Source organism: Copadichromis virginalis, linkage group LG4 (assembly GCF_057382275.1).
Source record: "Copadichromis virginalis isolate Kocher_CV1m ecotype Utaka linkage group LG4, C_Virginalis_male_GT1.1, whole genome shotgun sequence".
Taxonomy (NCBI): Eukaryota; Metazoa; Chordata; class Actinopteri; order Cichliformes; family Cichlidae; genus Copadichromis; species Copadichromis virginalis.
This window is the reverse complement of record NC_140621.1, coordinates 25,798,948-25,863,539: the sequence shown is the minus strand read 5'-3', so window position 1 is coordinate 25,863,539 and position 64,592 is coordinate 25,798,948. Positions and strand designations below refer to the sequence as shown.

General features: G+C 39.2%; 1 protein-coding gene and 1 long non-coding RNA gene across 4 annotated transcripts; both read right to left on the bottom strand.

Moving 5' to 3' along the window:
- Positions 1–10,833: 10,833 nt before the first annotated feature.
- Positions 10,834–56,368, bottom strand: col5a3a (collagen, type V, alpha 3a). The gene is made up of 67 exons (XM_085454507.1): positions 56,085–56,368; positions 45,699–45,863; positions 45,230–45,443; positions 44,864–45,026; positions 40,498–40,620; positions 37,286–37,699; positions 36,712–36,831; positions 36,487–36,603; positions 36,335–36,388; positions 36,207–36,248; positions 35,945–36,007; positions 34,485–34,559; positions 34,234–34,317; positions 34,035–34,091; positions 33,598–33,651; positions 33,397–33,450; positions 33,219–33,272; positions 32,590–32,643; positions 32,290–32,343; positions 31,718–31,762; positions 30,423–30,476; positions 30,186–30,230; positions 29,609–29,662; positions 29,076–29,120; positions 28,655–28,708; positions 27,813–27,857; positions 27,413–27,466; positions 26,908–26,952; positions 26,716–26,769; positions 26,499–26,606; positions 26,007–26,060; positions 25,612–25,665; positions 25,435–25,479; positions 25,167–25,220; positions 24,821–24,865; positions 24,658–24,711; positions 24,496–24,549; positions 24,311–24,364; positions 24,087–24,194; positions 23,739–23,828; positions 23,465–23,518; positions 23,161–23,268; positions 22,741–22,848; positions 22,602–22,655; positions 22,390–22,443; positions 22,182–22,289; positions 22,025–22,078; positions 18,650–18,703; positions 17,158–17,211; positions 16,977–17,030; positions 16,760–16,867; positions 16,599–16,652; positions 16,444–16,497; positions 16,238–16,291; positions 16,067–16,120; positions 15,864–15,971; positions 15,696–15,749; positions 15,520–15,573; positions 15,324–15,431; positions 15,185–15,238; positions 14,719–14,754; positions 14,210–14,263; positions 13,817–14,117; positions 13,486–13,598; positions 13,291–13,359; positions 12,314–12,547; positions 10,834–12,081 (listed from the first exon to the last, which is right to left on the bottom strand). Exons 1-67 carry the CDS (start codon positions 56,167–56,169, stop codon positions 11,935–11,937), a joined length of 5,619 nt encoding a protein of 1,872 aa, XP_085310633.1. The 5' UTR covers positions 56,170–56,368; the 3' UTR covers positions 10,834–11,934.
- A 2,043-nt stretch (positions 56,369–58,411) lies between these two features.
- LOC146711608 (uncharacterized) lies at positions 58,412–62,069 on the bottom strand. Of its 3 annotated transcripts, none has more exons than XR_014920186.1 (5): positions 61,718–62,069; positions 60,954–61,019; positions 60,454–60,609; positions 59,909–60,001; positions 58,412–59,611 (listed from the first exon to the last, which is right to left on the bottom strand). It is a non-coding gene; the product is annotated as an uncharacterized LOC146711608 (long non-coding RNA). The 3 variants fall into 3 exon arrangements; XR_014920187.1 differs by lacking the exon at positions 61,718–62,069 and adding an exon at positions 61,561–61,708; XR_014920185.1 differs by lacking the exon at positions 61,718–62,069 and having other exon boundaries at positions 60,954–61,708.
- Positions 62,070–64,592: the final 2,523 nt, after the last annotated feature.

The window sequence follows — 64,592 nt, the reverse complement described above, 5'->3', positions numbered from 1 at the left end:
TGAATGTGAATGGTGTTAGACCCAGTGGAACCCCCTGACCAGTCTAATTACACCCTATTTTCTTCAGAAATAGTTGGGTTTATTGTGAGTCAGTCTTCTGGGACCAGAACCAGTTCCTCATTTTCTCTGAGATTCAATTCCACTCCATCCTCCTCTGTCTTTTACATATAAAACACTTTCTTCAATTATCCCTCTGACGTTCATATCTGTATTATTTGACGCCTTTGCCTATTCAGAGTGACTGCTCATTTCGCCCCACTCTTGTGTGACTAGAATCAATCCCAGGCTCATTCCAAGATGTGCGGACAGAGTGAGCGTGTGTGTGTATGTGTGTGTGTGTTGGTGTGTTCATACACCCTCTATCTAGCTGTGTGTTGAGTTTGATTGAAGATAAGACACAGAGCAAGATTGGAGAAAAAGACAGACCAGGGGAGGCAGTGAGGGGTGGAGGTGAGGGCGGATATAATTTAAAAGGAAAGTGCAAATGAGTGTTTTTGTGTGTGTATGTGCACGTGCATGGAAGAGTTAGGCCAAGGAAGTAAGTGTGCTGGAGTGTGTGTTTGGTGTAATGAAGGTGTTTCCAGCTTATCCTTGCCCTGCTCTCTCCCTTGTGTAGGACAGCATGGTTTATTTGAGATCAAATGAGGCTACAATTACACGGTGGATGCCTTTCTCTCTCAATCGATTACAAACAAAAGGAGCATTCCATCAGAGTATTTTAACTTGGCATACAGCTGCATGCATGGTCATCTATAGCTTACTCCCTTATTGTTCCTCAGCTTTGAATCTTTGGGCTGTAAGAATACAGAGAAAGTGATTTTAAAATGTTTTCCATCTAAATAGATGTTTAGTATAAAACTGAAATTGGACTAAGCAGTCTTTTGCAGTTTCTCTCTCACGGAAAGCAGGTACTAATTACTCAAAAGATCTAAAGAAGTGTTCAGCAGATACATTATTTGATCAGAAATTGAATATTAATGTATATGCAACTTAGTTTCTGTACTGTTTTGTGTGTACTAAGCATAAACATGAGACATTTGGACAAAGAAAAGAATTAGTCATGAAAGTAGAGTAACGTAGTATGTGTCACAAATAACCTTTCAAAGTAAATTAATTTATTCTATCATTGATGCATGATTATTAGAACTGAGTGAAAGCATCATGATGGCCAGGTAAGAGTGATTCTCAACACAAAATGCACACTAGTGTAAGAAAATATTCACAGCTCTTATAAAAAACTTGATTGTGTTATAAAAATGTAAATGAATAAAATTCTTATTTCCCCTGGTGAATGGTATTCAGCCATTCACCAGGGGAAATGTCAAAGTAAAAACATAATTTTAGATATCTTTGCTAATTAATAATCAAGAGCACCTAAGCGAGTCTAACCGAGACAAAATGAATGATTTGGCCACAATTAATCCTGAATAAGGCAGTTATATTTGCCCTCAAATTTTCTACTACAAGAAAACTATTAAAGAAAATCTTTTTAAAGTTTATGATTTGGTTCTTTCTGAATGGGAAAAAGTGGCTTTTTATTATTTTATAACTAGGTTAAAACACAGCAACTGATCAGTCGCAAAGTTGGTCCTGGCTCAACACAGTAACGCAGAGATATCAGATGTGCTCCTAGAATCAAAGAGCACTCAATAATTATGAGAGGGGAGCAGTTTTAAAACCAGCATGGCTGGAGGTGGCCAGAGAGATGACCAAGAATCCACTGATCTCTCTTAAAGGACTTCATAAATACCATCCACTTCAGTAAACCAGGCCTTTATGACAAAGCAGAAAGAAGCCACCCTGAGTTGAAAGCATATGACAAACCGCTGGAAGTTCCTAAAACAAACTCAGAGAGCATGGAGAGAAATATTCTTTGGTCTAGCCAGTTAGAAACTGATCTTTTAGAGCACTGCTAATAACATTACATTACCTTAATAAAGGAGAATAAATGTAGAAAAATACAAAAATGTCCTTGAAGAAAACTTGCTCCAGAGTGTACATAACCTGAAAACACAGCTACAACATACAGATAAAGTAATACTTTAGTGACTTTAGGGACAAATCTCTAACTTTTGGTAATTAACCAAGCCACAGTTCACATTAAAACCCCATTGAACATCTGTGGACAGTTTATAGATGGTTCTATTCTTGTCTGAAAAGCTCGGCATGATCCGTTAAAGATGAATGTGATTAATACGCATTTGTAAAGCCAGCTGAGTCTCTGGGAAGCTTTAAGTGCTGCAAAATGAATTTCCACTAAATTAAAGATCTGAATACTTAAAGCTGAGATTCTAGCTTTTGAAATTTAATTTTAGGGTAGAACAGTTGCACAGTTGTTAGCACTGTAGCTTCACCACAAGACAGTCCTGGACTTGAATCTGGTCAACTGGGGTCATGCTTTGTGGAGTTTGCGTGTTCTCCCTGCATGAATTCTCCCTACATTTGCTGGCTATCACCCATGATCTAACCATGTGCATGCTAGGTTAATGGGTTATTGTAAATTGGCTATAGGTGTGAACAGTTATCTGTCTCTTTGTTAGTGCTGTGATAGACTGGAGACCTTTCCAGAGGGTAACTCAACTTTACACACCATGACAGCTAGGCTGCAGCCCACCCCGTTACCCTCAAGTGGATCAGTATAAAAATGTCATTATTTTGTGGTTCTAGGTTATTGAGTGTAGACTAATTGTAATATTCAAAACTTTTCAAATATTATATTATTATAGTATATCTAGTTATATTGCAACACAGTGTATGAAATGTGAATGAATCTAAACAATTATGAAACATAATGCCCAATCCAGATGTTTTCATTGCCAGATAATCTCTGTTATTTCTGTGCAGTTCTGCCAAAATGTCTGTAGCCTACATTAGTTTACCTGTTACATTATGATTGTCTTAGCTCTTGTGATTTTGTCCTTTATCCGCCTGTCTGTTCTTTGAAAAAACCTGTTTTTGAACATGGTTCTAAGTAGACTGTAACTGCCAAGTCCTTTGAAAGCATTTGAGTCCAGCGTGTGTCCTGTTGCCAGTTACTGTGAGCATAGCTATCCAAATGAAAGAGAGAGCAACATGTACACCATTGAAGTTCTCTCTCTCGGCACATCTGAGATTTAATGCTAGTGGCATTTGATGGCTGAAAAATATGTATTGACTTCTTTTATTTTCTTTTATAATCATTCACTTAATGAGCACTGTGTTTGAAGCTTTCACTAAACTGTTTTTTGTGATGTGTTTGTCTGAGGTTTCAGCAGGAATTGGCACCCCTTACATATTACTGACATCTTTTCATTTGATCATACAATCTAGTCAATAATGCTTTAACTGAATTTCACAACTATTATGCATAGTCAGTTTTGTTTTTGTTCTTTTTAGAGCTCTAATACTGATTAGATAATACATTTCCAGTACTCCATGGCCCATATTTTTCTAAATGACAGATTATTTGTAGTTGTAATTTCTTTTCACCTTTCTACCAGGACAGGTAGCATTTCATGCTTGTTGAGTTTAATTGTCTTAGCTGACAGTGCCAATAAAATAAGTTCAAAACAGGGATCAGTGCACTGAAATCAACACATTTCACACTATATTTGTTTTTCACACATCAAGCATCAGCTCAGTCAAGCTTCAAACATACGCCACGTATTACACAAAGTTATGCAATGGCTGAGTAAACAACTGACTTCCACACAAACAATAATTCCATGATTTCCACTATAAACCCTCAGAGCTCACAGAGTGTGAAAGCAAGCCATGCATATCTAAGATCAAAGACTACACTATTATACATGCACAAATTAGTTTATAAGAATGGTTGAGATACAAAAGCTTGAATTAGGGCCAGGAATGAAATGGTGACAGGGGCTAAAGTGACTGGGTGAATAGAGACGGGTGAATAATGGGCTTGGAAGTACTCTGGAAGTGAGACCGTGTGGGTGGGGTGGTGCTCATTGAGTAATGATGTCATCATTCAGCTATAGCTCCTGTACAATAAGAGGAGGAACTAGCATTTTGGGTGAATGGATGGTTTCTGGGAACTAATATAATTACAAAAGCTGCAGCACACGGACACCTCCACACATATATAGATAGGGGTGGAATTAGGGCAGTGGATGTTAATATTTATTTTATATTTCTAATAATTTTGTCATGCTTAATAAATAACTTCAGCATTCACTTCTGTGTCACTGAGGTCTCAGGGCCTTTTGCTATCTTTGATTGTAGTAATGAATGTTAAGCGAACATCCAGAGACAGGAACTCTGATTTAAGACTGTGTCTTATTTAGCTGTTTTGCTATTTACTTTTTGATAGATAGAAAGTTAGTAGTAAGGCTTTTGACAGATTTTTGCCTTCTGGCTTTGTCCGAACAGAGAAACAATATCAGCAGCTGCCCTCTGCATTTCTTTTTCCCACCAAGTAAGCTAAAGAAACTGTGAGGAAAGAAGAAAAAGAAACTTTCTTTTAAAAGTGTTCATTTTTTATGTCTTGACAGCTTTCAGAAATGGGATATGTTGTTTTAAAAGAAGAAAATGAAAAAGCTTACTTAACTTTTGACATGCCATGTAATATATCACATAATGCTTTCAGTATCCTCCTGGGTTTGCCTTCTGATTTCAAGGAGCTCCAGTTTCAGACTGAATTATTTGGAAGAACAGCATGTCACCATTAGAAATGTAATGAAACATGAATGTATGTCCAATATCTAGGTCACCTTTCTTTGGAATTTTTACTTTAAGTTGTTAAAATGAAAGAGACAGACTCTGGAGGTAGCACACAATTCCTCATAACAACAGCATAAAAAGTACTGAATGTCACTTGTTCTGCCTTAGCTGTAATCTTTTGTGCCTTTTGCACTCTGGACCTCATTCAGAATTTACATCTAGAAGGTTTTTCCATATTCAGCAAGGGTCTTGCCCCAGTGGGAGTGGTAGGTGCATACAGGTAATAGCACACGGTGCTCATGCTGTCAGAGGGAAAGGCATGATTGGCCTCCACTCGACAGCAGGCACAAGGGATCCAGATGAAGGGGATATGAACTGTGTGGATGTCTGTGTGGTGCTCATGTTGTTCACCAAATCCCCATAGGATTGCACATATGTGTGTGTATTTTCATATTGGTGTGTTTATGTGCAAATGTGTGTGTAAACATAGAGGAAGGGCTGCTTTTCCAGTCTGCTGGCTGACAGACAGTCTCTTGGTTAATGAGCAGCTGTCGGCCATCACTATTCATGAGCCCTGTCACTCACCTCCTCTCTCAGCGCACCAGCACCTGAAACCCTGAAACCCCTAGTCTCTCATTAGTACTGCAGCAGCAAAGAAACACATCAAAAGTCTCTATATCACAAGGATACATTCAGTCTACATCATGACTGTAATACTTGTACTTGCACATAAAAAAGAAGATATACCGTACGCAGAGCATAAATGAAGCCTGGATCTTCATTAGAATTCAAATTGAAGCATTGTGCATTAGAAGAGTAGGTTTATTCAGGAGGCAATGAATTCAATCAAAACATCATTGCATTTTCATCAGATGCTGAAACAAGCAGACATTTGAGACTTACTGTAGCTAGAAACCTCTGTTTGGTGTGCCCTGGAGGAAATGAATAGAGAGCTGGGGGTTTAACTAAAGACCTCTGTCTGTGCTCCATTCATACGAGAAAAAGTGAAAGAAAGCGAAACACCAGCATGAGTTTTTTATTTGAACATTGGCCTGTTTGCTATGTCTTTGTCAGCTATATCCCAGAGAAACAGGTCAGGACTTATCAGTAACAAAGACAGGAACCTTTATCTATGTGTAATGAAATAAAAAATAACCTAATGTTTGAGGGGTTGAATTTACAGAAGACTTTGTCGAAAAGCTGGAATTCTTCATGGATTTCTTTAGATTGCAAAGTGTAATTTATAACAGACACTGATTCTGTCACCAAAAAAAGAAATGCTATTCATTATCAACTTTTCCTGGATGCTTTTGCACCAAAGAATTCCCACTGTAGCAACCAAAGCCAACAACACACTCCATTCGTATGCACAGTAAAGACAGCATGGGGCTTTTAAGCGTTAGTATTCGATTATGTAGCGAAAAGAGGGAATCAGAGTAAGTGAGTAAGACAGACGGGTAAAAAAAACAGTGCCTGGAAGAAGATTAATTCCCAATTGTAGTCTGAGAATATTGCTTCATGTCTCCAGTTAGTTCTAAATTATTAAAGAGCGACAAAGTCAGGCCCAATTGTACTCATTACTGTTAAACACATGAAAGCATAATTCAAATGCTGTCAGTTGCGCTGTCAAGCCAGGAGCAAATGATGCAGTTTATCTTTCTAGAAAGAGTATTGATTACTTGGACTTATCCATTTAGGTAGTATAAATATAAGCTGGTATAAATATATAGATTACATTCCACTGGCAGGTTTATACAACCAACAGGGAAAATGTTATTTCCTACCATTGAATGGCGTCTAGCACCCGCACACTTCAAGCAGAGTATTTTGTCTTTGCAGTTCACTTCTGCTTTGCAAGATTTATGAAAAGTGTCCAGGTGCCCATGAAATGCTGCCACTTCTGATTCTCTCTGATAGAATAACAACCTTGTTAGTGCCACTACTGATGCATTGATCACTCAGTGAGTGAAGTGAAGACAGAGGGAAAGGAGGGGGAAAGATGGAAGGGGTGTGACTGAGTAAGAGGTGGAGGATTTCTTTGCATTCAGGTCCACAGACAGGAGACAGGACTCACTGAGGTGAATGGAAACAATTTGTTTCCCTCGCTTTTCAACTGAAGTCTGAGCCAATGTGTTCTCAGAGCTGAATCATTCGGTCTCTGTCTTTCCTTTTCGCTCTTTTGCTCACAGCCTTGTCTGAGTTATGGCAAAAAATCATTTTGTATTGAGCGATGGGGTAATGCTGCTACCACTCTCTCACTTACTCTTGCTCACTAACAAGTCAGAAGCACACATGCATGTGAAACATAGCTGAATACAAGCCCCCTCTGATTATTCCTCATGTCTTTCTGATCAGGGCTAAGTTTGTTCATTAACACTGTCTGCCTTGAATTTATGAACATCTGTTCATGTTCAAATTGCTCTGAGTAATTCATCCAACTCTTGCCTGTCTAGTGAATGACTACCACTCTCTTTTTCTCCCATCTTTCTGATTTTCTGCATTGCTCTACCTCTCATTCTGTCTTTCACCCAATCTGGTAAGTAAGACACACTGATTACTTTGGCTGTCAGGAAAGACCAGCAAAAAAAGTTGTCTTCCTTTTACTTAGGACTAAGTTAACTTAAGTGAGGCTGGCATGGCGGTAGCAGTGCTTGCGGATTTAGCCGTGGTGGTGCTGAGAGTTGCAGCAGACGGAAAATTACGAATAGGATGTGTGTGCTGGAGGTGGCGGGGGTGTTCTCAAGCTGTGTGTTTAAATCTGGGCTCTCTGTCTGCCAGATAATCATCTGACACTCTCAGACACACAGGGCCTTGGGCTTCCGAATCATCACTGAGCTGTTTGTCCACTCGCCCAGGGATTTCTGTTTCCCTCCCTCGCCTTCAAGTCATTTTTTCAAACTGCTTTACTAATGTTAGCTTTGTTGATAAGCGCTTGACGGAAAGGGCATCGGTGGAAATGATTCCCCCAACCCTTCATGAGATAAAGGAGCTGTGGATGGGACCTGGCAGGCGAGGTGCCTGCATGCACGCTAATAAGAGAACCCCTGCTCAGCGGCAAATGCTCATGATTTTTACATGCCCACACAGACACACACATCCAAGCCTATGCATGAAGGACCATGCTCGTGCTTGAAATGATCCAAGTTATTCCCCACCAAATGTACAGTACAAGATGCTAAACTGAGAGCAGCATGCACACGTGCACACACATCAGTGGGTTGGAAAATAATGTCTGCTGTTATCTACTGTGACACAACATCCGCATTTGGCTGGACGCATTGAGACCAAGGATATGTCCCCGTTCTCCCAGAAATGTAAATGTTTCCACTGACTCTCTCTAATTAATCGTAACATCTGTTTAATTTGTTCATTTCTCACTGTGACTTTGTGACACGTTCAGCTTAGTTAGAATCAATGTCACAGGAGAGGAGCTGAGGGAAGGGAAAACTAGAGGGAGAAAGCGGGACGACCAGACAGTCCGACAACAAACAATAGAAAAATATCTAACATTTTCAGCTCCAGAATAATGAGACACTGCGCAAGAGAGTAGCAGCCACAGGGAGCAAGATAAGAGAGAACAGAGACAAAAAGGATAGTTCAGGAGATGCCATCATGTTCTTTTTCCCAGTATGTGGTATGTAAGAATTTTGCAGCTGCGTTACAAATGTAAACCTGGGTCAACTCATTTGTACCAGCTCCAACCATTCATAGGTCTTATCAGATTGTTCATGGAGTAGATGCAATGCAAAGCTAGCCAAGACCAAAGCTTACAAGGTGATATTTTGTGCATCACACGGGTAAGGGTTTTTGATTAGAGTGCAAACGTAATTAAAAAACAAAACACCACTGTACCATCTTGTGGAAATTGCGCCTTTAGCAGTATAACATTTAGCAGTATAACAATGGTCAGCAATATGAAAAAAAAAAAAAAAAGATAAATTCGTTTTTGTTTTAGTTTTTTTTGTTTGCTAATCTTATGCAGAATTATACTTGTAGAAAACAATTGCTTACATACAGTTTTACCTTTCTTTTCAACATTATATCTTGCATTGTATTTTTTTTAAATTTGATATTGGTAATATGAAACACGTCTGAAAAGAAATAGAAAATCCGTATTTCATGGTACGTTGTTTTCCCATCCACAGTTTTAAGCACCACTCTTTGTATTGGGTATGTTCATATCTGCATGCTTAAAATGCCATTTTCCTGACACGAAAGAGCAATTCCATGGTATTCTCACAGGCTTTCACAGAGCTGAGCTCCCAGATCAGTCGGATGAAGAGCTCCTCTCAATGCTCTGTGCATCTGTGTGTGATGGTAAAAAACACACCACAGTGGTTTCCAAATGATTGTCATATTTGACATCGCAATTATGAGGATTTATTTGGCTATATCAGCATGTCAGAAACATTATCATCTATCAGCAGAGATGGTATTTGTGCACAGCACTAACAAAGGCTTAGCACACAGCAGAAACAAAATTTTGGAAACAATGTCACAGGAGTGGTGGGCCCTAAGATGGAATGTGGACAAAAGAAAAGGGCACAGTACTGTGGAAATACCATATTGACAGTCACATTGCTCTTCTGCTTGATCATTATTCTGAGATAGTGGCAACAGATGACCTTTCGTGGTCAAGAGCTTAGTGTGGTTAAAATTCAATTGAGTGGAAGAGAGCAGAAAGGAGAAAAACATGGTAACCTTTATTCTGCCATTGATGCTAACCTTGAACAATGGTCCCAAAGGGGATGAGAAACTTGTACTCTAATGTGAGCAACAGAATGGGCTTTAGAGTGTGTGTATATGTGAGTGCTGTGTATTGGAATGATTCTGTGAAAATTTACTAATCATTTGAGTCTATTTCACATAAATAGTCATTTTCACAGCTCTCCCTTTTCTAACAGAAATGATTACATTTCCACAGCTTATCGTCTATTTCTTTACTGACCCCGTCTCTTATTCCTGCTATCCACTGTTTCATCATTCCCTTTCTGTCTGATCTCCACCTTCCCTCTTGAGAACCAAAAGAGCGCTAATTGAAATAAATGAACTGGAGAACACATCAGAGTAGATTGCATCTTCTCTGTGAGGATTCTGACTGAATGCTTGTTAGGTGAATGTTGCAGAACTAGTTTGTATTGAAGAGCATGTCTTATGTATTAAACTTTGACCAGTCATTGCAGACAGTGACATGTAATCATGGCCGTTGTTCTAACCTGCTTGCCAGGTTGGGAGAGGAAAACAAAACTAAATAAACAAACAAATAAAAAAAAAAATCTGAATTATTTTTGTTTGTTTTTATTTGGACACCAACGTTTGACAAATGCATTCGTTTTTCATTCACACAACAGGCTATTGCTCATAAAGTTCTGTACAGTATATAAAATTAGTACAACAAACACTATACATAGGAGGGGCAGTGCATGATGGGACAGGAGGAGAGGCGTTAATGATGGCACTGTATAAATGTTAGGAAAAAAAAACAGAGCAAATTAAACATGCTAGATACAATTAGTCAACTAATTATGTTACAGGAGGTATTTGGAGGATTAAAAAAATGTAACTTGCTAAAGGAAAAACTAATAAAACTTGCACAGAAATCTAACTTCTGTAATATTTCACAGCTCCATTTGTTAATTCAAAGAAGACTGTTTAAGCCAACATACAGAGACAGACTGTAGTAATTACATTATCTAAAGCGAAATCCCAGAGCTGCTCCACAGACAGTGAATAATGGAATTACACTTGTGACACTACAAGTGCACCCATGGTAATTTTACTGAGACGTGACAATCTCTGATGCATAGCTCTACAATAAAAAGGATTTTGAAAAAAAAAATCTCCACGGAAAATGTATGATGGATCTACTTCTGCAACATTATTAACTCCAGTTTTGATGTTATAATTTCTACTTTAGGGGCTATTAAGCTGCTATCTAACTGTAATAGCAAAATATAAATTTGGTTTAAAGCTGGTTTTTCCATTTAAAGCCTAAGTGTTCTGAATTGTTCCTAACCTCCTCTTACAGGCCCTGTGAAATTGGCCAGAAGATGTGCAAAAAACAGGAGACTAGTCCCCATCCTTGAGGATGGTTCATGCTGCTGAAAGAGCAGTAACCCTCTCACTCTCTAGTCCTATAATCCTGCCCAAAGATACAAACAAACAACATAGTGACACAAAAATAACAAAATCGTATTTAGCACCACTGAAGAGCAAATTGTTCAAAGTGAACAGCAATGCACTTTGTTCAGATAGCAAGATATGAACAATACAGAGAAACAAAAACCTCTGAGCAGGGCAGAAAAATGAAAACAGGTTGTGTCAGCAATTCTAAAAGCCTTTAAGAGAAGCTTGAAATGTCTTGTGGTTTGAAGGACTGCAGTTCAGACTAGAGAGCATTTAAACAGCATATTCTCAATTTGTGCCTTACCTCAATCCAGGTATTGAGGTATGCCACAGCAAGTATACAGTATACCACAGTAGGGACAATATTACGATGACTTACACACTACTCTGGTCTGTAGAAACATGGGCTCAAAAAGCAGTCCAATCAAGGAAACAACCTTATTTGTTCAAGTAAGTGTCGAGTTCAATAACTAGCTACACCAAATGAATACAAATCAAGGCAATTCACTGAGCAAACTGCAGTTGAAGGGTAAAAAGGATAATTTATCATTCCAGCACACAAGAAATTAATTATAGTGCTTCTGTGTAATTAATATGCAAGGCTAGTTCACAACTGCTATGCAATTGGCTTTAGAGTAAAATCCAAGCATGCAAGAGTGGCAACATCTCTGACTTTTTTCAGTCTCAGTCTTTGTTAAACATTAGATACGAAGCACCACTCAAGTGACCATTACCAGTAAAATACAGACTATTCCTTTGTGTGATTGGAGAGATCCATCTTGTTTGTGAAAGTGGTCATGGTCAAGTGGCATAGTCCTTGAAATTCAAGAGGATCATTTACAGCATAGTGAAACAATGAGGAAAAACACAAAGACACAAGAACAAATTAAATATATTTAACTGAAATAATTCCCTTTGGTAAACGTGCTTTGTTCTCATTGTTGCATATCTTCTTTCTTACTATTATTCCCGCTGCTGGAAAGCCATAGAAACCATGTCATTGGCTGTTGAAGAGTCTTAAATAAAACCCACCACATACAGGATCATAACATAATAAATATTGTTTGGGGCAGCAGTTAAAGCCTAGTTTCTCTTGCTGAAAACTTGCTGCGCAGGCCTTTGTATGGGTTTGTCGTTGCCAAAGCGTTAACCATTGAAGCATACTTTTCCAACTTGGAATCCAAACTTCTGGTTGCTGCCGCCAAAGTCTGCCGGAGCAACATCTATAATAGGAAGTAATTCTGCTGAGGGGGAGTCAATCTCTAAGACAGTCTTTTCCTGACCTTTGCGAAGCTGAAAGAGAAGAATGAAAGCAATTAATGGAATTTGCTCGGTTTAAATCGACTACTACCTCTCTCCACTTTCCTCTTAATCCTAATTCAAGTCACTGATTTGGTAGTCACCCATGTACTGAATCAAACACTAGCCGACAACAGCAACACAATTGACAAACACATTAGCTTCATTAAGGTTAATTCCCATTTGTGCAGCTAGTCCCTTTCCCTGGCACTGTCACTGTACTGACCTGGCATCCATCATGCACTGCATTGATGAAAGGGCTTTTGGCTTGTGTCAGCGCCTCATCGTTGCTCCCCCGGAAGCGGAGGGCATGCTGGTAGGAGAGGGAAGTGCTGTCAAACCAGCCTGCTGAGTTCTGGCAGTTATAAGTGAAGGACTGCTTGGCCGTGGCACTTAGTAGTTTCAGGAAGGTCAGCTGAACTACATGAACAGGGTTCCCATCTCTGTCATTGTAGGAGAACTGAATGCCACAGATACACAGGTATTAGTGTTCAAGCTAAGCAAAAAAAATGTTCAAAACATCACTCAAATCTCACAGAGTACACGGAACCCTCCACTTTCACCCCAACAATAAGGCTGCACCTCACTGAGATTAGGAAAAAATAACTTGTTATTAAATAGTTTCAAATTATAATGAAGGCATTTACATGTGCAAGGGTGAAAATGACAGTGAAGGAAAATTAGAAAGCAATGGAATTAAGGGAAGGAAAAAAATAATCTATTCCAATGACCTGGTGTGAATGAGTCAGTGAATTACAACTGGCAGCTCTGTGATTATCTGAGAGGGTTATGAGACCTCTAAATAGGTGCACATGAGAGACCACGAATACTAGTCAATGAGACACAGCTGCCAGTGACTGTGTGAGTCATTCTGACTGCTGAAATCAAAGGCTGGCAATATCATATTAGCTATGTCATTGCATGTGATCTACTAAATTATTATAAAATTACACAGTAAAGAGATTTACAGAGAAGCACAAAAATATGTTTGCAACCAGGTGCACTTGGATGGACACACAAACGTACATCTACAGAATCACATGAACATAATCCTAAACATTAGTATCACTCAGGTAAATTACCCAACAGCAGCTCGGATAAGTAGTTTACCTGAAAAGAACTGCCAGGCGTTTGGAACTACTTGAGATTAATGCTAGGAGGTGGGGTTGGTTAGGTTTAATAATATGTTTATTTTTGTTGTACCTGCTTGCCTCTCCTGAATTGGCTGTACCAGCTTCCTGGTTTCTCTTTGTTCCATGCTGCTAATTTCACCTAGATACAAAGAAGAACACAAGTACTGTTTGTAGTGCAAAATTATAAGGATCGAGGGATATAGTGAGCAATTTGTTGTCTGATTTGTGCATTTCAAAGACTTCTATCAAGAGACTGGAGACTCACCATCTCCGCCTTTTTGTCAGGGAAGAGACAGGTCTGTCCATCAGCAGTGAAATTACAGAACACCTTGATGGAGTCTCTGTTACACCCCTGGTTAGGATCTATCCAGTAGTCACCTGCAAAACCCACAGAATAATGGCATCAATCAATTACACCAAATGCTGATATAATGAAAACAACTAAGGTAACAAAATGGTGAGCAGCCTCTTGACTTAAAAGGGTGAGGGTTAAAGAAGATGCACATCACTTTTCTTTGAAGTAGATTTCTGATTAAATATTTGTTGGCACCAAGTGGTGAAAGAAGCATTAATTACTAAGCATATTTCTTGCTAACCATCTTTGTATTTCGGTTGAACCATCATGAGCTCTTTGCATGTCCGAGCAGGGCTCTCAAAGGATCCAAGAGGCCGTCTCATGAGCTCCACTTCGTTTTTCATAGAAGACAGCGTGGCAAACACTTCTTCCATTCCTTCAACTTCCTCCAGAGGCTGGTCTCCTTGGAGGGGCTCCTCCATGTCCAATTCTATATTGTCATCCCTAGATGGGGCTGCTCTTCTTGTCCGTTCCGAGTGCCTTCTTCTCTTCCGCCTGCCTTCCATGATAGGAAGGGGCTCAATGATTGTTGCAGGCAGTCCCTAAGGGAAGCAGAGTCAAAAAGGGGTCAAATAAAAAGAAAGAGGATAAAACCAGAACTGAGGTCACAAAGTGGATTATTGCAGGTACTCACTGGAGGTCCTGGGGGACCAGCAGGACCCGGATCTCCTCTGGGACCAATGACACCCTGGGAAATAGAAGGGGACAAAACTTTATGTCAATCACGTCTCACCTGTAGCCTCTCTAGGGCCTCTAGGCTAAATTCTGACATTATCCGGCCAGATATGGATGCCGCTTTAAAGGATTATCCAGCTGTGTGCATCAGCACGCTGTGGTCAAAGCCTTCACTCTCAAGACACACTATACTAGTTTTCATAACATCACACAAACCAGAGCCAAATCCTATTAAAATGGAAAAATGGAAAAATCAGACACAAGGCAAGCATGGCTGTACAGCAGGCTTTTAGTTCCAAAGACATGCCGTAAACACAGCAGAGTATATGATTATGAAGCATGGTACATTTAAGCCAACAAAGGTACTTTCTCTCTCTTCCCCAGCATATGTTCCCAGCAGCTGCTTACGAAGCAGAGGTGTGAACACAGGAAGAGCAATGTATAAATAAGAGAAATTACTTAGCTCACCGTTTCTCCCTTAGATCCTTTCTGGCCAGCTGCACCCTAAGAGAGGAGATGATGAGTATGTTAGTATTAAAAACATACATAAATTTTTAGCAGCTATTAAAGATTAGAAAATGATCTAATTACTCAAGAAAGCACTGCAAAATACTAATCAGGCACCTTCTCAATAGCAACAATAATCTGCAAGCCAGCTGCTATGTTGGGTCATAATAAGTTATTATTTATTATTTATGCATTTCAAGCTTGTTGAGGTGTGTTTTACATTTGTACAAATTATTTTACGAAAAAGTATAAACAAGACAAAATTTACTGACATAGCTGCATACAAATGCTCATGCAAATACTAATGTTTTGGCCTTAGCAAAATCTAAGGATCCACCATGTATGGCCACTCAAAACGATTATTTATACATGCATGCAGTAGATGAAAAAGAGGACACTGTCTTAAGGGCTGCTGTGTAACACTTACTGCGAGTCCAGGTGGTCCTGGTGGGCCAGTGGGTCCAGGAGGACCATTCATACCCTGGATATAAGCAAAGATTTATCATATCTTGTTTGTAGACTGACGTTCTGCATGTATTGGTGTTCCTTGCTGCAACCATATATACCTCATCTCCTTTGGATCCTTGTGCACCCTGGTTTCCTGGCAGGCCTCTGTCTCCTTTCTCACCTGGTTCTCCCGGGGGGCCAATTAGACCAATCAGCCCACCATGACCCTGCAAATAGAGACATGGTTCATCATCACTGTGTCATTATATTTAGACTGGTGCAAAACGGCCTCTCTGTCGAAAGCTAAATACTCACTTTATCGCCCTTGCTACCAGGATCTCCTCTTAATCCTGGGAGTCCTGGTGGCCCCTGTTTACACAGTCAAATGTATTATTTACATCAGTAATGTAGAGTGTACAAAATATAATTTTTTCTGTTTTCATTATTTTATGAAAACCGATTCAAATATTAGCCACATATAAGAATCCTACTATTGGTCCTGGTGGTCCAGTCTGCCCTAGCGGTCCATTTAATCCTGGTTCACCCTGCAAAACACACACACACAAAATATCAATGTGTATGGTATTCAAAGTCAATTTCAGTTTCCTAATATTATGCCACCTTTGAATAAAAATACAATTTTGCATCCATATACATACCGCTGGACCTGGAATGCCTCGAAACCCTTCTGGACCAGACCTTCCTGGCTGTCCTTGGGGTCCCACTGGGCCTGTCTTCCCCACTGATCCCGGGGGTCCACTTGTCCCCTACAGAGCCAGGAGACAGATGCAAGAGCAAGGCATCAATAGCAAAATAGATCAAAAAAGGATTCTTCAGAGAGATCACTGTTTTTTGAGCTTACCTTAGCTCCCTTCATGCCTTGCTTTCCTTCTTTTCCTGCAGCACCGACATGGCCCTGAAAAAAACAGCAGAGAATGGCATGAGCATGAGTATTATCTGCAAATAAACACTTCATATACCTATACATGCAAAAAAATATATATACAATATATATACTGTAAACTACGATTACCCTCCTTCCAGGTGGTCCTGGAGGACCAGGCTCTCCTGAAGCCCCTGGCGGTCCCTGCAGAAATAAGAGGGGAAAAAAAGAAAAAGAAATTCCCATCAGTTGGAAAGAAACTGGCAACCTTTACTTAATGTCACTGTGTCAACAAATGAACAAGATTTCAATTAATCTTATAAAAAATGAATGTTAAAAGAAACATTGCTGTTTACTGCTTTGCCGGGATCTCCACTATCTCCTTTAGGTCCTGATGCACCATCGACTCCCTGAACAAATCAATGTAATGTAAGAATAGAGACTAAAAAAAATCAACAACAACAACAAAAAAAAACAGAATACGACAGTAAATAGAAACATTAGCTCTGACCTTGACACCAAGCTCACCAGGGGGCCCTGCATCTCCAGGGAATCCAATAGGACCCTACAGGCAAAAGCAGTGAGTTAAAAAAGCATCATATGTGGCACTAAAGGACTAGCCGGCCTAATAGCAAGAAAGCAATAAAATGTCACTGATCTGCAGAGACTAACAAGGTTGCCTTTGGGTCCGTCTTCTCCTGGTGTTCCTCTGGGCCCAGGGGGGCCAGCTGCACCGGGAGGACCAGAATCCCCCTTTTCTCCGACATCGCCTTTGGGACCCTGAGACACCAGCAAATGTAATGACAATCCTTGAAAGGTTAAGGAGCCTAAGGAAAGATAAAATGAACTTAAAAAGACCAGAAGATGGCATAAAGGTAATGTGACTCACAGCAATGCCAGGCTCTCCAGCTGGTCCAGGGTCTCCAGCTTCTCCATCATCACCCTGATGGTGAGGGAAAAATTGATAAACCTCTATACACACAAGTTCACGTTTACACACACACAAACCACTACTATTCTACTGTATGTGCATATGCACACACGTGTCTTTACTAATGGGAAACGCTGACCTTCTCTCCAACAAGTCCAGGCTGTCCGACTCCACCAGGCATTCCAGGTGGGCCCTGTGGCAGGAGGAGAGAGAACAGCTTGAACTGCAGCATCATAAAACAAGAGTGAGTTTCAAATATTCATCTGATTTTTGAAAATCAATTTTTGCAGCATTCTGCAGTATTTTGTGTTTGTTTGTCAGCAGTTTTCCCACAGAAGGCAGAAACTGGAACAGAGTTTTCACAACACAAGAAAATACTGTCAGATTTGCTGTGTGGATATTGTCTAAATCACAGAGGGTGGATATTCTATTTCCTCTCTTTCTATCACTTGGTTTGTTTGTTTGTGCAAGTATGTTATTATGCACACACATATGTCAGTGTACTTTGCCCTGTGTCTAGAGACAAACCCAGAAAAAAACATGTTTTTGGTAGAGTGCACAAGCCTGGGAGTTGAATACAGCCACGCACTACTACTGAACTCCTGCTGTCAACTGCTTTCCTCACATGCTGTCTCACCCCCATTTCACTCTTTCCCACTATTCCATGTACCGTCCATTTATGGATCCAACCACCTCTGCACCGCTGTATTTCCAAGCTTCCTGTGATGAAGCAAAAGTGTGGCTCATATGCTTTCTGCAACTTGCTGCTAAATAATTGACTGGCATGAGAGGCTGTAGAGGGACGGCCATTACTAGAGGTAAATATAACTGCCTCTCAAGGATAATAGTCTAATACTTCTTAATGATTCATAGAGCAGTAAATATAACTCTCTCCCAGGGATTATATCCTAATTCTATTTAATAATTCAAGTTTCAAAGGCAGCGTGGAAGGAAGTGCTGAAAAGAGACTGTATAGATGAAGGGCTGGAAAATACAAAGCATTGTGCTTTGTATTTCACCGCACGAGCTATTACATTGGTATTTTTGATAGTACTGTGTATCTGTTATTTTAATGCTTGCACAAGGTGTGTGTTACTTCAGTATTTACAGATGTGCATAACTTATGAAAAGTTATGCACATCTATTCATCACGAGAGGCAAATTAGAATATCTGGTAATACTGATTATGCTGATTAGCATTACTAAATCAAGCAAACTGTGCTGGTGCATTTATTGTTTTAACTAATTTAACACTTGTTTCTTCACTTTGTGCATTTTCCAGTCCATGTTTTGCATGCATATGAACAGCTTTATAAACATTAAGACTAAGTCCTGAACAAAAATCTATCAGAGAATTTTGTAGCCAAAAAAGATTTCAACTTTCAGGAGAAAATGCCTCTGACATTAAAATCAGTTTAGATGAAATAAAAATGAATTTAGATCATGCTCCACAATGAGTGCTTTGAGATTTTTCAAGACTATGGGCAAGTGATGGAACTTTTTGTACATGTATAGTTGTCTCTTTCTTTATGTTTATTGAAACTACCTTTGTAATAAATGTAGTATAATAGTGCAGTATTTATATCTAGGTATGTAATTAAAAAAGATATTTTAAAAAATGAAAAAACTACCTCTCCCCCAATTGGCCCTTGAGGACCGCGTGGACCCGGCTGTCCTGGAGGCCCCTGTGAAGACAGAAATGACATGTTTAACTAAAAATTATAACGATAATAATAACAACAGAAATGCAGCTGAATGTAACTGAATGTAAGTAGTGCATTAGCTAGTGCTTTTAAATTAAAGTCCATGTTGAATTGTTTATGAAATGGAACTAAGTATCTATGATTGCTATCGTAGTGACACGGTGAAGACATCCACACAGGTCAGACAGTTATCCTCAGTATGACACAGGCTCCGATTCATTCTCAAATTCCCCAAACATCCTCTCTCATATTCTCTCTTATTAATAAGAAACATCTATCCTGTGATGTGCAAGACCATATTCTTCAAACCAGGGACAGCATGTGATTTGACTCTTCTGTGTTGCTCAAGAGAGCGCCAAGCAATTAATCCTAAATGTGCTCGGCTTCAGTTTCAGTTGAGTAGATGCTGAGCCGCGCTCTGAATCACTCTGAAGTCTTGGAGGGAACCTTGTGTTGCAAAGACACTGAAACAGAAAGACAGACAATCTGCCCAGAGAGAGACTATGTGGGACTAGAGGAAACACATATCCTTCTGGTGGAGAAATACTTCGGCATTAGGGGGAAGAATTCTGTGATCCGCGGCACTCACACATGAATGAAACTTCCCCACTGAGTCCTCAGCATCTCTCTTCTCTCCCTCTCTCTTGTTTTGGTTCCATTTTAATGCATTCCCTCCCTAATCTGGCTGTGGAGAAGAGGGGCTATAGAGAATCTTGTTGAGCGTGTGTTCATGGCTGACAGCGTTGTGAGATGACTGTCACAAAGGAGGATGCTCATTAGACGGCCAAGGCTGAGGCTAATCTGATTAGCAGCTGTCACACCGTCTTCCTGCTCACAATAAGAGCCCCGCCTCTTCCTTCCACTCCATTGCTCCACTGCCTCCTTTCTGTCACTGCTTCTTTTTCTATTTTTATTTATCTTATTTCTTTCTTTCACATACAGAATGACCTATTCATTTCCTGGGATAATCTTTCTTACACATGAAGCCAAGGTCTATTGGGTACTACTACTTTTCAATCTTGGCCTTAAATCACAGATTAAAAATGATGTAGCGATATTACAGGTTAATGCATTTAAATAGCTTTCTTTCAACTAATAATAATTATTTATAAAATATAACCAAATGCCCAAATTTACATGCCAGATTTTAATGACTGACCTGTCAGCATAACATTGACTGCTATGGAGCTAATGAGGGACTATAAGAAGTCTTAAGGATTGCTCATTTGTTAAGCGTGTCATTATGTCACTGCTGTGATATGTCTCTACTAAAATCTTTTGCTCGCTATGATATTGTGCATGCTGGCTCTCTGACACGGCTTACTGGGATCATTACCTGGAGCGGAACCGTAGTTAACATTATTAGTTTCACTTGTGCTTTTGCTGTTATGACAAGTCACACTGCCTGCGTATCAAAATGTCTGTTATTGGGAAAACACAAATATAGCTAGGTTTTCATAAATTCCTCCAAGGTGGAATTTGTCAGCTATTACGGTTTTCAAGCATGTTTTAAGGGGAACACTACTGGAGGCATTTTCTTAAGCACTTGTCCACATGAGGTCCCAGAGCAGCTGGAGCTCAGCTATCACTGGCCAGGAGGTGTTGGGCATCCTAGGAAGGTTGCCAGTCCATTGCAGGGACACATACAGTGATTCCCACTCACATCCATAAATAAAACCAATTTAGAATCACCACTTAATCTAATGTGCATTTCTTTCGACAGTGAAAGGAGACCAGTGTATCCACAGAAAACCTACACAAGCTTTGACAGAACACCCTTATTTCAGGATGTAGTTGACTCCTCTTTAATTTGTGTGCATTTGGCTCACAATAAACTGGAAAAGCCAAGACTGGATTTTCTTTGGATATCAGTCTTACCTCTTGTAAAAACATCAGCACTAATCACTGACCTCAGAAAAACCAGCCCCACGCAACAACACATCCCCCAATTTCAGGGTGGTAAATGTTAATGATTATCGGCAGAGGAAAGGGTGACTCACAAGTTTAAACCGCAGCAGCAGATTCAGCACAGCTGGTGCTAATGAACTAAATAGGTAGTACTAATTAAAGCTCAGGTGGGGCGTCTGTGTACCAACTATTGACTGCAGATACCTTAAAACTGTGCAATACAAACACCAGAATCTTAAAAATAAAACAATTTTGCCTCCTTTGTTGTCTCATTAGAAGTCTTTTTTTTTTCCATAATAAGCAATTTAAAGAAAAAATGTATATCCTAAAATAACATTTAGCTATTACATCTTTTCATTGGAGCCATCTCTCTAAAATAAAGACATATTCTATTATACACTTACTGAATTTCATCACTTATTCTTTCTTTAATTCTTTTTATGTTTATTGTCCTGGAGAAAACTATCATACTCATAGATATTCTATTATTTTTGTGCAGCTGTGTATATCTATCCAGAAACAGAAATTGTAACAAAACATAATGAACTAAATAGTGGTGCATTTTTTAATGAATTATTCTAATCTTGCCAGCTTTGTCTTTCCATCTCCTTTTAGTCCCACAGAAAGGGGATGGTATTTGTTGTTCCGCGGGAAAATGCAAAAGTAATAAGTCAAAAGGAATGCTGGGACCAAGAAAAAGCAGTTTCATTTGTATGAGCTGGGCAATAACTTCTATAATCTCACACATAATAATGCTAATAAGACCATTTTCCTCCACTTATCCAACTCGGGGCTAGAGTGGGGGCTGAAGCCTATCCCAGCTGTCATAGGACGAGATGAGGGTTACACGCTGGACATGCTAGACAGCCTGAAATTTGCACTCACACCTACAGCCAATTTAAAATCATCAAATAATATAACTCAGATAATTGCATGTCTTTGCACTGGGATTCAAACCTTCTTGCTGTGAGGTGACAGTGATAACCACTGCACCACTGTAATGCCCAATTTCCTCATCATGGATGAGGAAAAATGTATATCATGTGAATGTGTAAAGTGTAAATTTACACACTATTTGCAAAGGCTACGGATCCTATGGTCTAATATCTTTCTTGTAAATAATTGTTTCCCATTACTAAATACATACATACAGATACAGTTTTCAAAGAGATTAAACTGTTCTTGATAAAGTGAAAAAATTAAAGAAACATATTTAAAGGTTTTTAGATGAAGTGAGAAATAGTGTTTAATACTGAAAAAGATTATGGGTAGTCAAAAAGATAATGATGCAAGATCTCAGAGAAGTGATGAGTCAGAAGCAACCTGAAAGCAGAAATGGACCTAATGGACATGAGATGAATGATGTATGTGCTGAGATTGCTGTGCAGTATTCACCATTGAGCCAACATGCCCACTCTCTCCTTTCTCCCCTGGTGGTCCTGGCATTCCCTACAAAGAAGTATAGTGATAGGCATGAGAAGGGAAAGGAAATACTCTATTATAATTATGGAGACATAGTCACTCTTGAAATTCAGTGCTTTTTTTTTTTTACCTGTAGTCCAGAAGGACCAGATCCTCCCTTAAAGCCTCTAGGTCCTTCATCTCCTTTTGCCCCATTCATGCCCTGCTGCCCACGAGGACCTGGTTCACCATCTGCACCCTAAAACAAACACAGACGCAGACAAGTCCGCATTGCACAATTGCACAGTTCAAGCCAACCTTTATGGGTTTTTTTATTGTTTTTAAATTGTGGCACATACCGGCAGTCCTGGCTGACCCACAGGTCCTTGAATTCCAACAGGTCCTGGGGGTCCCTATAAAGGAGCGGACTGAAAGTTCAATACATATTTACTGATGGAAGAACACGATTAAAGGCTGAGGCTTTCTAAATTATGACAAATCATTCATAACCCTTTATCCCCCACCTCCTGGTGATTCACAGTCATGCTTATACTTAAAAACGCATACTCACAGCTTCCCCTTTGTCTCCTTTGCTACCCTTCTGGCCTGGTACTCCTGTTTCTCCCTATCAAGGTAAGTGCAAACACATGAAAAACTAAGTCCAAAAATCAGCACGAACAAAGGTTGCAAATGTTAACTGTTCACTACACCTTGTCTCCATCCTCCCCTGGAGGCCCAGGAGGTCCTGCAGCCCCTGGCAGCCCTCTTGGTCCCAGTTCTCCATCACGCCCAGCTGGCCCTGGAGGTCCTTTCTCTCCCTAGCAAACAGATAGCAAAACAGCATATATCTATATTATATATTATAACTGTTATTCTCATTAAGCAACACAACACATTGATTAATGTGTCACACCAGGAAAAAAAACCCACTTTCAGGAAAGCAGACATGATCACACTTATATATCCTCTCACTGTCTTCTTTACCTTTCTCCTGCTCTCTGGCTCATAATATCACATTCCAAAGTGAGAGCACACGTTGCTTATTACCCAGTGGTGGGAGGTGATTGTACCATACGTGTTAGTGGACATTGTTGCGTAAGAAACAAAATTAGCAATGTTCCAAATCTTACTGGCTCGCCTTTCTCTCCCATCGGCCCAGCAGGACCAATGCCGCCAGGGCGTCCTGGCTGGCCAATAGCGCCAGCCGGCCCAGCGGGACCCCTCTCTCCAGTGGAACCCTGGAAAAAAGAAGAGATAGCGAGGTGAGAGAACTATATCACATGATTCACTATTTGATTTAACGCAACGGTCACGATCACTGGTCACCATGGAAACAGCCTCCTGCTTCATATGTCCTAGTATTCTATAAAACATAGCGGCAGAAAATGGAGCAGGGAATAGGATGGGAAAGCAATTTCAACAAATTAGACGTACAATAGGTCCAGCGACACCTGGTAGGCCTTCTCCCCCCTTCAAACCTGCAGGACCCTGGAGACACAGAAACAAACAGCCTTCACAATCCTGGGACAACAAATCTTTTTACACCTTTAATTTGCAAAATTCTTAACTTGGGATCTAAAGGCAATCACATGAATTAGAGTACCTATAGTAAATGTAAGTACTCTAATTAAGTGCAAAAACCTGACTCATCAATTGCTGTTAGCAGTCAGCACAGTATAGATATTAGGTATATGAAAATTTTTGTTACTGTTTGGCCAGGCGTCCCTCTGCTCCCTCTGAAGCCTTTAAGCCCAACAGGGCCACTCTTCCCAGGGGCACCTAATGGACCTGGGTCTCCCTAGAAAGAGCAAATAATTGGCCTTCATATACCAACCAGACAGTCACACCAAGGAAGAACATTTATCACTTATAGGCCATCATACACTCGAAACTGTCTGGTTTCATGTGTTGTTTATTAGAAAATTAGAGGACAGGATGAGATCCAAGAGATATTCTGGCAGTGCTGAGAGAGTCTTTGGGCTTTATCTAATATAACAGTGATAAGGCAATACTGGTAGGTGATTATGAGCCAAACATCATGATGAAAAGTACTCACCTTGGCACCCTCTTTTCCGGCAGTTCCTGGTAAACCATGCTCACCTGGTGGCCCTGGTGCACCTGGATGACCTCTATCTCCTGTTGGTCCTGTCTCACCAGATTTGCCCTAAAAGCAACCATAGCATACAGCACATAGCAGATGGTAGGTAGTTATTGTAGATGTCATTTGTGAAAAACAACCAGTTTATTAAAAATTGAATTAAAAATTGTTGATTTTCTTACCTGTGGTCCAACCACACCCGGGGGGCCTGGGGGCCCATTCTTTCCTTGGAAGCCCTACAGAAAAAGAAGTGCTAGTTGTGACCCTCTGTCACAATTGAGGGGAGCTGATCCTTTTATATGATGATTGATTATCAAAAGGCATTGTGTTTTTATCAATTGTTTACAGTAGATCAAAAGTGACTCACTGGTTCTCCCCTCTGACCTGGATGGCCTGGTATTCCATCCTTTCCAGGTGGACCCTGCAAAAGAAGAATTTTCTGATATGACTATAATAAACAAATCATCAAAGGTCAATATAAATATTGGGTAAAGTAAACCAAAGGACAAACACATTGTAGCCCACTCACATTAGGCCCTTTAGGTCCTGGTTCACCGTGTCTTCCCTGTGGTCCTCGAGGACCCTAACAGATAAGGCAGGTTATCAAAACATAGCTATGATGCCAAGATTTCACACACAAAAAAAAGGTGCTAAATGTATCATATTTATTATGAAGTAGTTAAAAACATTACCTGTTCTCCAGGGGACCCTGGAGGACCATCTTGTCCAGCAGCACCCTAACAAATTAAAAAGGCAAAAGGCAAATGAATGTATAGCTAGACTCAAACTCAACTCAAACATTTTTAGTTTTCGGACTGCCAACAAATTTTTAGCTTTCCCAAATTGCTCTTTGAGGGTGAGAGTATAAATTGAAGTATCCCCTTCTAGACAGTAGCATGCCAGATGGCCTGCCATCAAGAATTGCAAAGCAACAACCAGTTTGCACTTTGTCAAAGCATTAATCCATACTTTATGAGTTAGCCAGGTGTGTGTAAATGTGTGCATGGACATAATCTTTGTTTATGACACTACATGTACCTTTTCTCCAGGCTTTCCAGTTGGTCCCTTTCCTCCTCTTCCCCCGTGGGCTCCCTATTGGAAAACAAACAGCAGGCTTATTAGCACATTGATGAATTATCAGGAGGTGGAACACAAATATGTTGTAATATGACAACATTGTAGTGATGTAACCGTGTGAGTCACAAGTTATCACATTGATATACCATATATAATTAGACTGAGTATACTTGGGTTTCTATATTAAAATAAAATGGTGTGTAGGCAGGGCACCTAAAGCTGTACTCACAGTAGGACCTCTTTGCCCACCGGTGCCTTGCTGACCAACTGGGCCCTGCATTGTAAAGGGTAACAAGTATTCATCAGTCAGTTACTTCAAATACATATCCCCTACATAATAAATGTAAATGCAAATCGTGTGAAAGTCAGAATGTAATGTGTATTAAAATGTTCATATAGCTCTCACCCTTCGTCCTTTCTCTCCTGGGACCCCAGCCACACCAGGGAAGCCAAGTGATCCCTGGAGACACAAGTAGAGGTTAATCAGCCTCAGCCCTCCATTTATCAGACATCACCCCTAATGTCTCATTAACTTATAATTAACTACTGTATCAAATTAAAGCAAATCTAATCCATGAGCTCAACACAGCCTTAAACACACCATTCATCAACATGTAATGAACTGATGTCACTAATGAACTATAAATAAAATAGCCTTTTTTAATATGCTATTCATCATCCTTTATTTTTAATCAGACAGGAAACAGTCCAGCCAGTGACACACATCTTTCTTCTTAAAGCTCTGATAAAGGACCAGGGGATACATTAACTGATCATAATAGCCCATCAACACTAAATCACCTTAGGACCTTGTCTTCCTGGGTATCCTGGCAAACCGGGCACTCCAAGGTTACCCTGGAGAGAGAAAAGACAAAAAATTGAGAAGGAAGAAATAAGGCAAGTATTAAATAGAAAAACCCATAACCAGTCAAGATATTTATAATGTACTACACATTATTATTGTGCCAAACCAGCAAGCAATGTCTATATTACTGCATAAAGTGATGACATAAAGATTAATAGCTAATACATGCACACCGGTGCAGTGGCAATTTCGCCTCAGGACTGGGGTATAATGCGTCGTAATAAATGTAAGGCCATTAAAATACATATGTTCAGTATTTTTGTGAAATTTTAAACTGTGATTTTATAGGAAAGGTTTGTCATTAAATAACTGAAAACTAAGCAAAACTAATACATAACTTCGCTGCTCAGTTAGATACAAGTTTTCTTCTTTGGCAGTCTATCTTGAAGAAAAATGTTTGTTTGTTGTTTTTTTTTTAATAGCTCCACCTTCTCGCCAGATATCCCTGAAGCACCAGTATCTCCTATGGGTCCAGCTTGACCCTTTGATCCCTCTGGTCCATCTTCTCCACGAGGACCTGTAACTCCATTATCACCCTGAAGTCATGAATGAGAGCAGAAAGCAAGTAAGAAAAATGTATCTTAGTCAAAAGACAATAACTAAGAGAAAACAACATAGAGGCTTGTTATTAGATGTCACTCTCACCATGTCTCCCTTGACACCCATGTCACCCTTGAACCCAGGGAAGCCATCTTCTCCCTGTCATTCATTGTGAAGTGGTAATAACTGGACTTTAAACACCATCATAACGATAAAATTTGTCAAGTGTCCTTGTAGTTGCAATCCATTGTTTGGGCATCAGCAGAAAAAGAGAAGTTCACAATCTATGTCACTCACTTTCTCTCCTTTGCTCCCCTTTAGACCTCGAACTCCATCTGCTCCCTTTGAAAAACAAAAACATCCAGTTTAAGAAAACTAAGAAACCAACATTCAAGAAAAAAACTCTGGACTTTATATATTATGCAACTCACCTGTATTATCACAAATGAATCAACTTAAAATAAAACAACTGTAAATCTCTATTGATTTTCTCTTTACATAAAATTGATCCATTTTCCAGCAGTTATTGGCATTACATTCATTTCATGGTAAAAAATCCAACAAGGGCTTCCCCTGGAGGATTTAAGAAACCCAAACCCAAGCAGAAAGCCTTTCTATGACAACTTCATATTTTATTCCACTCTTTCAAAAGCATAGTCAGTCAAAATGGACTACTTTACTACTGTATGTAACATTTGTTCTATCCATCAAATGCTTCTCATTTGTCTATTGGCAGTCCCCTTGAGAACTGAGGTGCTCTCCCTCCATGTGTCACCATGTAGCTTGTCCATCATTGTCTCACCTTTACTCCCCGAATCCCTGGGTAACCAACTGGTCCCTGAGCCCCTGGTAAACCCTACATGAAAATATAACATTATTATAGTACTCTTTTTAAAATAAGAAGTAGCCAGCAAAGAGGCAATTCTCTTATTAGATATGGATAAACAATGCACTCAGTGACTTTTTCTCTTGTCAGACAAAAAGGAAACAAGACAAGCGGATGAATCTGAGTGCATGCTGCTTACACTAATGGACTTAGGCTTTTTTATAATAAAGATGGCATTGTAGGGACACAATGATCATAATGATAAGCCTTAATGTTAATACACAGATGTAGATTTGGAAAAAAAAATATGACATTGGCATTTTGATATCTTGATCCATTACTGCAATAGACAAGCTTCAGACATGCAGATACCCACTTGGATGCCTTTTTCTCCTGGGGGGCCCTCTCTTCCTGGGTGACCCTAAGCAGGAACAAAAGTACCCGTTTGACTTATCAGTAAAATACATGATTATTATATCACCTCAACATAGGAATTTCTGTTTGAAAAGTGAAAAGCAGGAAGCTGCATCAGGGCTGAGAGTGAAGCACCATTATATCTCACCAAGTTTTGCAAAAAAGTAATACAAGAACCATTATGTATAAAAATGTGTTTGACTTCCGTCTAAAATTAATCCTTGTAAATGAGAAAAGCTTCACTGTAAAATGACTATTATTCAAAATGCCTTGCCTTGGATCCTTGGATCCATTTCAGAAAATGCCTCCTATGTCCCCCTACCGGCAAACCACAAAAAGTGTAGGTTAGCCAATTTAATCCTTGCCTACTTTTCTGCATTGTGTGTGTGTGTGTGTGTGTCTACATACAAACAGCTGTATGCATACACAGTTTGCTTAATTTGCAAGGCAAGTTTATTTATATTGCACAATTCAACAACAAGGTGATTCAAAGTGCTTTACCTTAGAAATTAAAAAATAAAAACATATAAAAAGGATGATTTAAAATGGAAAAAAAGGAAGTTTTAGAATTTAAACTTAAAAATGAAACAGATGCAGTGGGTAAACAACTCTCTGTTTCATAAGCTAGTATCTTTGTCTAGATACTATTAAAAATTAATAAATAGGCTTATTTATTAAAATCTGTACATAAATGCTATGTTTAAACTGATTGCAGTACATCAGCTGATGGTGACTGGTGCATCAGTAGAAAACTCTGATACTGAATATAAGTTGTGCACAGACACAGGTTTGCGTGTTACTTACGGGAGGTCCGTCAATGCCTGGCAGTCCCTGCATGCCTTGTTTCCCCTGGGGACCCTGTATGGGACATAAAGAGGTATTAATACTAGAGTCAAGCTTCAGATGCATAAAACCTCAACTCATCACTGAGTGAACAAAATTTCCACTTTGCTGCTACATATTGTATTTGTGACCAAGTCTTTATTATTTCTTTTATCAGTCTGGCTTTATGATGTGCAGCACCCAAGACTGTCCCAGGTGTCTGTTATGCCTGTGTGTGTTTCTTGTGTATTGATTTCTTGTCTAGCTCCACATTGCCTGAATGGGAGCCAGAAGTGGCTTGGTCATACTCCCCTGTTCAGCCTGTCTCCTTTGAGTGTGTGATGACAGGGTTCATAAGGGCACAGCTTTAATTTTAAAATTAAGTGAGAGACATGCTCCCTACCTTCTCTCCTGGCAATCCAATGGGACCCTGAGGACCAGGCAAGCCCTACACCAAAACAAAGCATCAATCAAGTTAAGTGTTGCGTTTAGCAGACGGCTGGGAGCCTAGATTTGCATGACTCTGTGTGTTTTAATATGGTGCATTTATGTAAGAGCCGTGAATAATAATAGGATCTATCTGAAAATATGACAAACACTTCTTTACATGACTGTAATGTCATTGACAGCATTTTAAAATGACACTTTGTTGCTGTCGGGTACAAAATGTTGTTTCTACTGAAACAGTCCTTTCGTTAACTAACAAAACAGCCTCTTATATTGAATCCTTTATTGAGTCATGCAAATGTATAATTAATTTTTATATGCCCAAAAGGCCAAAGATACTTTTTAAACCTAGAGAAGAGCAAGTAAACCGTGAGATGGAGTAACAATGCAAAGAAACAAGTCTTCATGCACAGAAAATGCATTCTCGATGCCAACTGTGTAATACTGAGGCGATTAACTCTCAAAGTAACTTTTCTGATGATGAAATACCTGCACTCCAGGATTCCCCTGTTGACCTGGGGGCCCCATCTCTCCAATTGGACCCTAAGAACAAGAAACCCTGGTGATCATACAGTCTGTCCTCACATGATCTTGGTCCAATGGTTGTATGCTGACATCACATGGGGCGATCGTGGCTCAAGAGTTGGGAGTTCGCCTTGTAATCGGAAGGTTGCTGGTTCGAGCCCCGGCTTGGACAGTCTCGGTCGTTGTGTCCTTGGGCAAGACACTTCACCCGTTGCCTACTGGTGGTGGTCAGAGGGCCCGGTGGCGCCAGTGTCCGGCAGCCTCGCCTCTGTCAGTGCGCCCCAGGGTGGCTGTGGCTACATTGTAGCTTGCCATCACCAGTGTGTGAATGTGTGTGTGAATGGGTGGATGACAGGTTGTGTAAAGCGCTTTGGGGTCCTTAGGGACTAGAAAAGCGCTATACAAATACAGGCCATTTACCATCACATGACTGGTTAATATTTCCATTAGCAGTTAAACCTAAGTTGCTATGATTTTTCTAGTGTAAATAAAGCCAGTAATCATTGGTACATAATAGTAGGTTTGAGAAGATGTGACTGACCGGGTTGCCCTTTGACCCTGGTACTCCATCAGTTCCTTGAATTCCCTGACAAAAAATGCATGTCAATAAATGTTAGAAAACAGCAAATTTAATGTCAAAGTTTGATCAAAATATGGAGATAGTTCGACAGTTTTCTTGTCCATCTTGCATATCGATGATTCATGCAATAGAGAGGCCTTTATAGAGTTGAAGCAGCTGAATAGCTTTGATCCTGTAATTCAGTCGATGTTGACTTACCGGTTGCCCAGGTGGGCCAGGTGGCCCCCTTGGCCCAACAAGACCTCGAGGACCCTGGAGACAAAACACAGCAAATAGTCAGCAGCTAGCCTGCATTCATGATGAGACTGAATGAGAGTGGAATACTAAATCATGAATAAAAACTAAGGAGAGGGAGAAAAACAAGGAGAGACATAATACACTTTGGTGTGTGTGTGTGCATGCATCTGCTTTGTATGTGCTAGCCACGGAGACTGTGCTAGCCTGTTAGCATGAGTGTGTTTGTGTGCTCTGTTTTTGTCAGCCTTCCTCTTTGTAGGCTGGCCAAGCCACCTGTTCCAAAGCCACATCTGTGATCTCCTGGGAAGTGATTGATATGGAAATATAATCATTCGGGCCAGGATTTTATCTCTTCTCTCTCCTACTCTCTCTTTCCACTTTCCTCACTCCATCTCTCTTATCTCATTCACCACCAAACAAATTTCTGTCTTGTGTTTGTCTCTTACTGTGTCACTTTTTCTATCTTCCTCGCTCTCATCAACAGTTAAATCCTCTCCTCTCCTACGACTTTGTAGTTGAGCACAGTTTTCCCAACATGTCTTACTGCGCTCCGTTTCTTCCTGCACTCAGTGATCCATTTGGAGGGACAGAACCCTGCTGAGCCCTAACCTCATCTACGGGGAGAAAGACAGTGTGACTCATAACCAATTAACCAATGTTCACTGCAGATGCACAAAAACGACAGCCTCTTCAGTGGTGCTGTTAAAATCTTTCAGGGATCCTATAGTAATCTCTAGGTATAATCTCTATGACAGAACTAGAATGCTATACCTTTGTATTTGAGATGCCTTTTTTCAGTGACCTTTTCATTTATAATGCAAAGGTGAACCCTGTGACAGTGTTACTTTAATAAGGTGTGACTGTCCTAGTGTTTTTAACTAGGTGCTGTGTATTGCAAAATATTGTTCAGTGTTTCTGTACATGAGAAATACAAGCAGCACAGTTTATACTTGTGTAAGTTCTGCTGTATGCTTTGGGCAGAAACTTCAGTCAGCTGCTAAATAAAGTAATCACCGGCAATCCCCTCTGGGTTTGCTGGAGAAATCGGTTTCTGTTTTACTAGTTTTTTATTTTATTTCTGTATTAAAGAGCGTTTAAAGCACAGACTAATGCATAGATTAATGCATCCTTTGAATCAAGAATTTATCCCGTCGAGGAACGCTACAAAATAAATATTTTCATTAGAGACATGCTGTGATGTGTAACTACATATATAAACAATATCACATTTAATTTTTCTGTATGTGGATACTCACAGGTTCGCCTGGTTGCCCTCGTGGCCCAACAGGTCCATTAGATCCCTAAAATAAAAGGAAGGACACACATTCGACACAGATTTTGTGTGCCTTTCTTACTCAACCTTAGGCAGGGATACATTTATATCCCCAGAGACATAATCTGTGGAAATAGCTCATTAAAGAAATTCACTGCCTGACAGATAAGGCTCAACTATCTTTGAGCAAAGACTAATAGACCGCCCTCTCAAACCTTACCCGCCAGCTTGCATAAATTGATACTATCCTGACAGAGCTTCTATCTTTCATATTTTCAATTCTATTGCAGGGTTGTATTAGCTAGCTTTTTAATGTATTTTGCAAATGTAGTTACCAAATGAACTCAGGCTAGCCAAGCGGAAATAAAAAAAGCAGGAAGTTATAATATAGACCTTTCATCTACTGTGAAGTCTGCTTCGACATGTCGTGGTTAACTGAATAAATGGTTTTATTTAATGCTCTGTGAAGACCTTCCCTTTAACTTTCCATAACAGAAAAATTAGAAAAACTATTTTCAGCGTGAAATTAAATTTTGAGAGGCATTGCACACTTACCCTCTCTCCTGGTTCCCCGACAGGCCCCTGAGGACCAGGCTTTCCTCTGTCCCCCTACAAGAAAAAAGCATTAGCGACAAGCCTCAAGATGTTTAGGTATGTTCTGTTTATAGCGAATGCTTTTTTTTAGTGCACCCTGTCATCACAGAAGTCACAACAACCATTACAGTCACATAATGGAAATAAACATCTGCTATACGATGTGTAAGGTATTCATGCATGCTATGTTATCATGTTGGTGTCTGAATGACTAAGTGCTTGAAGTACAGTGACTGTATCAAGTAGCCAAACGTAACTCACTCTGTGCCCCTTGTTTCCTGGGAGACCTGGGAGGCCGTCAAAACCCCTGTCGCCCTGCAAAGTAATAGAGAACCAAGTGCATTAAACCCTGAAACACACACATATGGTAATGTGTAAACATTAGCAGAATTGTAGTGAAAGTCTCCCCTGGCAGAGCCTCCCATCTGCTCAGACTGTGCATCGGGAAGAGAAAGTGTGAAGATTAGCTGTAGGTCTGCTAAAATGCTGCTTTGACTGATAAAGACTCTGCTGTTCTGTCAGACACATCAGGGAAGACTGAGTTATTTACTAAGCGCTTCCTGCAGCTCTTATATATTGAGTTGCCTTGTTGTCAGTAACGTATAATAAGCTGGGGGACACTCGACACCTAAAGGCTTACTCTTGCAAGTGGAGATAGTTTGTTATTGTTTAAGACCTCGCCACCTAAACATGTGTGTTACTGTGTTCATGGAAACAGGACAATGAATTCAAGTAAAGTTAACAGGAACAACAATAATATCGTCCTACAAATTACAATGCAGCATTCACACAAACACACAATCTAAATGAGATTGTAGAAGAGCCAAATGTGTGTGTACTGGGTGTAGCTCATTTGAAGGGCAGTTCAGTATAATTACAAAAAAACTCACCTTTGTGCCAGTTTCACCTGGAGCGCCACGACCACCGTCTGCTCCAGCACGGCCCTATGAGATACAACATCCAGATCTGATTCACCGTAGGCCACTCTACGCTACAATATACTTTTTACACAAGCTGTAGACATAAATGTTTTCAGCACTTAAATGTCCAATATTTACGATATCTCACCCTCTTGCCTGGCCTCCCATTAATTCCAGGGGAGCCTGGCAACCCACGTGGTCCCTTCATGACAAATGAAGAGAGCAAGACAAATAGGAAAAGGTGTTAAAAGGAAGGCAAGAGGACAAATGGAAATCAATACCATGACAAAAAAGATAAAGAGGCTATAATCCAAGGTAGGCGTGAGGTAAAAATTATGTCTAGTCTTACAGCAGAGCCACTTTCTCCACGTTCTCCTTTGAGCCCAGAGGAACCTGGATCACCCTGGGAAATAAAAGGTCATGCATGACATGACAAAGAGGGGAAACTCAACTTTTTCAAATGTATATACATGTATACAAACATACTCCTCAAATATAGACCCAAACCAAAAAATTAAGAATGAACTGAAAATAAATCATCTAAAAATTGTTTCATTTTTCCATCTCTTGGGTTTTTTTTGGTTGTTTTTTGGGGGGTTTTTTTTGGAAATACAGACAAATTTCTCAATTTAAATATACCGAGCAAGCGTAATGATGAGGTTAGGGTGGGAAAGAGTGACATGAGATTGAGCTTGGTCAGATAGAGTTTAAAGCTGGGGGTAGAGGACGTAGGAGCCCTTGAGATATGATGTAAATTTGATAAAGGTCAGAGAGAGAGATTCATACCAATGGGCCCGGTCGCCCTGTAAGACCAAGCGGGCCTGGAGGCCCCCTGAGTGACATCTGAAAGAAAAACAACATTATGCTTTATGTAAGCTAAAGAATGTACCTACTGACTTGCTACATGCTAAAAAATATTCTGATGGAGAACTAAATCTCAGTATGCAGTAATGTTGTATTGTGAATTTGCTTCTTTGAACTATACCTTGGCCTGTTGCAATATAGCTTGTGCTTGGGCCTGCTGGGGGGACACCACTGGCCCCTTCTGGGAATCACCTCCAAACTGAAACTGGAGGCAATGACAAGCAGAAGTCACTACTCACTGCAGATTTCCCAAGCATAAAGCTAGTTCAGTCACACAGCCCCCCCTTGTGGTCTTACTACTACACCACATGTGGAAAAAGTGTACTCTTTGTGCGTTTGTGTGGGCATGTTTCAGTGTGTTTAAGGTCTTACTGGTAGCATTAACAGTGTTCCTGGAGGGCCTGGAATCCCATCAGCCCCGGAAAGACCAGGCCGTCCTGGGGGACCCTGAAAAGTGAAGACAGGAAAGGGAAGAAAAATAGCTTGGCAGTGAGTGAGTGAGTAAGATTGAGAGAGTAGAGATTGAGAGAATTTTAAGAGGATGGGTTTTGTTTTTAAGATTAGGGGTTAAAATGTCACAAGATCCAGTTGTGACTTAGCTTGTGAAATCAATGCAAGTCAAGAAGATGTCCTGTGAAATCATGAAAGTTCTATGGTGTGTGCAGCATATCACTGGGAGAAAGTAAGAGAAACACTTGGAAGCTAGACGAAGAGGAAAACAATCCAATCTTTGAAAAAATAAATGTTGCTTTGTTTCTACAGCTTGTCTCACAAACGCACACATGCACGTCCACACACAAGACTTTATATTCTGTATACACATTGTGTGAGTTGTTTTATATTTTCTGACTACTGAATGAATATTTTAATAAATCAATGATATTTTTCCAAAAGTTGCCTTTAGTCTTGAATTTTTAAACCATTTCCAACAGTAACACATAATTAGAAATATTTACAATTGTGTGATCTCAAGGGTAAATAACTTTCCTTATAACAACACGTTGAGAATAGCCAATAAAATAAGTGTTAATGATTTGCTGAAGTATATGTCGACAAAGTGGACTTGAGTAAGTGTTATATAGTGCGTTAAAGATATTGTCCGTGAAAGTCTATGTCAAAGCATGGCAAAACGCTGGAGCATAAACATCAGTAGAGTATCACCATAATGCTTTTCACATCTTCATTTGTAATACTTAGAATAAAAGTTAAGCTATCCAAAAGCATTATATGTGATAAGTAAAGATCTGTGAAGAAGAAGGGTTGTTGCATTTACATTAGGCTATTAAAATAATCCAGTAAATATTCTATCTCTATAAAAGTGTCAAATTGTCCTGTGATAGGAATAAATGTAATACTAAATAACTGTTCAGATGCAGTTCCTCAAAAGATCAAGCCAAGGTGAACACTAAGGTGGAGGAATGTTGTTAGTGCTGCTTGTCAGTTTGCCTTTGTTTCATTAAGATTCAGGTGCGACTCTATCTCTAAAACTGCAAGATAATTTTCCTTTGTGGTTGCAGTAGCATTTATTCATCCACTCAATTTGTTTTTTTTCTGCTACTAGGAAATGACAGAGCATCTGCTGGTGTCTCTGTATGTAATTTGGCATATTTTCTATGATGAATCATAGACAACAACATTTGTGAGCCAAAATGAATCCCTGAACTCCTGCAGGTTCATTTCAGCAAGCCAGGACATCTTGATACTGCGGATGTGTTTCACATTAAGGTCACAGTTAAATTCAGAGTTGAGTCTCACAGGTGATGGAAAAGACTGAGGTCAAACTAATTCACTCTACATTTAATGAGTGAACCCAAGTCCTAAACCTCACTCACCAAGTCACCGGGATCTCCCCTGGGTCCTGGAGGTCCTACTGGACCAGCTGGTCCAGGAGACCCCTGTGGAAGATACATTTAGTCCATATTTGCTTACATAAACGCAATAATCGTTTAATCGATAATCGGCTATACATATCAATTCTACATACTAACTACTGTTCAAAAACTTAAGGTGCAAGTGTTAGGCATAACAATGTCTAACACTGAAAATCTCAGCATTTTGCACCTCATCTGAAAAGTTCAGGTGGAATTTGTTTACCTCTGGCCCTGGTAGCCCTGGGGGTCCTTTCACTATTGTACCCTAGAAAAACATGGAGAGTATCAAGTTATTTTCCATACTCATAGCCAAACTACTAGCCTATTCATTAAAAGTCTGTAACAGTTCACCGGTTCATGAATAGCTGGCTCTCCCTTCTGGCCTTTCTCTGCTCTGAGGTTACCCTGAGGAGGGGTAAAAGATGAAAAGATGCGGACTGTCAGAAATCACTTAACACAGGCATGACCACTCACTTGATGTATGAGGTCACTGTGAGATTTACCTCTCCATCCCATGTCTGAGCCCTTTCCTGCTTTGCAAAGTCAAAGCCATCCTCGTACATTTCATACTCCTCATACTCTAACTCTGTATCATTCTTGAAATCCTCATATTCAAGAATCTGTTAAGGAATAACAAACTATTAGCGACTGGTGTAGTGAAAGCCAAATAACCTCACAGTGTTTCTATGCTGTGCAGAAGACATTTCTTGCGTTTGCGTTTAACCTACCTCATATTCAGTAACATTTGGGCCGACTGTTACTGTAGAAACTGAGAGATTATGATAAAGGTCTTCTAAAAGGTCATCTTCATACTCTTCCACCACTGGTTCCCTTACAGGTGTGTCCTCCTGCAGGCGAGCACACAGACTTAAGTGAGTCAGAGCAGAGATTAACCAGGCGGTACTGGGCATGTCTCTGTGCCATGCACTGCCTAATAAAAACACTGCATTGTACCACATGGATGTTAGCAAAACAGGTGGATTACATGGGAGTACACTGGTTAACCAAGATAAAAGCTTACAGGTGTGCAGTTAATTACAGTGTTTACAGTGTTATTAATTGACAGACTACATCAGAGTCATGTGACAGCATGAGAGAGGCTGCTGCAGCAGCAGAAGCAGTGTGAGTGTGACAAATTAGTTTATGTGCAAATTATAAACAGACAAATACATAGTGGTGGTAAGTGATTGCGGAGGTGAGAGGAGGAAGAGGTGCTCTCTAAATATTAGGGGAGTGATTGGTTAGAGCTGCAAATAGTGGGAGGGATTGGAACGGACAGCATCTACAGGCAAATTTGTCTACCTCCTCGGTAACCTTTGACACAGGCAATGTCCTAGGTATGAAAGTAGAGGCTTCAGTTGTGAAGTCAGGTTCATGTGTTGGTATCTCCGTGAAGGTCTTGTAGAAAACATCAGTTGGAATGGTAGTTTCTAGGGTACTCTTAATTTCTGGCAACTTAGTTGCCTGAAAAGTTTCCTGGGTTTGATATGGAGGCAGTGTTGTGGAAACTCTAAGGAAGCCTTCCTCCAGAGCTTCCTCTTCGTGTTTTTTCTTTCTGGATCCCCTCTCTCCCTTGTCCTTCCTTCTACGTTTGCCTTTAGAGTCTTTATCCCTCTTCTTTTTGTCCTTTTTTCCTTTCTTCTCCTTTTTGGGGACCTCCTTTGGTTCAGCTGGCTGGTCACTTTGCATCAAGGCAACAGACCCATATTGGGAGGTCTTTTATGAAAAAGTAGAATGCAAGATGAGGACATAGATGGAGGATGGAGAAAAAAACAAACACTGCTGTAAATGAAAATCATAGAAATAGCCTGCTTCAGGAAAGCCAAGAAATGTAATCAGGTCCCATGACACCCTTACAGATGCCCACTGTAAGTTCCAATGAGCTGATAAAAGCCTGACACAAAATATGAAATGAGAAGGAATACACAAATATAGATTCTAACAAAACACATTTACTTGATATTTACTTGTGTGCTTAGAGGTCACAGTGCCTTTAATGCTACAAATTTGTTAATTATATGCAAAAAGTGTTCTCTACTAAGTAGAGCTGGGCGATATGAGATTTTTTCATATCACGATATGTTTTTTTCATTTCAGGCGATAACGATATCTATCACGATATAAGCCAAATAACTATATTTGTAAGATTTAAATGTGCCGTTGCTCACAAGTAAAATGTGAAATAATCAGCAGCTTGTTTTTATTTAAATATTTATTTCCCATAATAAGTTCAACAGGGTAGATGTACTTAAGGAACATGAGACTTTTTCAGATAAATAAAGGCAAATATTGCAAACTACACAAAAGGCAGCCGCTAAAGCGTTTAAGTTTCAAAATAGAACAAACGAAACAGACTAAATTGTCAATTCCACTTAGAAATAAAGTATTAATTCTAAAAATAAATCTTAGTTTGTTTTACAGAAGAACAGACAAAACTGACTAACTTTTGTCAATATCAAATAAACTGAGAACTAAAAGGAAATTCTCAATCTCTCCTTGTTGTATAGCTGAGCTTTTCAAACAGTTGTAACAGTTACTTTAGTCTGACAAAAGCCGAATGATGAATTAGCGCTTCCAGTCAGAGACTGAGGCTACGTCCACACGTACACGGGTATTTTTGAAAACTGAGATTTTCCGTTTTCGTTTTAAAAAATAATCCCGTCCACACATAAAGGCAGAAATGAAGGAAAACGCTGCTATGAACATGCCAAAGCAGCAGGTGGCGCTAGATTCCTAACCGTGCCGAAATGTTGGCCAATCAGAAGTCTAGAAGCCTCGGTGGGAAAAAGTAAACAAAGCTGGGGCATAGAAGCAGAACCGAGTCGTATGTGTGGACGGACAGTAACTGTGTGTATATGTAAGCATTTAAACACTGCAGAGAGTAGAATTAACAGTAACAGTATTGTAGAAATTCATTTCACCGAAACAATAACGTGGCGCACAGTGTGACGCATGCTCCAGTTTATTGTATTTCCAGACTTGCTTTCGGCACAATTTACAGTGCACACTACTCTGTTTTTTGTCAGACTTGAAATAGCCGAAATACCTTCACACTACGGAACTTCTATGGCTCTTCCGTTTGACAATCTCTCCGGCATTGGAACCATCATCCGTTTTCTCTTCGGTCACGCTCGGTTGATTTTTCTAGTCGGCACACTCATTTCCTCCATTACCCGCTGGCTGCTTCCCAAACAAACACACGTGCGGCTTGGCACTTGTGCTGTACGTAACAAGTCACGCGACGTGACGCTGCGGCTGTGATTGGTTCGGCTCTGCGCTACTTAATTTGGATTGGCTGACCTTTTTTTTTTTTTTCTTTGAGGACAAGAGCGGCGAGGTCTATCGCGATAGCTTAATTTCTCTATCGAGTAAAAGTTATATCGCGATACATATCGTTATCGTTCTATCGCCCAGCTCTACTACTAAGTGAACAAATGTGAAGGACTGCACCCTCCACAGCAGCCGTAGTCTCTCATGTTGCCCCTTGGGAAAATTAAGTGCCCACCCCTGCTCCAGACTGACGTCCGTTACATGTCAGTGTTAGGAATGGCCCCTGCCTGAAAATGATGTTGTAGGTAAAGTCTGTAAAAGACATCAGCGACATGAATTAGAGCCACTTTTAAACAAGCTCAGCGTGTAAGGGAGAATGATGGGAAGTAGGTCAGTGAAGTGACAGATGCTGACATATTCTGGACTCAAGAGTTCATTGCTCAGCTGTAGCTCTTTAAAAGCCAGCTGGATGACTATCGAAATGGACACACAGTCCCATTAATGAACCGTTCTTACATGATCATCAGTGGCTTGGCTCAACAAGTTGTGCACTCATAATTTTTTCACCTATGTTCATGTGGCATATGCACAAAAAATAGACAAACACAGAAAACATTGCGTGTGGTTCATGAAACCGACACACACAGCTGCTTCCTTCCTTTCATCTTATCTCTATCTTTCATACAGAACCAAAGACATATACAGTAATTTATGTCTATGACAGATACATCCCTTAAGGAAAGGAAGAGCTATTATATCATATTTGAGTTATGGGCTTCTGGCACTGTCTATTTTGCCAAAAGAGCATCTGACCATAGAACTGCTCCACTGCTGGCTGTATTTAAAAGAAGATACACTTACTTGCCCTATTCTGTGGTAATCGTCCAAGTCTCTTTTTAAAAGCCCTCAGAACCTTTGAAACATGTAGCTGTGTGCTTTTGCTTCTTTAACTGATTGGCTGTGAATTAAGTGTTTGGCAGCCAGAGAGACCTGCCATTAGGGCAAGAAGGAGAATTTCACGATACTGCTTAAGCGTTAATACACAATGTTGGGCTAGTATGAAAAAAAGACAATGACACAATATGTACAGCATTTTAAAATTTCCAGGCCTTCATGTTCAGACAAAAATATAAGCCAGGATTCTACGGTTATTTAAGGTCACCAAAAGCTTGGCTTCACTGTAATGTTTGAAGTGTCAAACATTTTTCCAGTAGGCATCACCTCCTCTCAATGGCAGTACTGACCTCCTGCAGGTTCAGAGCTTGGCTGTGATAGGGCAAAGCTGAGTCACAGTCTGGTATGTAGTTTACACAGTAGTTGGCAGCAGCCTCACTGTCCTCCACAATCAGCAGTTGTTGAATATCTCCCTGAAATAAAAAAAAAAAAAGTCAAAAATAAAGAAATCATGCAGCTGCTACTGCATGCTGAAAAGACATTTGGGATGGAACAGAAAATAGAAATTAAACACTCCAACTTGACAGATGCTATGAGAACATCTGGCTACATAGCTAAATGTAAAGCAGAGGGTTGTAAAGGAGTGCCACAAACTGTCAGCAACAGTAAAATTGTTACTGACTATTGGACCTCTTTTTGGCCATAACCCCATGAGGGGCCCAAGTGTGTGCACGAAACAGTCAAGCAGCTCTCTACCATCCTGCCCTGTGGGCAATGCCAGAGTGTATATATAGACACACAGAGAGACAGCATGGCTGTACCCTGCAGCACTGAACCCAGAGCCTTTTTTGGCTTTAGCGGCCTTAAACGCAAAACAACTGTAAACTTCTATCAACATCATATTTCACATCAGTCCTTCTTGTACTAAAATTTACAAGGTTAATTAGTTTATAATGCCAATGAATACTCATGATACAGATATTATCAAGAAAAATATCAAAAATAATGTTTAAATAAAATTATATAAAAGTATATTTAAGAAAATGTTATATTTTAACTATTTTTTTGGCTGAGATCACAACATTTTAAAGGATGAATAAATACAAAAATAACAAACACAAGCTTCATAGTAAAAGAATAGGAGCTGCGGGGCTAATTTCTGTGAGACATGGATCAGAGAGTAATTGACAAAAAAACACAGTGCTGCCAGCCCCACAGGACAGTGGCTGATGAGGTTTTGATTGAATTAGTGATACAAATCTATGTAACTGACACGCTATAGCAAACATACTGCCTGGTGAAATGTGTCCAGGGACAGTTGGGCAACCATTTATAATAAATTAAGTTAGATTAAGCATTTGATTTTGTGGTAATTGTAGCCCCATTGTAATCTCTTTAATTAAGATTTAGCTGCCAGAGGTGAAATAAATCTAAACACATCACTTCTCCTTTACCCACCGCCTCATATTTCTTCCAGCACAACTCAAATCAGCAGCGCATGTCTATGCAAAGCCTTGATCATCGTGAACAAAACTGTAATCCTAGGAACTGTTCAAACAGTCATTTATGCTTTAATGTATTAAACATGAAAGGATTTGTTATCCATTTATCCCTTTTTTCTTCCTGTTTTGGCCAAAAGCCCATGTCAAGCAAAGAAAATTATTGCACTCTAAGGTGTGATAGAGAGAGAGAGGGAGAGAGAGTGAGAGCTGCAGGGAGATGGAGAGAGAGCGGGAGAAGGCAAAAAGGAGCTAATCCAATCTAATCCAATCTCAATTCAAGATCAAAGGAAATGCTTCCACAGACAAGTTTTCCTGTTTTTCTTGCCTAGCAGGAGCCCTCTCTTCTTGAAAAACACAGCAAGTGAGTGTTGCACCAAATTGTGTGTACGCTGCCATTATTCATTTAGATTGGGGCAAGGACATCTAAAGAGGCTATGTGAGGGCGTGTTGAAAAAGGAGTACACCTCAGCTGAACCTGCAAATTTCCAGTGACGCCCAATCTTCTTTCATGTTGTCACACATGTCACTGTGGGCACAGGCTCATTAATGTTTAAAAGTCCACTCCACTTCCCCCTGCTGTCTCATATAGGGTGTGTTGTGCCAGATAGCCAATAATCTTCACCAAATCATAAGTAACTAGGCCTTCTCTGTGGAGTTGTCCAGCCTTCGCCTAATCAGATTTCTTGTGTGAGTCATAATCTTGTGTGAGTGAAGGAGCTAGAATATAATAAGCGATCTCACTGCAATAAAACTGCATTTTGACACTAACAGATGCTCACGTCTAACCAAAAACATCTGACTATCATCAGCTATGAGTCATTAGCGAGACAAAATTAACTTTGACTTAAAGAGACTTTGATTAATACTTCTCTAGTTTTTTAATGGTAAATCTATGTATGCATTTCAATAAAGCTAAACTTTAAAGATATGCTTGACAAACTTTGTTTCAACATGCCTTACAAGCAGAGCCAAAAATATTTCTTATTTCCTGTACTAAGCGAGACAGAAAGAATTTCCTAACAAATAAATAGTGGGCTGGATTTTATCTGTGCAGTCAGCATGTTGGAGACATACAAACAGGGCACATAGCAGCCAAAAAGGAGTCCAGTCAGACCTAAAATTTGCTTTCCTATAAAGAGCAGGGTATGAATGCAAAACTTCTGCAGTCATTTGTAAGCAATCTGGAAGCAATAGAGACATTAGTGGCTGACCAAAGTCCCCATGCTCCCACGCTGAGCTCCCACGGTGGGAAAACTGGGCTGGAACACTGACCTCTTCCCCAGAACCAGGGTCTGGGAACAGAGGGCCAAAGGTCAGCCTACTTAATTTTTTTCCCCCTGTGGCACCAGCCTCACCCAAGGTGTACAACTTTGATAATCAGATAACATATGTGAGAAATGTGTCTTTTATCGACACTTGTATCAACAAAAATATAAAGTTGAACAAACTATTTTGGGTTACTTAACGCTCTACAGCAAACAAGATTTAAAGACTCTGATAGACTAAGCTGATTGCACACTTCCTTACACGTGACCACAAAAATTGCATGTATTAAAGTAAAGGATGGATCTGATTAAGGATGGTCTGAAGAGTATTAGTCATCACCACACATTTGGTATCATCATCATAACTTTTCACAAACGAAGACGAATAAGAGCATGGGAGTGTTTTTGGAGCAAAGCCAGAGATTAAACAGTCTCCATTGCTTCTGAACAGGGAAATTTATAGAGCCCACAAGGAGACACATTTCTTAACTGAAGTGGGGATATAAAATAATTTAACAACTGGAATGCCTGAGAGGAAAGGGTATGAAGGGAAGAGTGACTTACAACATGAGATGGTCAACTAGATTATTGCACAGGAAAGATTAAAAAATGTATGGACAGGGTTAAGGAATTAGTTATTGATTATATATGAGGTAATCTGTTTCTATTGGTCAAAAAAAAAAAGACAGAGTGAAGTTATAATAACCCTTCCTCTGGATGTTCATAATTTCAGATGCAGTCTTCCTTTTTGCAGACTGTGTCGCTGATGGAGAAGGAAAACTATTTTATTAACCCAACTATATAACTTATACCTCTACTAAAATTAACATCTTATACCTTCTCTTTTTTAAATTTTTTCTTGCTCAATCGCTGAATAGAGACAAAGCCCTGGAGATATAGCAGGGGAAGGGGCTTGAGCCCATCTCTATTTTATGCTGTGGATGACAGACTTAGAGTGGAGCTTCATTGGGAATGACAATGGGGCAGGGGTTGTGTATTGTTATGGAAAGCACACAGAATTATTTATGACAAAACAGAGGGAAAAAAAAACACAAGTTTTTTTGTTATGGGTTTCTTTTTTGGCTTCTCCTTTTTTCCATGCATATTGATACATGTGAACAAATCTTTGTAAGTGAACAAGGATTAAATCACCAGCTGTTTCAGGTAGTTATATGCTGGCAACCCCCCTCAAGAAATGCATAATTATTGGATTTGAGGTGGGCTTGATTAAACTGGTCATATCTCCTTGCTACTTCCTCTGAAACACATTTCTTTTTATATTTTTTTTGTTCAATAGCACTTGATTAACATTAGTGCCCTGTCATCCCATTCTTTCTGCATTTTCCCCTTTTTATTCTGTAAAATGTTGGTTTTTTTTACAGTTTATACTTTAAAGTTTGTATTTTGTTGTCCTGTTTCACAGGCTGATGAATGCTATATTATGGCAGACAGACAGATAGATAGATAGACTCATCTTAGGCAATAAAGAGCTAAATTGGTATTAGTATAAAACATTAAGAAGTTCGAGAGGCTCATAAACACGAACAACTCATGCAAATGAAAACAAGGTCATCTTGTCAGATCATTCAATGTGCCCTGCATTGCATTGCATATCAGTGAAACTAGATATTTGTATACCTCAATAAATTAATGCACAAAGAATGCACACTTGATAGGAATTGACTGCATGGTTTGCCTCAACTAACTCTGGGATGCAATGTTTTGCCCAAGAATATTTTAGCATGTGGAGACTAGAGGAACAATTCATAGCCAACGTAAAAATAATCTATTCAAACTTTTATTTTTTGTCTGCTTAAACAGATGTGCAGAAATCTTGAGTGAATACTAAAAAACCCAAAACAAACAAATAAAAAAAAACAGAAAATTGTACTGCCTGAAAAACTATAGAAACATTTAGATTTGAGCTTTATTTTTTCATAATGCCCTACCTCAAATATTTCTTCATCCAGCAGCCGTGTCCCAAACACAGTGACACCCTCTGTGCTGACTACAGCATTGTCACCTCGCAGCAGTTCAACGGTCTCTACTTTCTTGCAATCCAAGTAAAGGGTCACAGTTTTATCCTGCACACTATAGGCTATCCGGTGCCATCTGAAAGAAACAAAGATAAAGGGAAACTTAACAAGCTGCTAACCTTTGTCTGTTGAAGGATTAAGAAAGTTATTGCAAATGCAGTTAATATCATTTATGTATTTATGCTGGTGCGCTGGTTTGATCTACCAAACACACAAATCACCTTCACTCTAAATTTTTATAGGTCTTATGTAGAAGATATCAGCCCTCAAACTACCCACTTTCCATCAGCAAAGTTGACCTTCTTGAAAATGGGGTACAGTTCTGGTGCTGGCTGCCCGTCCTGATCCTCATATAGGAAGACAGGTGACCGGCCTACTTCGAGCCCCAGCTGTTGTACTCCCTGGTCATCATACAGCGAAAGCAGGAAAAACTGGGAGCCCTCTTTAGCTCGCATGGTAGTCATCAGGGAGAAATTCTCAGGAAATGTGGTATCTGAAGGGAGAGAGGAGACAACAGGAGAGAGTTGATAAGTCATACAAGAGAGAGCACAGCAGGGACCCGTCACCCTCACTATAGTGACAACTGAGTAGAAATAATAATGGTAAAAACTATTGCCAATGAAAGACGTCAGCCCAGGAGGAGCAGTACGTGGAGTTTGTTCATACTTCTCATGGAGTTTCTTTCTTTATATTACATTGAAAAACTACTCTGTATAAGGTCTTGTAGGAAAAAAAAATAGCCCATTACCAGGGAAGAGCTGTTTGGTGGGAGCACTGAGCTGGATCTTTTTGATCCTGTAGGCCAGGTCTGTCTCCTCTGTGTCTCTCCTGCTGGTGCAGAGACCAGCCTCCAAGGACACCCCCTCCATGTTCTCTGACAGCTTCAGCATTTGCAGAACATCAATGGAATTAGCTGGAAGTGAAAGAAAAGAAAATAAATTAGCCATCTGTCTGTAGTTCTACATCAGATAAAACAATTTAGTGGGTTTTTTTGTTTCTCATAAACTGAAGCTAATTTTCTCTCTTTCAACAAGGTGATGTTAACTTGCCTGACTTCCATATTTTAGCTTTATTTCTGTATTCTTGTATAAAGAACTATAATAAACATGCTGAGTGGAGGTTGTGTTTTTGCTTGTCACTTTAAAACTTAAATTCTGCCAGTGTGACAGCACTTTTGTGTCTGGCTGAGTTAAGTGCTGGTTGCTACCAAGCTGAAAGGCAGGGTTTAATGAGGCTGGAAGCTTGTTTGAAAGTGTGGAGCCTTCCTGCTTCCTAGGAGTCGGAAGAGAAAAGCTCCTCTGAGATGTGGCGGCAGGTGGCCAGACTACTGTGGGTGTTATTATAGGACTGGGGTAGTACAAAGCCTAACCATAATCCTGCTCTAGCACACCTGGCAGCTGACACCTGCACACCACTCACCCTGCAGCAGCTAGCAGCAATATGCCCCCCATCTTGTTTATCACACTGAACAATTCACTGGTTTAAATTAGTTCATCAGTGATTCATTACTTAAACATATTTAAGTAAGATATCTAATTTTAATATTAATTTTTTTCCTGAAAAATGTAACATCTATGGTAACGGGGTGACACTTCTTTTATTCCCATGAAATTCCCTTTGCACTTATCTGAACAATAGACAAAGAAATCAAATTAATACCATGACGGTACCTGATCACAGTAAAATGACTCATTCCAAAGCTGTTGAAATCTAAATGGACTAAACTTCATTACTACATCAAGCAAGAAAAATCTTGAAAGTAAGAATTTGTTTTCATGTAAACGCATATATCATTAAATTATACTTATTTGCAATAAGCAGAGCAACTTTTGGCCTGACGGATATGAAATGTACTCCAGTATTAAGTCTCTCTCATTATAATGAGCCTGTGCTGTATGCTGTTCGTGTAATTTTAGATGTTCCGCTGATAAAATGCTGCTATGAGCATTAGCCAGGATCAGAGCTTTGTGTGCAGCCAGTCCCCCACCAGCTGCTAGAGAGAGCCACTCAGCACTTAGCATTCCAGGCATCTGAAATGAGGATCCTAAACCCAAATTGCCTCCTGAAGCTCTTGTCCCTCGAACAGAACTCTCCTTTTATCTCCTTGTTAATTAAACATATGGAATGAGTTTACTGTTGTCCAGACAGTGCTTACCGAAAAAAACACTGTGTTACATTTTATGCCATTATTTATTTGCATAGCATACATCCTTTATTCAAATAAGCTCTGGGAGCTCACCCTCTCAGAAAGCCAGCATGGCAACAGGGTTGTAAAGCTAGTAGCCAGGCTTGAACAATGTAAAACAAAAAGGACAGATCTAAAAGTGTTTAAGATCTCAAAGATTAAATTTTGCATTTATGCGCAGTTTTAAACAAGCTTTGTAAATTAAGTAGTTACAGAAGGTCCTATCTTCTTTCAACAGAAACTTTGCACTGTTTTACTCCCACACACTGCCCACACTTATAACCTGATTGAGGACTGGCATTCCTTCCTGTTGCAAATTTCTGGTTGTGGTTTTCAGTTTCTCATATTCTCATATCTTTAGGGAGGCTGTGTTAGTTCTTGTTATTTTCACTGTGCAACGTTTTAAGAGTTTTCCTCAATACCTCAAAATTATCAACAATAGTATCACAGAGATATGTTAGAGGTACCTGAGTTAACACTATAATTGTATTAATTTCATATTATCTTGTATGTCTCTTTGCTGCGTACAACCATCAGGTTGAAAAATAATGACAAATGGCTAATGGCAGTGTATTTATGTATGTAATCCTTACATGTAGCATTACACACGTAATAATGCTTTAATCAATTTATTTATTTATTTATTCCCTGCAAAAATACATTTATACTGAAACTTATTAAATGACTTCATTACAACACACAGCTTCTCTTCTACCAATCCCTGCACACTAACATCTATAGCCATAGTTACTATTGAAAATACACAAAAAAAATGCATTTAGTTGTACCTTTAATTTATAAATTTGATATTTACTAAGCTCAGTTTTCCTTCTAAAGATTTTGCTTACTTTGAAAGAAATATTAGAAAAACATGTTTTTTAATTTGAACTCGTGAGTATAATTAGGCAGAGAAGAGTGACATAATAAATTAAGCACATATTACGTATATTACAGGATCAGGTGCTGAGAGAGGCAATAAACAGATGGGTAGGAAAAGCATAGCAAGACTCTTTGAATTATTATTGAGATGTGATCAATAAAAAATTATATGCGCTGTCCTGCTGGTTAAATTTGCTACCAAAATGAACTTGTTATAATTAGTTCACCTTTGTGACACTTAATATAAGCAAGTCACCAAAAAAAAAAAAACTAGGAATTTTCTTAACTGCATGTCCAGTTCAGGGTTGCAGGAGCCAATCACAGCTGTCAGGAGAAGAGATAGGGCACGCTGAACCTTAAACATGCAACCAGCCGACCATATGATGCCAGAAAACAATTCATCCTCACATTCATTCTAATGACCAATCCAGAACCACCAAGTAGCCTAACGTGTCTTTGGACTGTGATAGAAAGCCAAAGTGAATCCATGTACAGAACAGCCAACTAGTAAAGCCAAAACCAAAACATTTTGCCACGCGACATCAATGACAACCTATAACCACCACACCATGGTGCAAATTGATGGTCAGATGGATGGATGACCAAAAACTCTCTGTTGACTGCCTATGGAGAAGCAAAAGACGTAGCACTCTAGAGTCCCCTTTTTTCATCCAGCTAAATTCTCACTAAATAGTTAAGCGTTTACATTTCTGTCTTTATTTCTAACAAAAGTTTACTTTGGACTTCTCCTCATGTCTGGGATCTAATCCTTAATGTTTGTATTTCATTGAATTGGTAGATTCTCTGTCTAATCCCAAGAGAGTTCTTCATTGCTCTGGTGTGGCCTTGTTTGATTCCTGACTGCAAATCAATTTCCTTTGCAAACGTAAGTCCAAATCCAGTATACACACAATGTTCCTCTGTCTGAGGATGCGAGGTCATGAGGCAATGATGTTTGGAACAGTCTGAATAATGTTTTAAACTAAAGTCTTGTGGTTTTAATTATAGAGGATTTGTAACATTCTGTCAGCAGAATTTAGACCAGCACCTGACAAAATGACCAATGTAAGCTAATATAATTTGCTTTTGAGCACAATTGTTAAATTACCATCCACAGATTCATTTAATAATGCAACTACTGAGTCATAGAAGATTTTTTTTCCTCTAATCACTATGAGCTTTAAAGCTGTTGACCAATTCCAAACATTTTTTTAAGTATGGACTGACAGGAGACTCTTGACCTCTGTCTTTCACAAGATAACAAAGAAAAGTGGGAAAACACAACAATGTCACGGGGAAAACTCTGAGACAAGCAGCAGGAACTCCTTCGAAAAGGATCCATCCATCAATTTAATGGGCTACACTGAAAGAAAGAGAAAAGAAATGGCCATGGATCTGTTTGGTAAGCTGACTCAGAGGGCATAGGAAGTCACTGTCCTGACTTCCTATGTCCTTAAATCAATCAAACTTTCACTGCTGTTACAGCTTGATAGATTTAAGGATGACTATCCCTATTTCACCTCACACCTTATCTGGCATAAAAGGAAGAACTAAGAGTGGTGGAAGATTGCCAAATGAAGTCTGGATCAGTGAAAGAATGTTATCTATTCCCTGCTTTGGAGTCTCTTATGTCACCTTGAGTTGTGTCAGTTCTTGCATCCTCCTTACCTATCCTGCAGCACTGACTGTCTGAACAGGTTCTGCTCGCATCTCATTATGCTTTGCAGTATTCGTGCCCTTACCTCACCCTTCAAATTATGTTAATTCTACAGAAACTTGGGAAGAGTAGCTGAGCATAAAAGAGAACATCTGGTACGGGCTACTGATAAACAAAACAGTCCCCACCATTTGGCTGAATGTGCTGTGAAACAGCATCAGAAATTCTCAAAGGACTGATGACTCAGAATGTTTTCCAATCACGCCAAAAGGTCAGACTGTTTGGAAAAGGGCTGAAATGTCCAGCAATTGCACAGACACCAGGCATTTTTTGAGAATACTCACAGCTAACATGCACTGAACACTATATGATGATACACAATCATCCATATAAATGCATACAGTTCAATGCCGTAAGACACTTGTCAGTCTGTTTTTTTGTTTGTACTTTTATCTTTGAGAACACCATGTCTGCCCCACAAGAATGACAGGCACAGTTTTCCTCATAGTAAAAAGCTCTGCAGTCCAACTCAGAGTTCCCATGTAAATACAGCCAAACAATCCACATCTCTCTGTGCCTTCTCTGGCTGTGTGACACTTGACATAATCTCTCCATCGCCTGCGGTCATACAACTTAGCACCACTTCAGTCGTAGATAGACATAATGTGTTCTCTGTGTTTGAAAAGCAAATGTCTCCAAAGACATTCTCCGTGACTCATACCACCTACGCTCACAACCATCCCTGAAAATACCCCTCACACACACACTACTCTGTCAAAAAGTACTGAATCCTGAAACTGGGGACTTTTAAAAAGAAATGCAGCCAGGAAGAAATCTCAGCAATAAGAACTTCCCATAGTATCTTGGGCCACACCCTGAGATGAGTGGAGGAAGAGAATCTCACATTTAAAGACTGAAATACTTTTCAGATGTAGCTTATAACAAATGAGACAGAAAACATGTGCACATGAAGCTGAAATACACAGGCAGTGAATTATTCTTTTTAGATGGGTATATGAAATCCATCTAAAATCTATTTATTAAAATCCAACTCACCACAAAATCTGCTGTTGTGACAGAATTTCTTCAGAAAATGGGAAATGTTGTAAAATATTGAATGGTATTGAAAATGATGACAGACACAGTGGTCGAATAAATCCAGACACATTTTCCCCCGTGGCTGCAAGAAAAATGGCCTTTAATCTAATTAAGACTTGGTGTGACCTTTTGTCTGGGTCACGACTGTGTGTGGACAGGAACTCTCTGAGCTGCAGAGAGCTAATGCATGCGGAAGAGACACGCAAGCACAGAAAAAGAATAATAAACTGTCTGCACACCTAGTCACAGCAGAATAGACAAAAACTGTTTATAGCTCAGTTCTAGCTTTAACATTCCCAGAGGAAGAGAAAAGCACTTTGGAACACTGCCTTTGTAACAGTTTCTCTCTCACTAAATTAATTACTGTGTCAAACACTTTACTCGTTTGCTTATAAATAAAAGTAACTGAAGCACAAGAATACATTTGTGCAAACTACTGCAAAAGCATTTTTTTCGTTCTTTGGACATTGCTTATATACTGAGGCCACAATAACCTAGTATTGACTAAATATCTCTCGTGCCATTAAATCATCAGTCATAGTCAAAGGATCTTTAGAGATCTGTGTGCATGTGTGGATCAGGCTTGTTCTGGCACATTCAGCTGAATCTCTCTGAGCTTAGGATCCGGGGAATCTGGAGGCTGGATCAGTGCCTTGGGCTTTTTGTTGTGTTCCTCAAGCTGTCCCTGTGCCATTTTTGAGTTGTGGAGTCGCTGTTTAATGCTGGGGAAGCTGCTGTTTTGAGAGAATGCCTTTGCCTTTGGGGTTGTGTTTGGTCTGGAGCAATGTGTAGGTGAGAGTATCCCACACGAATGCCAGGACCAAGGACTCAAGGTTTTGCAGAAGACTACTGCATTTGAACAAGATGATCTGTGTCATTTATACAACATGGCAATGGTTTAAATGTTGTGGGTGATAGGATTATGTCTGTCTGTCTGGCTGCTTGTCTGTGGGCAAGATAAAGTCATCACACTGGTGACCAAAATAAAGGTTGACTATGAAGAGAAATATGTAACAGCCCACAAAGAGACTTTTTAGTAAAGGGCACCAGAAACAAACACCCAAAGTCCTCCTTATCAGATGTATGGATAAATATTGTTACCCTGCCGTGGCAACTTAAGTGCTTTTTTTCCACAGCATGTGACTGTCTAAGAAAGTGTGTTTCACAGTGTCATCATGGCAAAATTTGCTCTAAGATACACCTTGGGGGTGGGGAACGTCATTGTCATTTTGATTTTTTGGCAGAAGCTTCAATGCCTGTCTGTATGTCTTTGACCGGATTTTGTCAATATGATGGGTGTGGTCGGAGTCAAGTCAAAGTATTATTTTGAAAGCCTGCAGTGCATAAAAATGCAGAGATATTTATTACACTGAATTTGTTGTGTTTATAGATCTGCTTTTGGTTATCACTGACAGTTTAGGAGCGTGTCAAGTCAGCAGTTGCACAGATGGTGGCTGGGAATTTTTGTTAATCATTTTCTCAGGGGTAACGAGTTAGGAAGTCCTATTAATGGGGTCAATCAAAGCAAGGATGTGAGTAAACCGGACAACCTAATTGAATATTAAGTGTTCTGTATTATGTAAACCAGGTATCTATCATATGCTCTCTTCATAATAAGAACTTGATCTATCTCAAGTCTACGCTCAAAATAATCCAAACAGGTGAACGGAAACAAATATTACAACAACATTGCTGATTGTCAATGTAGGTCACTGGGCATATGTGGTTGTTTGGGCTAATGCCCACATCAGTAATACTTTTTGTGTTGACACTAAATGGTGGAATCCAGTTACACATTTTGCTCCAGTTCACATCAGTACCACATTCTTCAGTCTCCACAGTTTGTTTTGCTCATGTTTGCTCACAGCACGACAGGCTAACAGGCCAAAAGCTGTTTGGCCCATAGAGAAAACACCTGCCCATGAAGGCCCATAACTGGACAGGCAATACACACAAACATACATAGAAACACACACATTTATACTACTAGGCTTGTCAGGACTTTCTTTCACTAATGTAAATCCATTATCTACTGCAAGGCTCACAATGGTCCTTGTTGATTCAAATCATCAAGCCCTGGGCAATAGTGAGGAAAAAACATGCACATCTATGCATGACCAAGCCCATTTTAGTTTCAAACGCAAGCTGTCATCTAGACTTTGATACATAACATTAAGGCAGCTTTATGGAGAGCAACAGGGTTTCTAAAATCAAAGCAGAACACAGTATTATAAAATAAAATATTCACAAACTATGTGTAATACAGGTACAGACATGACTATTTCATTTTTGCTCCAGAGAAACAGTATAAGTGGAACTCAGAGACCAAGATTACTGCAATGTTAGTGGTTGTACATGGTTTTAAATGACTTTGATAGGAACTCTTAACGATTATTCAGAGATGGTGCACGTGATGGATGACTTTGAAATAACTTTTCTGAAGTTCAGAAATGTGGATATTAAAGCAAATGACATGTGAGGATACATGGACAGAAAGGAAACTCATCTGATGTTTGTTTATTGCAAGTCCACAGGAAGCCGTTCCAGCTAGTCTCCCAAAAAGCTGCTTGGAGCATCCAGTGATCAGGAACTCAGAGTCATAGAAGCCTGAGGGGAAGGGAGTTTCTGGAAGCCAGATGTCCATTGAATACTATAGATTGAGGTTTGGCGCCACAAAGTGTATAGGCATCATATCTAAAGATTAAACACTTGGGGGAATTCCAAACAGTCTGCTTCATCACAATGTCAGAGAAGCAGTTTTGATGTGATACTTGCAGCATCAGCAAGTAAGGACAGATATCAGCATATCTAACACTTCTCATGTTTAATGATTCAATTAGAATAGCTTGAACTCATTTCGCAGGAACTAACACTAGAGCTGTAATGCCTCTTTTCTCATTCTCTATGCTGATAAATGCAGCAGCCTTTTTTCATGTGTTTTTATTTGCCAGTAATTTGTTGCTGGATCAAAGGCGAACAAGCTTTGCTGCCATCCTTTGGGAGTCTGGTGAAGGATCGGCAAGAAGACTGAATCAAACGGGACACAGTGAGGGGGCTGTATGCACAATTTGCCCCCTATCACAGGCAAAAGCAAGAGGAGCAAGATGATGTAAATGATGTGATAAGGCACATAAAATAAAAACAAATATCCCATACACCCAGACTTTGAGCGGACTAAAAAAAGAAAACAAAGAAAACAAAACTGAGCAGAAACACATCGAGGCAGCACAACAGAGGATTCTAAAAGAAATGAACCATGCACATGTCCAAGAACATCGCACTTCCTGTTAGCAAACATGACTACAAAGTACTCTCTCATCTCCCGAACACACACAGAAAGCATATGGGAAAACATTCTTGAACTGCAGTACACACAACAAACACACACACACACACACACACACACACATGCATGCTTAAATTCACAGGCACAAGACTGTCATATCTGTACCACCATATGTCCTATTCACTCTTTTAATCATGTGAGGCTCTCACTTCACAGATCCTCAATAGAAAGCAATGGACACCATGGACAACCGCTGTGCCGCCTGAATGCCACTTGTGTCTATTGGCTCACTTCCTCCTCTCTTGATGTTGTTTGAGCCAATGAATTCCAAAAATCTTGCCAGTCATAAAAGTAGGTGAAGCCAAAAAACCAAGACTGACAACAAAATATGTGTAACTACTTTGGAAAGACCACAAAATCCCTTCATCACCAAATCTGTAAACTGCAACTCTTGTAAAGAAGTAGTCTGCATCAGTTAATGATACTTGTGCCAGAGACCTGCGTGGGTGACAATTAGAAGTGAGCTACTTGCCATGTCGGCAACAAGCAACTCTTAAAATGGCTGCATCAATGGCTGGTTTTTATTTATTTATTTTTGAAAGTGCAACAAATGTGAAGGCCTGGACACTGTGACAGACAGATACAGCTGTTTGATAGTCACCAGATGTCTTCTTTTTTGCAGGTGGATAACTGGAAAATGTGTCCAATGATTACATTCCACCATAGTGGAAGTGGGTCATATCAGTTACTGTGCAAATGTGATCTGAGATTCAAGTCTGCAATAAAATACATCACTATAAAAGTGTACCAGAATCAGGAAGGCAGTAGTAATATGTGCATTAATTTAAGATCTGTGTGCATTAAACAGATCCATGGAAGGAATTTTAATCTGCCCACTTGCAGTGTTTCAGCCATTCGCAAGCCAACGTCAAACCCTCTTTCACAGTAAACCGACGCCGGTCACAAGCAAACTCAAACATGACATCACACATCTCCTTAAATCGCTGATTTACACCTGACGCATGAAGGACATAGCCCAATTCAAATCTTGGAAATATCTTTGATTAAAATGCAACAAGAACAGGAAAAGCTGAGGAAGCTGCTAAATACCCTCCCAGTGCAATGAGGCGGATAATTAATCTGTCATATGCAAGAAGGGGTTATATTACAATCATCTGCACACCTCTCAAGCATTCCGACAACTTCTAAAAGTCATTTGAGTCAGCTTGCAATTTTAATCCCAGCCCGAAGCGACTCTGTAGAACACGTAGCAGCATCAACAAACCATTTGCAAAGATTTAAATGAGTCTAACACACCAGGAACCAAACTGAATCTAAGATGAAGGTGTGAAGATCTGCGCTAATAACTTTGTGTTGGCTAAAGGCCAAGTTATCAATAAAAGAGTTGTGGGAGCCAAGTTAAGATAGTTCATATGTTTTAGTATTTATATTTCGCTGTTGTTAAGCTTGTTTGTGTAATTAATAATTTTAGGAAATAGATGCATGTTTATGGTGGAACTAGGTTACGTAGTACCATGAATACATGTGCCTTAAAGACTCGTGTTTATAGTAAAATCCAGGCATCACGGATGTATGCAAATTAGTGCATGCGGTGCGGGAGGGGGGAGAGAGAGAGAAAAGGAGTTAACACGGCATAAGATATACGGGGCAGCAGGGTAGAACAGAGCCACACGGTTTTCCTACCGTAGTAGGTTATTTTGTTGAGGACAAGTTAAACCTGACCACTCCTGTAAGATGCAAAAACTGTGGAATAAATTTTTTGTTACATCTTTTCACATCGGAGTCCCGTGGAGTTCTTTTTCCTCTTCAAACTGACGTACGCGAGTGAATCACGGGAAAACTGGTCTCACGGCTTACACAAGAGTCTTTAAAAATAGTCAGGGAAACTTAGATGAAGGGGACAAAGCGTCAATCAGACAACAGAAAAGTCTATAAGGGGGCATAAAAAACATTTTTGCATTTTCAATGATCTGTATTGTACATTTGAGTGTCCAGCTAAATACTTTACCTGCTTGTGTCGTTGTTACATGAAGCAGAACAAACAGAAACAGTGTTAGTCTCCAGCGCGACCAGGTCCTTATTAAATGGTCCATCTTTCAATGCGGGGACCTGTTTCCAGACCCAAAACTTTAGACTGCAGGCGTTGTTGCTGCTGGAACTAGGCAGCCATGCGCGAAGAAAAGGAGACAAGCCAGTGTGCAGCTCCACTTGCTTGACTGTTGAGAAGTTTTGTTGTGGTGTCTTCTCTGAGGTTCGCTCTGCTCCTCTAATTCAATTTCTCCCTCTCGCCATCACTCCTTCCCTCCCTGTTCTCCTCCTCCGCCTTGTCCCTCCCACAGGACGGTGCACTGCGTCGCATGGCTGCGCGGTGCGCCTCCAGGGACTCCATCATAAATCACGTTTATTACTCGCGTAATTTGTCAGTTCCCACTTCTGAGAGGTTGTCATTACCCACAGACAGCGTGTAAAGTACAACAAATTTACCTGGTAACTTGTCATATAGATTTTTTTTGCAGAACTAAATTAGAACAGGATGACACCTGAGTCAATTAGATACAAGATTTTTAAAAACGGATCACTGGAATTTTTCGTATTTTTATTTTACGTAACAATGACCCTACTAATGCTCATGTTGATGGTAATATATTTTTTAATATATGTAAATGTCAGTATTTCATTATTGTTATTTTGCTTGAACACTGTTTGTTTATTGGCTGAATGAACTCAGAGAATGAGCCCACCACAGCTCAGAGTCATCATTTTAGAAATTAATAAAAGGGGCTGGGCGGGTCCTAACTTTAATTTTAGTGGCTATCCCATAGTAGATGTCTCTAATTTAGTCAAACCCACGAGAAAATAGCAGGGCTCTATCTGCACAAAACACAAACATCCACATTGTCTCACTTTTTTGCAATTTTTAAATGCCAGTTAATCTGACTTAAAATATCAAGAAGTAATTTCTGTTTAACGCTGCTAAGAGGAATGAGAAGAAATGTCTTAGGTATAGGTGACATCTTTCCCAGTCATCTGAGCTCAAACGTGTAGCGATCATCACTTCTGGGAGCTGAATACATTCTGCCAAAAATCTAATTAATTCCAAGACAACTGTATTCAGTTGAGACATGCTTTAAGATAAGACTTGTGAAGGCCTTGTCTAATTGGAATATTACCAAAGATAATGATTCTAGAATCCAAGCTACAGAAGGCTTTTGTAAAAATAACTGGGAGATGAAATCCCAGAGAATATTAAAGACAAAATGAGCCAAGTCATAATATCTCAAGGGAAAAGAGCCTCTAACCACAGAATGTAGAAGGCCTCAACTCAGTCATTTTCCAACAGAGCGTTTCCATATCATTTCAGTCCAAGCCAAATGCTAAGCCCCAAATTATTCAACATCATTGACCTATGATCTGAATCCAGAATATGTTCTTTTTTTTCTTAATGGTTAAATAAATAAATTCAAACTGTTAAGTTCAGTATCATTAAAGTTTGTTATCATTTAATAATCTTCCTTCAAGTTCTTTAAAATAAGAAAACCTTTAGGAATATGAAATATAAATGTATTTCCTGAATTTCCTCAAAGTGAAATAGTCCAAATTGTGGGAATAAGTGTGGGCCTAATTAGAAAGAGTACAGAAAACTACACTCAAAAAAATGAAACGTTGACTTTAATTAAAATTATTTTGTCAACAGGTTCCACGAAATTGAATTATGTTAGTTTAAAGCAAAAATCTTTAGTTCATCTAATTTAAAAAAACTACTTAAGATTAACAAGACATATTTAAGACTAACTAAATCAAGTTATGTTGTATGAACATAGATGATATATTTTCAGGTTAGATAGTTTAGATTAGTTACTTCAACACATTTCTTATTTGTGGCAGTAAAATGTTAAATTTAAGTTAGATTAATTCAAATATTATATTTTCAGCCACCTTGTGCTTTATTAATTAGTTTTACATAAATCTATTTTGTCAACAGGTTCCACACAAATGAATTAAGTACATCCAACTTATTTTTTAAAATTTATTTTATTGCCAACACATTCAGTGAGCATTTGTGTAAACCCAGTCCAAAATAAAACACAACAGCTCATTAGGGTTAGTAATTAACAGTATGTAGACAGATGCAACATCAAGACTTTAAATTAAATGTCTGTATCTACCAGAAATAGAAGAAAAAAAAACGCATTGAAGATCACATAACACATTGATAAGATGACACTTGAGTTATGCACATGTGATGCTAGTAAGGTCTGTGAGTGTTTTTTTCTTTTAGTGTCTAAAATGGATAGCAAAGTTGCTATTTGCAATGATTGCTTAGGGTCAGTCCAGTAACACAATGCCAATGAAGTGCTTTCCTTTAACAATGCAAAGTGAAGTGTCCACCTCAACAGCCACAATTTAAAAAAAAAAAATGTAACAACAACAACAACAACAATAATAATAATAATAATAATAATAAATAGTCCACTGATATTAGCAATCAAAGAAAATTACATCACCATCCCAAATAAAACTTTAACAAAACATGCCAACATTATGGTCTAACAATAAAACAGCTTGTCAGCGTTCAGTTTTTTTGCAACAGCACAGCAGTAACCATTTAACACTCGCCACTGTCAACATTTATTTTACCAGTGTTTGGGCAAAAAACTTCAGATGTAAACATTTTAACATGGAAACAATTGTTCGTCTTTAAAAGTCCACAAAATATACATTCATCCTGCATTCCCAACTTGGATGATCTGATATCCTCGTGTTGGTGTTGTTCCCAGACCATCATGAAAATGTTGTTCCAGGTTCAACATTGCAAGTGACCAATCACATTGTTGTGACGTTATTCTATTCCAAGCCATTCGTGCATTTATGAAATTCCAATGTTGCAAGGACAATATCAATTCTGCTTACTGTTTATTAAAGGGTTACGGTTAGGGTTAGGGTCAGTTGATCGGCGGACAGAGGCGGTTTCACGCAGCTTAAGTACAGTTTTTTGTTTTACGCCAGTTTTCCCCGAAGTCGCAAAAGTATGACGTCACAACATTCTGATTGGTCACTTGCAATGTTGATCCTGGAACAACATTTAGTATGATGATCTGGGAACAACACCAACACGAGGATATCAGATCAACCTCCTAACTTACCCTTATTTTTAGTATGTATTGCAATTACCTTTACAATGCACACAATGTAACACAAACTGAATATGAACATATTTCCACCTCATAACAATATGCCTTGAACGCTAATATACACACCACCCTTCAACATTTCTGGTGCAGTATCATCTCTCAATTAAATCCTTTAAATCTCAATACTTTTGATTGTCTCTTAGCTTTCAGTCTTGAGGTTAACTGAGATTCAGTGCATATATCCCACCCATTAAGAGTGCACATGCAGAGGCCAGGTCTTCCAGGTCATGCAGGACACACTAGATGGTTATACCCACATCGGCTGGAGGAGTGCTGGCATCAGCTCTTTCGATGGTAAAGATAGCAAGGGTAATTTGTTCCAGCTCCCTCTGAACAGCTGTAGCTTAGACACAAAAACATAGAAAAATGGCATCCAGTTTTAAAAAAAGAAAGAAAAAGGGCCAAAGCTACCCTTTAATGACGTAAACACAATATTAGGAACATGCACCCCAGTGTGCCACTATTTCAGACTACAGATTCAACGATAAATATAAATAGTTTGGGTATACAAGAAGATTTCCCAAAACATTTAAACAGGTTCCATGCAAATTACAACAACAACAACATTACAACATGCAACAACATTAGTTATTCAAAATTTGGTTTAATACAGATAAAAAACTAAACTAAAATTACCAACCAATTATTCTTTGAAGAGGATGCTTGGGTCTTCATTCAGGTAAAAAGGTAGTGCCCTGAGGACACACTCCCTCCCCTTTTCAATGGTTTCCTTCTGTAGAGAGTGGCAGAGATACAGGAAGAGAAAACAGATATACTTTAGGATGACAGAAACTCACATTATACGCAAAATGAATGACATATCCACTGCACAGATAGACATGTACACAAGACCAACTAATCATCACATGGACATGAATAGTTAACCTGTTGGGCAGGGTTTCCACCACATTATATATGTCAATAATGGAGGTAAAGACAAACTAATACATCATCTTTTTTGCATTCAAAACATAACATAAAAACATTCACTTCTGGTTTAACCTAAATCAAGGGATCAGATTTTACATATGTTTAGGTAATTTAAATTTTCCAACGTTTTGAGTACCAAACTTTGTCTTGCTTAATATAAATGTAAGTGCACTGTGCAGCTACCATACACTAGCTGTTTAAATTTGAAAATGATCTTATTAGCCATAATATTTTGCTACCAACAGAATAACGCACCTGTGTGGCTGGGGCCAAAGTTTGTCTAATTTTCTTCCCTGCAACGCCTCCTTTTTTCTTGAAGACTTTTATGAGCTGGTCAGTGTATTGGTCAAGTTGTGTAAAAAGCCTTGGAACATGTGCAGCAGTAGTAATCCTCACATATTCTGCTTCCACCTGAAAATATGTCAACAAACACAACATACTGTACTGTAAATATACATACTATATGTACACATATACAAACTAAAACTAATGTAGTAAGACCTCATTAAAGCTATAATTTTAACACAAACATTTACACAAAATGCTAATGGAGCCATTACAGCTTTTATTGTTATTTATCAAGTTCCAAAAAATATTGATCACAGCTGATCTGAAAAGAATTTCATGCCTCAGGCCCTTGAACTGCAACCATGGTTCAGATGTGGAGAAGAAATAACAGGGGCATGGGATGGGTCACAAAAGAAAACTTAACTTATAAAACAGTTTTGTTTTTAAAAGTATAACAGTTCACATACCACATACAAGCTCAGCAATACCACATACACCACATCAGTATAGGAGGGAGCAGGTAAAGGCAGGATCTGAGATTTATAAAGAAAAAAAAAATTAATTCCTTAATTTCAAGAAGCAAATTATTGTTTGAATTACAACTAAATAAAATACTACTCAGAAGAAAAGCAAGAGATTGACACTGCCATGTGCTAACTTTCTATAGAAGCAATTATCACCAGGTCTGTCGACCTCCATTGTCTGTCCACTCATATGTCTTGAATAATTTTATTAAAAAAAGTAAGTGTGTACTTTCACAAACTGTAATTTATAACTACATTGATATGTATAACTCCGCTAGGAAACATGCTGTATTTACAGACCATTTTTACATAATACAGATTACTGATAGAGCAGAACAATGGTGTCACAGTGGCTTTCGCCCTTGACTTTTTGGATTTTAAATGTCACTTTATGCTATCCTTGCTATCCTATTCGATATTTCCGACTCTCGGATTACAGAAAAGGAATCCCAAGAAAGCAAATGGAAAAATAACCCCTTGAAAGAATAACCCCATGAACCCCTGTAGCTAATCCCTTAATAAAACAAAAAACAATAAAAATGTTTCTTACACAGTCCACAAAATAAGCATGTCCAGGACCCAGTAAAACTAATGTAAAACAAGCGCACGCAAACGATATAACATGTCTTGTAAGACAAACGCAAAATATAACCATGCTGGACATATAGATACTACACAACATAGTCAAAGAAAAAAAGTGGTCTTACCTCTCAAAGAAACAGTAGCTTGGCGCCAAAACAGCCTTTTTCAGTTAAATTTGAAGTCTTGTGCATGAGCAGGCACAAGCCGTGAAACCTTCTTGTTCTGCGCGGTTTCATTACAACTGTTTTTGCATTACTGCCACCTTGTGGATATACAAGGTATATCGATCCTAATTGACTTAACTTAAATGTTATGCGATCAAGTAACACATTAGTATTATGTACGTTGAATAATAGACACAATTACGTAGACTTGATTAGAAAAACATATGTTAACTTAACAAAAACATATATTTTAAGTAAAATGAAAATAAATAATTAATATACACTGAACAATCCACCTCATTCATTTTTTTGAGTGTAGTGGTAGCAAGAGATTAGAGGAGCGTTGACAGAAACAGATGACTGGACACACTGATGTTGATTTGTTAGGTAAACAACAGTCTCCCTGACCTCCCACAGTACAAGTTTAGCTTTAGCCTGATTTAGGGCCACATTCCTGGTAGCTTTTAGCAGATAGTTACTAAGAGTCTAATAGGTAGTCTGAACTTTGAGTGAGAAATACTTTTAGAGCGTGTGCTATGTACCTTTGTCCTGTGTAACTTAAAATCACATAACGATGGACAAAAGAAGTTACAGTTTCTCCTTTATTCAAAACAAACAAACAAAAAAACATGACATTAATTATCCCGACTTTACTACGTGAATTGAAAATTGGGACTCAAGCATAATTTATAATTATTCATATAATGTGATAACTAAAATTAGGTTGATCCTTTTGACTCATTGCAGCATTTTCTCATCTTCAATGAAGCAGAATCCATAAAACAGCCTGATGATTTAAATAGATTTACCTTTTCAAGAAATTTACAATAAACACACAGATGTTTAAAAAAAACTCCCAAATCAGTTATTCTCTTTATCCTGAACTACTGGAGCCACTTTTTCTACAAATTACAACTCACGAGGAAACACAGAGACTTTTTTTTGGTGTGCATTTATTAGTTTAAAAGTAGGAAATTGGAGATGAAGTTTGGCAAGAAATGAAGAAGAAAAAACAAATAAACAAATGAAGAATCTGTTTCTGTTTTAGTTTTCATCACTGACATTCCTGTTTCTACATTTTTATTTCCTGGAAATGATCAAATTATAAACACAGTAGTGGAGTGTAAAGTTAAAGGCATGTGACAGACTGAAAGCAACTCTTTCTCCCTCTGCAGGTCACTCTTTGCTGATAAATAACTGTCCAGTGTTTTTTATTACATTATCACAGAGAGAGTGGAAGTTAAGAAATCTGTTGTTATCATGTATTAGACTCTACTGCAAAACCCAAGTAATCCACAAGATGAGCACATGAACACTTAGTATTACATACTAGAGATACAAAGACGAGATTTCAGTAAGATCTGTCTGCTCCCAGTGTTGGAGAACTTGCTATAACAAGACAAGAGGCCAATAATCAGGAACAGAAATATGTATGTTTTCAGAAGGAAACAACAACTGACTCTCTCAAAATGCCAAAATATGATTTATGATCAAAGATACTTTTAAAGTATTTTTTTCTAGTATGCAGTCATTATGAAAAAGTTGAATTACAGAGCATCTCGGATCTCACAACATTATTTCCTTATGGGCTTTCAGTGTCATTCATTTACGAATGATATAAAAACAATGTTATTCACTTTAGCCACTGTGGTAACTAATCCACTATGACTTAATTACCATTACTTATGAAAGAATTATGACTAAGCCTTGGACAAAAAGTGTTGCATTTTTCTCTGCAGACTGCTAACATCTGTCTGTAATACAAATTACACAGAGAAGCAATGCGGATTCGGTGCTCTTAGTTAAAACAATGAAAGATGTGGTTGGATGTTGGCGAGTTCACAAGAAAAACAAACAACTGACATCCCTATCCGATCAACTGACGTTTCCTCTATTTGTGGAGAAAAATGTAGGTTAATCTGTCAAAGGCTGTAAAACCCCTGATCTGTCAACGCATCCCAAGAGATACGTGAGCGTGCCACCCACTGTCTGCTGATGATAGGACTTCAATATATCAGACAGCATGTGCTCTTACATAAGAGTGTTCACATAACCGCAATTACATACCAAATCATCACATAGTGGGTTCTTTTGCAACAACGAATGGATGCAGGATTGCTTCATTAAACATATAACTCTACTCTACACAGCTCTTTACCAAATCCTGCTATAGTGACAGTTTCCACATTGTTCCTCTGACTCTAAGGAAGTATGTGGAAATTTTCACTTTTGCATTTGGCTGGCAACTAAAGGAAAACCGCCAGTCTGGTGATAATTATAAACATTAGAGATGGGAGGGGGGGGACTAAACTAATTAACATTTAAGGACCATGTCTGTTAAATGAGCTGCTCAAACAAATAGGCTAAATGAGCTGAACCAATGGCCACACTCATGCTTACCCTCCTGTGTATCCTTGTCTATGCCGTGCCACCATGATTGTGCTTTCTTCTCGAGACAGAAAAGTAATTAAGAGGAAAATTGGTACGGTAAAAAGAAAATTTCAACACCAAATGAAATTCTTCCACACATATCTGGAAAGCTGCAGTCATCCACAGTCCATGAGGACATTTAAAATCAGCAAATTATTTGGTCTAAAGAGTTACAGTATGGTTCCACAGTGGAAGAGTGAACAGCCCTCGCAGGGATCCATCTGTGTACTTTCTTGGCAAGAATCAGATGCAGCTGGCACCATGCTGTTGTTTGTCTTTGCTTTCTTTTTTGACCGTCCTTTTACTAACCTGTAGGTGCATGACAATGTTTTCCTTTAATTTATGCAAAGAAATTAAGGGCCATAGTAAATGTTTCTTTTTTTATGTAGCCACACAAAAAAGGGTT

Coding starts and splice junctions, on each gene's coding strand:
- col5a3a (XM_085454507.1), bottom strand. CDS start 56,169: ATGGACCATTTAATAAGGACCTGGTCGCGCTGGAGACTAACACTGTTT. Junction 18,704..22,024: donor GTGGGCATGTTGGCTCAATG/GTGAATACTGCA, acceptor CTGTCTTCACAG/GGGCCTCCAGGACAGCCGGG. Junction 14,264..14,718: donor AAGGATCTAAGGGAGAAACG/GTGAGCTAAGTA, acceptor TCTATTTCCCAG/GGTGTCATTGGTCCCAGAGG.